Source organism: Arachis ipaensis, chromosome B3 (genome assembly GCF_059453495.1).
Source record: "Arachis ipaensis isolate K30076 ecotype BB chromosome B3, ASM5945349v1, whole genome shotgun sequence".
Classification (NCBI taxonomy): Eukaryota; Viridiplantae; Streptophyta; class Magnoliopsida; order Fabales; family Fabaceae; genus Arachis; species Arachis ipaensis.
The window spans coordinates 111619216-111691304 of NC_142438.1; positions in this window are offsets into that span (position 1 = coordinate 111619216).

Consider the following 72089-nt stretch of genomic DNA (forward strand, 5'->3'; position numbering starts at 1 on the left):
ACCTTGTCAACTTTAGCTTGTAACTTACCAAAACCAAAGAACCAATGGCAGCCTCATCTAGCCACAAAAGAAGAAAAGACAAGCAACCAATGGAGGAGAACAGGGAATTCGATGCAAGGAGATACAAATTAGTTTTCCATTAGATTCAAGCCGAATGGATGAAACCTAAAAGGGTACTAGCTGAGGTTCCCTTTGACCTTGAAAAGGATGAATTCCCAGGTGTTTGGGAGAAGATCAAAAAGAGGAAGTGGGAGCTCCTGACTAAGCCAATCACTAAAATCAACATCAACTTGGTGAAGGAGTTCTATGCAAATGCAGTGAGGGAAGACTCAACCAAGAAACCCACATACAAAAGCTATGTGAGAGGGGTGGAAGTTGACTTCAGCCCCAAGGCAATCATGAAAACTCTTGGCCTGAAAAACATACATTTCAGCCAAGCAAGTTATGAAGAAAGGATGATAGGAGAACCTGACTACACGACTATTGCTGAAGATCTTTGTGCCATCAGAGCTGAATGGGTGAGAAAAACAAGAGGGGCTCCAAGAGTCTTGAGAAGGGGAGACCTAACACCTGAAGCTAAAGGGTGGTATGCAATAGTTAGGAGATCCATCCTACCCACTGCAAACTCTTCAGAAATAGTCCCTAAAAGAGCCATCTTGCTACATTGCATTATGGTGGGAGGGGAGATCAAAGTTCATAAACTCATTGCTGAACAGATACAAGAGTTTAGTGAGAAAAGTGACCCTGAATCCTGGCTCCACTTCCCTAGCACCATCATTAGACTATGCATCGATGCCCAAGTACCACTTGAAGATGAAAGACCTAATTGGCTATATCCTGGATTGGCCATAACTGCGTACAGAATGACTCTTGGCCCAACTACTCCAAGACATACAAGAAGAAGAAATGAAGAAGGGCAACAAGCGGAAGCAGAGCAAGAAGCAGAACAAGAAGGAGAAGAAGGAGAAATCAAAGTGTTTCCTGGCAACAAAGAGAAAACAAGGAATTTCACAAGGTGGTATTGTTCCTTGATAATTCTTTAAAAAGGGCAAACAAAAGCATGCTTGTTCTGGTTTAAACTGTAAATGTTGAATCTTTCTGGAAGGTGAAGTTTTTAGTATATGAGTGTCTGTTATTGCTTTGAATAAAGTGAATGCCTAGATGTTTGGATATAACTTCACCTTCTTAAACAAGTGCTTGCCATGCTTGTTCTGTTTCCAAAAATAAAAGAAAAGTTTGAACAAAAGTAACTTGGCTCAATTAGTGACAAATCAAGTAGAATTAAGTGGTGGTATGCATGCTTGATTGTTTAGTCAGATCACTGGAATTAGAGTGTAGAATTATCATTTTTTGTGTAGAAATTGAAAACTGTCTATGGATCTTGATGAATAAATGTCTTTGGCCATGAAAAAGAAAGAAAAAGAAGAAGAAAAAGCCACTGAAAAAGGGTAACCAAAAAGCAAGAAAATTGAGAAAATAAGCTAGGCACCAATGGTTTGAACTTCTGAGACAAATGCCTGTGGTGTTTATGTATTAAGGATATGCTTGGATGAATAGGTTCTGAGGAGTGTTTCAACACTTGGTAACTTGGGTTAACTAACCCGGGATTATCAACCAAAAGTCCATTATCAAGAGCAACCTAAATACAAAACATTTAGTCACACAAAGAGGTGCTGGGCACCAATGTCTCAAGAAGAAATGTGAACTAAAATGCCTGAGGTGGATATGTGTAGTGCACTGATAAGAAAAAGAAAATGCCAAAGGCTTGTGCAACACATGACACCAAGCAAGCAAGGAGCAAAGGAGCTCTAAGAAAAACAAAAGAAAAACAAAGAAGAGAAAAGTGCCAAGGACATAAGAATAACAAGAGGCCATAGCAGTGTTTGATGGATGCAATAAAAAAGTGATAATCTTACCTGAAAAGAATGAAAAAGTGATGCTGCAACTTTCTGCATAAAACCCTTCTGATGAACTTCAAATGCTTGCTAATATAGCCAATGTAATTGCTTTTTGTTTCATACTTTCTTCTCAAATAACTCAGAACTTGCTTAGGGACAAGCAAGTATTAAGTTTGGTGTTGTGATGCCAAGGCATCTTAGGCTAGTTTCACTAGTATTTTTCGGTTAGTTTTAGTGGTTTTATGCATTTTCTTGAGCTTAAAGTAACCAAGAATGGTTAAAAGAATAACAAAGCAATGAACCATCCAAACAATATGATTTTGATGCAAATTCCATGAGTTTTAGTTATATTACTTGAATGCTATGAATGGAAGAATTCTCATGAAATTTTGCAAGACTTTGATGCAATTGTTTGGATGATTTCAGGAAAGAGGAGGCTAGGCAAGGAAGCAACAAAATCAATAAAGGAAGCTTGAATATCACATGTGGAGTTTAAGTTCCAGTTTAAGCCTAAACTGAAGCTTAAACGCCAGAATCATGAAGGCTAAGAAATGCTGAAACTGAAGTTTAACCTCCAGTTTAACCTTAAACTGGAGGTTAAACGCCAGAATGGAAGTCTCACCAAAGAAGCATGTCCACGTTTAACCTCCAGTTTGACCTTAAACTGGAGGTTAAACGCCAGAAGTGAGAAGAGCACCAAGGGGGGCAGTTCCACGTTTAACCTCCAGTTTAACCTTAAACTGGAGGTTAAACGCCAGAAAAGGGGAAAAGCACCAGGGAGCCATTTCCACGTTTAAGCTCCAGTTTGACCTTAAACTGGAGCTTAAACGTGTTCGACCAAGTTTCTCCTCCAGGGTTGCTTTCTCCATTTCCACGTTTAAGCTCCAGTTTGACCTTAAACTGGAGCTTAAACGTGTTCGACACCTCCAGGGCTACCTTTCTCCTCTTCCACGTTTAAGCTCCAGTTTAACCTTAAACTGGAGCTTAAACGTGTTCGACCTCCAGGATGGCATTCTCCTCTTCCACGTTTAAGCTCCAGTTTAACCTTAAACTAGAGCTTAAACGTGTTCGACCTCCAGGGCTGCCCTTCCTATCTCCACGTTTAAGCTTCAGTTTAACCTTAAACTGAAGCTTAAACGTGTTCGACTACATGACCCTCCAGGGCTGCCTTCTTCCATTTCCACGTTTAAGCTTCAGTTTAACCTTAAACTGAAGCTTAAACGTTCTTCTACAAAAGGCTTCACTGGAAGTGTCTGGCGTTTAAGCTGCAGTTTAAGCTTAAACTGCAACTTAAACACCACTCTTGGAAAAGGTTTCTGGGCCAACAATATTGCGATTTAAGTTAGTATTTGAGCACAAACATTAACTTAAACTTACTCTGGTATGAAACCCAATTGAATATCATGGTTTATGGGATTGGGCCTGAAGGATTGATGAGTCTAAAATTTCAATTTATTGAGTCATGTGTCATTATTTGATTATCACTAAGTTGGCTCAATGAATGTTACAGATTTTGGATCAACAGCCTCATCAAGATTATGGATCATAAACCCAAGGCAAAAGGAAAGCAGGGAGAGGCCTCAAAGCCCAAGAAACACAACAGAAGCTCAATATAGAAAGTGTATAAATAGGATAGAATTTAAGTTAGGAAGAACTTTTACTTTCACTTTTAGCTAGTTTTCATATCTTTGTAATTGAATTCAGAGCTATGACTCACTAAACCCCCTTTCATTGGGTTAGGGAGCTCTATTGTAATTCAATGAATCAATAATAGTTTATCTTCTTCTTCAATCTTTTCTCTTGAATTTTGTTAGAAAGCTTCTCGATCTAATTCCATTGGGTAGTTGTCTTGGGAAAGAAACTACCCATAATTGGAATCCTTCGGAACCTTGGGAAAGGAATGGAGGATTCATGCTAGAGAAGCTTTCTCACAGTGAATTGGATTGGGGTTTGGATGGATATTGTGACATGTAATCCTACCAAATTGTGGTTCATGAAACTGTGTGGTATAATCAGTGATCGAGCATCATCTCTTCTTATGAACATTTAAACCAAGGGATTGGGAATTTGTTTGTTTTTAGAGAGAATTGGTGAGCCAAGGGATTGGGATCCAATCATATAAGATTGCCAAGCAAAATTCAATGAACGCATTGGTTGAGGAAGAGATAAACATGTTTTGATTCGGAGATCTCAATATCTCCTATAACCCAATGAATTCCCCATTTCTGATTTCCACCTTCTCTTTACATTCTGCAATTACATTCATGCAATCACCCCCATTCCCTTTTAATTTCAGCATTTTAGCTTCTGCTCTTTACTTCATGCAATTTAAGATTCCGCCATTTAAATTTCTTGTCATTTACTCTTCCCGCCAATTTTACATTCCGCAATTCTCATCTAAATCTTGATTCCGCTCAACTAGAACACACTTCTAATTCGAATTGCTCACTCAACCAATCCTTGTGGGATTCGACCTCACTCTATTGTGAGTTTTTACTTGACGATAACCGGTGCACTTGCCGGAAGGAATTTTGCCGATCGTGCAATTTCCTAATTCGTAGCATAACAAGTTTATGCGCATCACTCATCTTGATAATAATATGGAGGTGGTGGCTCTTGAGGGTATTGGGGGTTGAATTGGGGTGGTTCCTCATATGGTTCATATGGTTCACAAGGTGGTTGGTATGGTAGATATGGATTAGGATCATATGGAGGTGTTTGGTGGTATGAGGCTTGTGAGTATGGTGGTTCAAAACTATGTTAGGGGAAGGGGTTATATGTATGTGGTGGTTGTGGTTGACAATCACAATAAGGGTCATCACATATATTAAATTGGTATGCATTAGGATTAGGATTATACCCATAAGAATCCGGAGAGTAGTCATGTTAGGGTGACGCTTGAACGGCTTGGATGGAATAAAATGCCTTTTGGTCCTTGCGCATCTCCGTGAGGAGAGTAGTCATATCCCCAAGCACTCTTGTCAAACTTAATTCGGAAGGAGGTTGTTGCCAAGAAGGTTGTCCATAAGCTTGGGGCTCCTCCCACCTTTGATCTCCAAATCCTTGATGCATGTTATCATTGTAAATTCCATCTCCTACAACATAGTTTGAACTAAACTCAAAGCCAAATGGGTGAGAATTCATGGTGAAAGAGAGAATAAAAACAAAAACTAACAAGAAATAAAGAAAACAAAGTCCTACAACTAGCAACAACTAACAAAAAAGCAAAAGGGCAAACATATTCACAATATATACAATAGCCAATAACATAGCACCATTGCAATTCCCTAGCAATGGCGCCATTTTGATGTTTGGATTTTTGTATGGTTTAGAATTTCATAAATGAAATATCGTTGGAAGCATAGCTCCAAACCAACAAACAATTCTCACATAAAAAATTTGAGTTGTCACAAGTACAAACCCCAATAAAAATTAACCAAAGTATTTAAATTTCGGGTCGTCTCACAAGGAATTGCAATGAAGTGATCAATTATTGGATATGAAGGAACAAGGGGGTTTGATTTGTAATTGGCAAGGAAATATAAAAGCAAGAAAGTAAACAACAAGAACTAATAAAATAAAGGAAAGAACTCTTGGCTAAGACATGGGAAATTGAGATCACCATCCTTGTCAACAAACCATATATTTATAATTATGAGGGACCAACCCATTAAGTCTACTTCTAAAAGCTTTAAGTACATTTAATGTCTACTCCTAAGCTTTAAGTACGTCAAATAGGCTTGATCAACATCAACCATAAGTCCCAACCTAGCTATTAATTAGCTCAATAGTAGGTTAGTGTCAATGAACATCAAATTGACCACATAGGGCTCTCAAATCACCAATTCATTGAGATCCAATGACTCAAGGTCACCCAATTTCCTTAGCCTAGGTCAAGAGTAAAGAAAACTGCTCAAAAACTAGTGGAAACATTTTATCAAATACCTAGTATGCAAGAAAAGTAAACATCACAAATTGTAAGAATTAACGAAACCCATAACTAACATAAGCAACAATTCAACAATAATAATCAAGATCAACATAAAAGAAACATGGAAATATAAAATTGCATTCAAAGAAATCAAGATTTAACAATGGTTCATCAACATAAAAGAGAGCAAAATAAGAAATTAACAAGTAAAACTAGAAGATCAAAGATGTAATAACAAGAAATTAAGAGGGAAAGCTAAATCAAAACAAGAATCAAAAGTTGGATCCAAGAGAATTTGACCTAAACTACCCTAAATTCTAGAGAGAATGGAGAGCTTCTCTCTCTAGAATTCTACCTACAACATGATGCCAAAAACTAAACTATGGCTACTTGGTTCATCTCCCTTCAATCCTTGGGTTCAATAGCATCAGAAATGAGTTGGATTGGGCCCAAAATGCTTCAGAAATTTCTGGCCACGAGTTGCCTTTAGTGAGTCACGTGCAGCTTCGCACGCGTACGCGTGATGCACGCGTACGCATCTCTAAACGCCAGGAAACTATAGAAAATTTTATATCATTTTGAAGCCCCAGATGTTAGCTTTCCAACGCAATTAGAACTGCCTCATTTGGACCTTTGTAGCTCAAGTTATGATCGATTGAGTAGGAAGAGGTCAGACTTGACAACTTTGCGATTCCTTCATTTCTTCATGAGTTCTCCCACTTTGCATGCTTTTTTCTTCATTCCTTCAATGCAATCTTTGTCTTCTAAACCTGAAATCACTTAACAAACATATCAAGACATCGAATGGAATTAAAGTGAATTAAATTTAGCTATTTTAAGGCCTAAAAAGCATGTTTTCACACTTAAGCACAAATTAAGGGAGAATTACAAAACCATGCTATTTTATTGAATAAATATGAGAAAAGTTGATAAAATCTCCCAAATTAAGCACAAGATAACCCACAAAATTGGGGTTTATCAGATCGCATGGAGGTTTGGCTGGCGAAGGCTGTGGGACAGCGGTGTGAATGTTAGATTAGAAAATCCCTAAGCTAGATTCCCTTATTTCATTATGGTTTTAAAGTGATGGTTTTAAATTTAGTTATGCTTTAAGTTGAATCTAATGATTGATATGAAGTTCTAGGATTGTCTCTAGCATCCCAGAATCTTATATCTTACATTACTGGACACTGTTACCATACTGAGAACCTCTGGTTCTCATTCCATTCTTTGTTGTTGTTTTTCAGATGCAGGTCGTAACTCACCTTGGTGAGTTATATGATGGTGACAGAGCGGAGGATATTTATCCTATTTTGGAGTCATTTTGGACATTTTGCTTAGTTTCTCTCACTTTTGTATTTATATTTGTCTGAGAGGCTTACTTTGAGAGAGATATTGTATAAACTATTTTTAACTTTCAAAATTTTGTATGTCTGTTGGTGCACGAAATTGTGATCTCAGGCAACGGCGCCAAAAACTCTGTACACACGTCTTAATAAATTGTTTTTCATTCACTACTTCGATACAACTAACCAGCAAGTACACTGGGTCATCCAAGTAATAAACCTTACGTGAGTAAGGGTCGATCTCACGGAGATTGTTGGTATGAAGCAAGCTATGGTCACCTTGTAAATCTCAGTCAGGCGGATATAAAATAGTTATGGAGTTTTCGAAAATAGATAATGAATAGATAGAAAATAAGGATAGAAATACTTATGTATATCACTGGTGAGAATTTCATATAAGCGTATAGAGATGCTTTTGTTCCTCTGAATCTCTGCTTTCCCGCTGTCTTCATCCAATCAATCTTACTCCTTTCTATGGCTGGCTTTATTTAAGGGTATCACCGTTATCAATGGCTACTTTTTATCCTCTCTGGAAAATGGTCCGATGGGCTGTCACTGCATGGCTAATCGTCTGGAGGCATCACCGTCGTTAATGGCTACATCCCATCCTCTTGTGAAAATGGTCCAAATGCTCTGTCACGGTATGGCTAATCATCTGAGGTTCTCGATCATACTGGAATAGGATTCACCCTCCTTTTGCGTCTGTCACTATGCCCAGCACTCGCGAGTTTGAAGTTCGTCACAGTCATTCAATCCCAGAATCCTACTCGGAATACCACAGACAAGGTTTAGACTTTCCGGATTCTCATGAATGCCGCCATCAATCTAGCTTACACCACGAAGATTCTGATTAAGAGATCCAAGAGATAATCATTCAATCTAAGGTGGAACGGAAGTGGTTGTCAGGCACGCGTTTGTGGGGGAATGATGATGATTGTCATGTTCATCACATTCATGTTGAAGTGCGAATGAATATCTTAGAAGCGGAATAAGTTGAGTTGAATAGAAAAACAGTAGTACTTTGCATTAATTCATGAGGAATAGCAGAGCTCCACACCTTAATCTATGGAGTGTAGAAACTCTACTGTTGAAAATACATAAGTGAAAGGTCCAGGCATGGCCGAATGGCCAGCCCCTCTGATCTAAGAACCAGACGTCCCAAGATGTCTAATACAATAGTGAAAAGTTCTATTTATAATAAACTAGCTACTAGGGTTTACATAAGTAAGTAATTGATGCATAAATCCACTTCCGGGGTCCACTTGGTGTGTGCTTGGGCTGAGCTTGAATGTTACACGTGCAGAGGCTCTTTCTGGAGTTGAACGCCAGGTTGTAACGTGTTTCTGGCGTTCAACTCTGGTTTGTGACGTGTTTCTGGCGTTTAACTCTAGACAGCAGTGTAGAACTGGCGTTCAACGCCCATTTGTGTCGTCTAAACTCGGCCAAAGTATAAACTATTATGTATTGCTGGAAAGCCCTGGATGTCTACTTTCCAACTCAATTAGAAGCGCGCCATTTTGAGTTCTGTAGCTTCAGAAAATCCATTTTGAGTTCAGAGAGGTCAGAATCCAACAGCATCAGCAGTCCTTCTTCTACCTCTGAATCTGATTTTTGCTCAAGTCCCTCAATTTCAGCCAGAAAATACCTGAAATCACAGAAAAACACACAAACTCATAGTAAAGTCCAGAAATGTGAATTTAACATAAAAACTAATGAAAACATCCCTAAAAGTAACTAGATTCTACTAAAAACATACTAAAAATAATGCCAAAAAGCGTATAAATTATCCGCTCATCATCTGTATATAACTAGTCGGGCTGAGGCTAGTATCTTATGACTATTATACTCTTTTACCTATATATGTTCTATTATCTTGTACCTATACCTTGTACCTTATGCTTTTAATTTTGTGTGAATGTTTTACACTTTTGAAACTCTGTTTTTTAGCTTATTTCTTCATCGGGCTTCTAGAATTATTATTTCCTATATATATATATATGTATGTATGTATGTATGTATGTATGTATGTATGTATGTATGTATGTATGTATGTATGTATAAGCCTTAGAATTATCCTGATATCTGATTAACCTTTGCTTTACGGTATGAGGTAAGGTTTAGGGTAATTAGGTTGTTACAAGTTATTCTCATGATTTGATACGATGAATATATGGGAGAATAATGACAATGTTGGATAGGAGTTTGTAGGATTAGATGGTGCATCAACAGGGCAAGTATTTATATGGGATGAGTATGGTTTTAAGAAGATCAATTGTTATAGAGGTGTGAAATTGTTGTGTGTTGAAGTTATATTGGTGAAAAGCAATTATCATTGTGCTTTTGATTGGTATACGAACATGTGAAGAAGAGAAATTAACAATTTAGGAAGAATTGAGCTTTGTAAGTGGTTTGTGCTAGGTTAGTTCTTGTTTACTACATGGATGACTTTAATGAAGTGTATGAATAAAAAAATTAAGCCATTAGTTTAATAGTATATATATATATATATATATATATGCAAGCTGAGTTGATACTTATGACTAATTCATAGGCTGAGTGTTTTGAAAGTAGAAATATATCGGGATTTGATTAAATGTGGTATGAGTTATAGTTATACTAAGATTTTTCGGAGGGGATTAGAATCTCCAAGAGTTGAAATTAGGGTGATGCAGGCTAAGTTGATACTTATGACTAATTTATAGGTCGGAATGTTTTGAAAGTAAAAATACACCGTAATTGAATTGAATGTGTGGCGAGCTACAGTTATACTAAGGTTTCGAAGATTATTATCTCTAAGAATTAATATTGGAGTGATGTAGACTAAATTGATACTTATGACTAATTCATAGATTGAATGAAAGTAAAATAATGTGTATGCTTCGTAGTGAACTACGAGGAATACAATGGTAAAGAACTAGCTTTTTGATCAAGAGTAACAATGCCAAATATGATAGTAGAGTTGCAAATTTTTATGATTTTGATTTTTTTTCCTGTTTATATTTGTAGTTGTGGTGGTTGAAATAAGTTTTTGTACTTTTTAGATTTAGTTTGTTTTATTTTATTTATTTTTGCTTGAACTATGCTCTACGTTGTTTTGTTAAACTTATTCTTTAAAAAAACTAGTGGTGGACTGGTGCACGGAATGTGATCACACTTTTCACAACTCCGGTACAACTAACCAGCAAGTGCACTGGGTCGTCCAAGTAATAAAACCTTACGCGAGTAAGGGTCGATCCCACGGAGATTGCCGGCTTGAAGCAAGCTATAGTCATCCTGTAAATCTTAGTCAGGCGGATTCAATTGGTTATGAGTTTTGATAATTGAAAGATAAATAAAACATAAAATAAAATAAGATACTTATGTACTTCATTGGTGGGAATTTCAGATAAGCGTTTGGAGATGCTTTGTTGCTTCTGAACCTCTGCTTTCCTATTGTCTACATCCAATCATGCGTGCTCCCTTCCATGGCAAGCTGTATGTTGGTGGATCACCGTTGTCAATGGCTACCATCCATCCTCTCAGTGAAAATGGTCCAGGTACGGTTTCTATACGGCTAATCAACTATCGGATCTTTCTGTCGGATGAAAAATACCAGGCACAGCTACCGCATGGCTAATCATCTGTCGGTTCTCACTTATGTCGGAATAGGATCTCTCTATCCTTTTGCACACTGTCATTGTGCCCAACATTCATGAGTTTGAAGCTCGTCACAGCCATCCCTTCCCAAATCCTACTCATAATACCACAGACAAGGTTTAGACTTTTTGGATCTCAGGAATGCTGCCAATTGGTTCTAGCCTCTACCACGAAGGTTCTAATTTCACGGATTCGAATGCTCTGTTGTCAGGAGAGGCAAGTCAAATCCATAGATCAAAGACCCAAGAGACTATACTCTAGTTGTCGTCCAATGACTACGTTGAACATCATGTAGACCGCTTGTGGTTGTCAGGCACGCGGATCTTGGCTAAGCGAGTAACGAAGATAGTGGGTGATTGTCACGGGTCACCCCTTCATTCTGACTTAACTGAATTAAGTACGAGAGTATATCTTAGATAAGAAGTAAGCGTAAATTGAAAGAGAAACAATAGTACTAGCATTAATTCATGAAGAACATCAGAGCTCCACACCTTAATCTATGAGGTGTAGAAACTCCACCGTTGGAAAATACATAAGAGAAAAAAGTATAGGCATGGCTGAATGGCCAGCCTTCCAAATGTGAAAAATGGCATAAGCCTAAAAGTCCAAAGATGATCAGATCGTTGCGAATACAATAGTAAAAAGTGCTATTTATACTAAACTAGTTACTAAGGATTACAGAAAATAAGTAACTAAGTGCAGATAGTGCAGAAATCCACTTCCGGGGCCTACTTGGTGTGTGCTTGGGCTAAGTATTGAGCTTTACACGTGCATAGGCCTTTTCTAGAGTTAAATGTCAGCTTGGATGCCAGTTTGAGCATTTAACTCCAGTTCTGGTGCCAGTTCTGGTGTTTTACGCCAGAAAGGGGTCTCTGGCTGGCGTTTTAACGCCATTTTGGGCCATCAAATCTCGAGAAAAGTATGGACTATTATATATTTCTAGAAAGCCCAAGATGTCTACTTTCCAACACAATTAAGAGCGTGCTAATTGGACTTCTGTAGCTCTAAAAAATCCACTTCGAGTGCAGGAGGGTCAGAATCCAACAGCATCTGCAGTCCTTTCTCAGCCTCTGGATCAGACTTTTGCTCAGGTCCCCCAATTTTAGCCAGAAAATACCTGAAATTATAGAAAAACACACAAACTCATAGTAAAGTCCAGAAATGTAATTTTTGCATAAAAACTAATAAAAATATAATAAAAAGTAACTAAAACATACTAAAAACTACCTAAAAACAATGCCAAAAAGCGTATAAATTATCCGCTCATCACAACACCAAACTTAAATTGTTGGTTGTTCCCAAGCAACTAAAAACAAAATAGGATAAAAAGAAGAGAAAATACAATAAATTTCAAAATATCAATGAAGGTTAGTTCCAATTAGATGAGCGGGACTAGTAGCTTTTTGCTTCTGAATAGTTTTGGCATCTATAGGAAATTAGAATTCAGATAGTGTTATTGATTCTCCTAGTTTAGTATGTTGATTCTTGAACACAGCTACTTTTTGAGTCTTGACCATGGCCCTAAGCATTTTGTTTTCCCGTATTACCACCGGATACATAAATGCCACGAACACATAACTGGGTGAACCTTTTCAGATTGTGACTCATCTTTGCCAGAGTCCCCAGTTAGAGGTGCCCAGAAGTCTTAAGCACACTCTTTTACTTTGGATCACGACTTTAACCACTCAGTGTCAAGCTTTTCACTTGACACCTTCACGCCACAAGCACATGGTTAGGGATAGCTTGATTTAGCCGCTTAGGCCAGGATTTTATTCCTTTGGGCCCTCCTATCCATTAATGCTCAAAGCCTTGGATCCTTTTTACCCTTGCCTTTTGGTTTAAAGGGTTATTGGCTTTTTCTGCTTGCTTTTTCTTTTTCTTTATTTTTCACCATTTTTTTTGCAAGCTTTTGCTTTTCACTGCTTTTTCTTGCTTCAAGATTCAATTTTATGATTTTTTAGATTATCAATAACATTTCTCTTTTTTTCTTTATTCCTTCAAGAGCCAATAATTTTAACATTCATAAACTTCACTATAAAAAATATGCACTGTTCAAGCATTCATTCAGAAAACAAAAAGCATTGCCACCACATCAAAATAATTAAACTATTTTCAAGATAGAATTCGAAATTCATGTACTTCTTTTTCTTTTTTCAGAAAACATTTTTCATTTAAGAAAGGTGAAAGATTCATGGAACATTTATAGCTTTAAGACATAGACATTAAACACTAATGATCATGTAATGAAGACACAAACATAGTCAAAACATAAAGCATAAAAACAAAAACAGAAAAGAAAATAAACAAGGAAATTAAAGAACGGGTCCACCTTAGTGATGGTGGCTTCTTCTTCCTCTTGAAGATCCTATGGAGTGCTTGAGCTCCTCTATATCTCTTCCTTGCCTTTGTTGAGGTCCATGAGTGGGCTCTCTTGTTTGCTCCATCCTCTTTCTAGTGATGGGATTTTGAGATGAATCTCTCCATCTCCCATGACTCGGAGTTGGAAGCAACTACCTTCCCATTCCTCTTCCTAGAGGTTTCTCCGGCCTTAGGTGTCATTAGTGGTTATGGAAAGCAAAAAATCTGAGCTTTTCCACACCAAACTTAAAAGGTTTGCTCGTCCTCGAGCAAAATAAGATAGAAGGGAGTAGAAGAAGAATGATGCAATTAATTTTGAAAACTTATTACCGTATACAAGAAAAATTAAAAAGAGTTGAAAAGAATTTGAAAAGATATGTAAATTTTGAAAATGTTTTGGAAGGAATTGAAAAGAATTGAAAAAAAATAATTAAAAAGAATTGGAAAGGTTATTAATATTTGAAAATAGAAATTGAAAGATGAACGTTTAAAATATGTTTGATGCAAAAAAATTATGAATTAAAACATGAAAATTAAAAAAAAATCAAATGGGAAACAAAATTACCTCCCTTATGTCATCCTGGCGTTAAACGCCCAGAATGCTATCCATTCTGGGCGTTTAACACCCACTTGACTGCCTCTTTGGGCGTTTAACGCCAGCCAGATACCCTGGCTGGCGTTAAACGCCAGGAATCCTTCTCTACTGCATTTTTCTAAATGCCCAGAATGCTTCCATTTCTGGCGTTAAATGCCCAGAATGCTGCCCATTTTGGCGTTTAACGTCCAGAATTCTGCCTACATGGGCGTTAAACGCCCATTCTGCTATCCTTACTGGTGTTTAAACGCCAGTAAGCCTGTCCTCCATGGTGTGCTGTTTTTTATGCTATTTTTTATTCCACTTTAATTCTGCAGCTGTTTTTATGATCCCACCTGATCATCAACCTAAAGAAAACATAACATGGCAATGGAAAACAAATGTCTAAAATAAATATAATTAAATAACATTTGGTTGCCTCCCAATAAGCGCTTCTTTAATGTCAATAGCTTGACAGTGAGCTCTTAGAGAGCTTCATAGACACTCAGAGCATGATGGTGGCCTCCCGACACCAAACTTAGAGTTTGAATATGGGGGCTCTGCTCGACTCTTTATTGAGAGAAGCTTTTCATGCTTCCTCTCCATGGTTACAGAGGACGATCCTTGAGCTTTAAACACAAGGTAGTCCTCATTCAATTGAAGAACTAACTCTCCTCTGTCCACATCAATCACAGCCCTTGCTGTGGCTAGGAAAGGTCTTCCAAGGATGATGAATTCATCCTCATCCTTCCCAGTGTCTAGGATTATGAAGTCAGCAGGGATGTAAAGGCCTTCAACCTTCACTAAGACATCCTCTACAAGTCCATAAGCCTGTTTTATTGATTTGTCTGCCATCTCTAGTGAGATTCTTGCAGCTTGTACCTCAGAGATCCCTAGTTTCTCCAATACAGAGAGTGGCATGAGATTTATTCCTGATCCCAGGTCACACAGAGCCTTCTCAAAGGTCATGGTGCCTATGGTGCAAGGTATTAAGAACTTTCCGGGATCCGATTTCTTCTGAGGTAATTTCTGTTGAACCAAGGCATTCAGTTTCATGATTGCTCCTAGATACCGAGCTACTTGCTCTTCAATAATATCTTCATCCTCATCAGAGGAAGAATCTTCATCAGAGCTCATGAACTGCAGCATTAAGTTCCATGGAATCTCTATGGTCTCTATATGAGCCATAGATTCCTCGGTTCCTCAATAGGGAACTCCTTATTGGTCAGTGGACGTACAGTAAGGTCTTTCTCACTGGAAATCACTGCCTTTTTACTCTCTCCATGTTCGGCCACTTTGGATATAGTTATGGCCTTCCACTCTCTTTTGGGATTCTCTTCTGTATTGCTTGGGAGAGTACTAGGAGAAGTTTCAGTAACTCTTTTACTCAGCTGACCCACTTGTGTCTCCATATTACTAATGGAGGATCTTGTTTCAGTCATGAAACTGAGAGTGGTTTTAGATAGATCAGAGACTATGGTTGCTAAGTCAGAGAGGCTCTGCTTAGAATTCTCTGTCTGTTGCTGAGAAGATGATGGAAAAGGCTTACTATTGCCAAACCTATTTCTCCCACCATTATTATTGTTGAAGCCTTGATTAGACTTCTGCTGATCCTTCCATGAGAAATTTGGATGATTCCTCCATGAGAGATTGTAAGTGTTTCCGTAGGATTCTCCCATGTAATTCACTTCTTCCATTCCAGGACTCTCAGGATCATAAGCTTCTCCTTCAGAGGAGGCTTTTTTAGTACTGCCGGATGCAGCTTGCAATCCAGTCAGATTCTGAAAAATCATATTGACTTGCTGAGTCAATATTTTATTCTGAGCTAATATGGCATTCATAGTATCAATCTCAAGAACTCCTTTCTTATGAGTCATCCCATTATTCACAGGATTTCTTTCAGAAGTATACATGAAGTGGTTATTTGCAACCATTTTAATGAGTTCCTAGGCTTCTGCAGGTGTTTTCTTCAGATGAAGAGATCCACCAGCAGAGTGATCCAATGACATCTTGGACAATACAGACAGACCATCATAGAATATACATAAGATGCTCCATTCTGAAAGCATGTCAGAAGGACACCTCCTGATCAATTGCTTGTATCTTTCCCAGGCTTCATAGATGGATTCACCTTCCTTCTGTTTGAAGGTCACCTTCCTTCTGTCTGAAGGTTTGGACTTCCACTCTAAGCTTGCTCATCTTTTGAGGTGGAAAGAATTTGGCCAAGAAAGTATTGACTAACTTTTCCCAAGAGTTCAGGCTTTCTTTAGGTTGTGAGTCCAACCATATCCTAACTCTGTCTCTTACAACAAAGGGGAAAAGCATAAGTCTGTAGATCTCGGGATTAATCCCATTGGTCTTAACAGTGTCACAGATTTGCAAGAATTCAGCTAAGAACTGATGAGGATCTTCTAATGAAAGTCCATGAAACTTGCAATTCTTCTGCATTAGAGAAACTAATTGAGGCTTAAGCTCAAAGTTGTTTGCTCCAATTGAAGGAATTGAGATGCTTCTTCCATAGAAGTCAAAAGTTGGTGCACTAAAGTCACCAAGCATCTTCCTTGCATCTCTAGCATTGTTGTTGGGTTCGGCTGCCATGTCTGCTTCTTTTTCAAAATTTTCTGTAAGGTCCTCTCCGGAGTGTTGTGCTTTAACTTCTCTTAACTTCCTCTTCAGAGTCCTTTCAGGTTCAGGATCAGCTTCAACAAGAATGTCTTTATCCCCATTCCTGCTCATATAAAAAAGAAGATAACAAAGAGAGAAGAGGAATCCTCTATGTCACAGTATAGAGATTCCTTTATGTGTCAGAGGAAAAGAAGAATAGAATGAAGAAGGAAGAAGAAGAAATTCGAAAACAGAGAGAGAGAGAGAGAGAGAGAGAGAGAGAGAGAGAGTTCGAATTATTAGATGAGTAGAAGAGAAGTGTTAGTAAATAAATAAAATAAATAGAAAGAGATGAGAAAGAGAGAGAGAGAGAGAGTATTCAAATATTAATTAAAAGAAAAGAAAAATATTTTTGTTTTTATTTTAATTATAAGTTAGAATTCGAAATTTAAGAAAAGAAATAAAAATAAATTGAAAACTAAATAAATTAATTAATTAAAAAGAATTTTGAAAATTATGTTAGTTAGTTTTCGAAATTAATGAGAGAGAAAAGTAGTTAGGTGGTTTTGAAAAAGATAAGAAATAGTAAACTTTTTAAAATTAAAATAAACAAGTCAAGTAGTTAATTGAAAAAAAATATTTGAAAATAAATTTTGAAAAGATAAGAAGTTAGAAAAATATTTTGAAATTAAAATTTTTTTTTAAAAAGATATGATTGAAATTTATTTTGAAAAAGAATTGAAACAGAAATTAAAAAGATTTGATTTTTAAAATTAAAGTTGATGACTTGACTAAAAAGAAACTAAAAGATATGATTCTAGAATTTAAAGATTGAACCTTTCTTAACAAGAAAGTAACAAACTTGAAATTTTTGAATCAAAACATTAATTCTTAGTAAAGTTTTCGAAAAGATGAAATAAAAATAAGAAAACGATTTTGAAAATTTATTCAAGAAATTCGAAAATATTAAGAAGAAAAATGAAAAAGATTTGATTTTTGAAAAAGATTTGAAGAGATAAAATTTTTTTAGATTGAAATTTTGACTTGACTAACAAGAAACAACTAAATTTTAAAATTTTTTTACCAAGTCAACTCAAAATTTCAAAAATTATGAGAAGAATAAGGAAAAGATATTTTTTTTACTTTTGAATTTTTAATGAGGAGAGAGAAAAACAACAAAATGAAACAAAACATAAAAATTTATGATCAAAACAAATAATGCATGCAAGAACACTTTGAATGTCAAGATGAACACCAAGAACACTTTGAAGATCAAGATGAACATCAAGAACATATTTTTGAAAATTTTTAAGAAAAGAAAGTCATGCAAGACACCAAACTTAAAAATTTTTTAAACTTTAGACACTAATAATTCGAAAATGCATATGAAAAACAAGAAAAGACACAAAATAAGAAAATGTAAAGATCAAACAAGGAAAATCATCAAGAAAAACTTGAAGATCAAAGAAGAACACAATGCATGAATTTTAAAAAATTTTAAGAAAATTAAAAAAAATGCAATTGACACCAAACTTAAAATTTGACACAAGACTCAAACAAGAAACACAAAATTTTTTTTCGTTTTTATGATTTTATTAAATTTTTTGTATTTTTTTTGAAATTATTTTGGAAAAAGAAAATAAAAAAATTCATAATTTTTAATAAGAATTCCAGGATTCATGCAATGTTAGGCTAAAGCTTTGGTCCAAAAGAATTAGAGATGGCCAAATGGCCAGCCAAGCTTTAGCATAACAAATACAGACATGTCCTTTCTACAATGGAATGTGGAAACTTCAGTCCAAAAGATTAGACATGGCTTAACAGCCAGCCAGGCTTTAACATATCTCATGAAGCTCTAGAATTCATTCTTAAAAATTTTTATGAATTTTTCGAAAACTAAAAAAAAAAATTTTGAAATATTTTTAAAAACTTTTTGAAAAGAAAATAAAGGTTGAAACAAGAAAGAAGGTTACCTAATCTAAGCAACAAGATGAACCGTCAGTTGTTCAAACTCAACAATCCCCGGAAACGGCACCAAAAACTTGGTGCACGGAATGTGATCACATTTTTCACAACTCCGGTACAACTAACCAACAAGTGCACTGGGTTGTCCAAGTAATAAAACCTTACGCGAGTAAGGGTCGATCCCACGGAGATTGTCGGCTTGAAGCAAGCTATAGTCATCCTGTAATAGGATCTCTCTATCCTTTTGCACACTGTCACTATGCGCCCAACATTAGTGAGTTTGAAGCTCGTCACAGTCATCACTTCCCAGATCCTACTCGGAATATCACAGACAAGGTTTAGACTTTTCGGATCTCAGGAATGCTGCCAATTGGTTCTAGCCTCTACCACGAAGGTCCTAATCTCATGGATTCGAATGCTCTGTTGTCAGGAGAGGCGAGTCAAATCCATGGATCAGAGCCCCAAGAGACTATACTCCGGCTATCGTCCAATGACTACGTTGAATATCATGTAGACCGCTTGCGGTTGTCAGCCACGCGATTCTTGGCTAAGCGAGTAACGAAGATAGTGGGTGATTGTCACGGGTCACCCCTTCATTCTGACTTAACTAAATTAAGTATGAGAGTATATCTTGGAGAAGAAGTAAGCGTGAATTGAAAGAGAAACAATAGTACTTGCATTAATTCATGAAGAACAGCAGAGCTCCGCACCTTAATCTATGAGGTGTAGAAACTCCACCGTTGGAAAATACATAAGAGAAAAAGGTCTAGGCATGGCTGAATGGCCAGCCTTCCAAATGTGAAAAATGGCATAAGCCTAAAAGTCCAAAGATGATCAGATCGTTGCGAATACAATAGTAAAAAGTGCTATTTATACTAAACTAGTTACTAAGGATTACAGAAAATAAGTAACTAAGTGCAGATAGTGTAGAAATCCACTTCTGAGACCCACTTGGTGTGTGCTTGGGCTGAGCATTGAGATTTACACGTGCATAGGCCTTTTTTAGAGTTAAATGCCAGCTTGGATGCCAGTTTGGGCATTTAACTCCAGTTCTGGTGCCAGTTCTGGCATTTTACGCCAGAAAGGGGTCTCTGGCTGGCGTTTAAACGCCATTTTGGGTCATCAAATCTTGGGAAAAGTATGGACTATTATATATTTCTGGAAAGCCCAAGATGTCTACTTTCCAACGCAATTAAGAGCGCACCAATTGGGTCTTTGTAGCTCCAGAAAATCTACTTCGAGTGGAGGAGGATCAGAATCCAACAACATCTGCAGTCTTTTCTCGGCCTCTGGATCAACTTTTCCTCAGGTCCCTAAATTTCAGCCAGATAATACCTAAAATTATAAAAAAACACATAAACTCATAGTAAAGTCCAAAAATGTGATTTTTGCATAAAAACTAATAAAAATATAATAAAAAGTAATTAAAACATACTAAAAACTACCTAAAAACAATGCCAAAAAGCATATAAATGATCCGCTCATCATGGACCCGCACATACGCGTAGAGAGAATTAAGTCTTTATGGCTGAAAATTTAATTTATACATCAAAGTCCATATATAATATTTATAAAATAACTGTGACGAGGGCTGAATGTCAGTTCAGAATTTTCTCAATAGAATTGCATTACAAGTATATTTCTAAACCAACAAATGATCCTAATCAATGTTTAATTTGTTTGTCACAAATGCAACCCAATAAAAACTGAGAGTATTAGATCTTAGGACATCTCTCAAAGAAATTGCAGTGATATGTGCACATTATCGGTTATGAGAATAAGGGGTTTGAAGGCAAAAAGACAAGGAATTAAATGATAAGAAAGTAAAGCTAACAACTAAAGGGATGTAAATGCTAAAAGACACTCCTGGCAAGGATTGAGAATCAAGGCTTCCTACCCAAGTCATCGACCACAAACATGACGATTACCTAGAGTTAATCCTATTTCGTCATCTCCAAGATCGGAAAAAAGTCAAATAGGCATAGTCAGTCTTAATCCATAGGTCTTACTTGTCAATGGAAACAAGAACAACTAACAACCCTAAATCACCAATCAATATTGGACATCAACAACTCTCGTGTCACTAACCACGATATGATAATTACAAGAGCAAACCCAATTAGTCAACCTCTATTGGTGAGATAAATCAACCAGGTTTAATCAATCTTAATCCATAGGTCTTACTCGTTAATGAAAACGAGATCAATTAAAATCTCCAAATTATCAATCAATTTGGACATTAGCGACTCAATGTCATCTCAAATACTCAATTCCTAGCCAAGAGTGTAAGAATCTACCCTAAAACTAAGAGAAGCATTTTCACAAATACTTGCAAGGCATAAAAGTAAAACATAGTAAAATTGCAAGAATAATAAAACCTATAACTACCAAATGCAAGAAAGCAAAACAACAATTAAAAGGAGCAATAATAAGCATGAAAACATAAATTTCATTAAAGAAAATCAAAATTAACAAGAGTTCATAAAAATAACAGTAACAAAATAAAGAAAATAGCAAGTAAAACTACAAGAATTAAGATACTAGAACAATAAAAAATAAAGATAACTAAATCAAAGCAAGCATTAAAACCTAAACTAAGGAGAAAACTAAACCTAAAACCCTAGTTTTTAAAGAGAAGAGAGAGCTTCTCTCTCTAGAATTCTAACCTAAAATATGGCCCAAAACTATACTAATTGCTCTCCCCTTGAAAATTGCATCAAATACTTCAGAAATGAGTTGGATTGGGACCAAGAAAGCTCTAAAATCGCAACCCACGTGTTCACTTAAGTAAAATCACGTGCTGATAGTCATGCATACGCATGAGGGATGCGTACCGCAAATTGGTGAATTTCCAAAAGATGCGTACGCACGAGGCATGTGTACGCACAACTTGATATTCATGCGTACGCATGATCATTAGAATCTCTAAACTTCATTTCTTCATTAATTCTCCCATTTTGCATGCTTTTCTTCACTTCTTCAAGCTACCTTTACCTTCTAAGCCTGAAATCACTCAACAAATACATCAAGGCATCGAATGGAATATAAGTGAATTAAATTTAGCAATTTTAAAGTACAAAAAGCATGTTTTTAACCATTAAGCACAATTAGGAGAAATTCACAAAACTATGTTATTTCGGTGAATAAATGCAAGATAATTGATAAAACTCACTCATTTCAATCCAAAATAAACCAAATTATGGTTTATCACTATACAATTTTTGTCTTTTGTACAGAGTTTGGAATATTAAAAAGTGTACTCCTGGATATCATTGTCACTTACACAAATTTTTGAACCAAGGAAAAAAAATTCTTAAGTGAAGATTTTACAACACAAATCCACCAGAAATCAGCTTTAGTTTTAACATGTACCATCAAAGTTAATTTATGTTATTCTTCCTTGTGATGTTGATCTCTAGGGTTCTTTGTTTAATAGATTTGATGACCAAATAGATAATATCCCCCTCCTTCAGTTTATAAACAATGCAAAGCCATTTCCACAATCCTCCCAACTTGAATTCACCTCGTTTATTAGAGATTTCGTTAAATCTGAAGATGAATTCTATCTCCCCCTCCATTGGTAGTTTGGAAACAATCCATTCAGTATGGTTCCCTAATCTCGCCATGAGCTGTGAGTAACACATAGGTATATACTGAGCAAAGTAATTGGCATCAACATATCAAATTTGTGTTATATACTGAAATAATTATTTGTGAAATTTAACCTTGTTTATTATATAAATATGCTTACCAGTTGTGCGGCCTTGATCTGAGATTTGGTCAGTGTCTTTGTGTATGTTGAATTTTGCTGTGCATTTTGACTATAACAATATACCTAGATTTAGAGTTGAATTCATCTGGGTTTAGCAAAAGACTTAATCTTTCTTTTATGAAATCAACAAAGCGGAACTTACAGAATATTATGTTCTGTATCCATCTGGGTAGTTTGAAATTCAACAGAGCAATGATGGGTAACTTCACCTATTCTATTGTTGAAGTTCTTATAAAACAATAATAAACTTGAATTCTGTTAGAATACCCTTGTATATTCTAGAGTAAACTACCATTTCTACCCACAAAAGTTGAAAATGCTGACATATCTACCCATAAAAAAAGGAAATTACCATTTGTACCCATAAAAAATGATTTTTACAAGAAAAATTATCCAAACCCTAAAAAATTACCTAAAACCCCTAAATTACCCTTATCTTCACCACTACACCACCTCCTTCACCCAATCACCTTTCTAACCCTAACCCTCTTCACCCAGCTACCACCCCCTTTTTCCTTTCTAATCTCAAATCACACCACCATCTCATTTCCTTTATCACTACCATCACCACCACCACCATTATACCTCCATCATCATCTTCTTCACTGAACAGCGTCGACGACGATGGTGGCAGTGACACCCACCGGCGCTGTCGCTCTCTCCTCCTTCTTTGATCTCTTGCGCGCTCTCTTCCTTCCAAACCAGCGACAACGACAACGACGGACTCAATCAATGGCGGCGACAGATGTGACGAAGCCGGCAGTAGCAGGCGCGACGGCGGCGATAGTTCCCCTTCCTTGGTTCTGGGTCGCATCTCCTCTTTGGGCTCCCTCAACAATGGCGACGATGATGCGATAGTGGCAGCGAGTTCCCACGTTGCCAGTGTAGTCTCGCTCCCCCTCCTCTTCTCTTCTTCTTCCTCAGGTGGGGGTGTGTGTGTAATGTCTCCGTGTGTGTGTTTTGGAGGAAAAGGGGGTGGTGGCTGGGTGAAGGGAGTGGTGGTGGGATTTGAGATTAGAAAGGGAAAGGAGGGTGGTGGCTGGGTGAAGAGGGTTAGGGGTAGAAAGGTGATTGGGTGAAGGAGGTGGTGTGGTGGTGAAGATAAGGGATTTTGCAGGTAAGAGAGAGTTTGGGGGCAAAGAATCTGAAGATGGTTCTTGTTCATACCCTGGGTCGAGATATCCGACCTGGGATGATTGGCGACAAAGCGACCGACTTCTTCAGGTCAGGCTACCCGACCTCTTCTCAAAGAGGTCGGCCAAATCGACAGGAAAGCCCAATAAAGGGCCCAAATAGAGGAACACGACCCAAATCCAAAGGCAACCCAAGCCTATAGAGATAAAGGTGGTTCCCTTGAAGATAAGCTAACTTCACTTAAAATAAGATAAAATAAGATAAGATAACTAACTTATCTTATCGGAAAGGTCAGCCCACACTACTATAAATACACTGGAGCACCCAGGTATAACTCATACTCTGATTCTACTAAAAACCTGTTTAATACCCATGCTAACTTAAGCATCGGAGTCTCTTGCAGGTACCCCCCACCCTCCGGTGACGAAGGATCAGCAGGGCAGCCAGTCCAACAAGTCGGATACAACAGCTCCGGCCACCACCAACCAGCCGGACACGTCATCTCCGACCAGTACAGAAGATCTCATCCGAGATCGGCCTACAGTTTCAGGTAACCCTCGAAACATTGGCGCCGTTACCGGAGAACCTGGAAGTCATCCCAACACCATGGCGGACGGTCATGACAACGACCATGATTTAGATCTGGAAAACAGAACTCCGCACAAGAACGCGGACACTACGCTAAAGGATACTCCGGAATCCAATGGGGACAAAAACTCATCAAATCCGGGGGTAATAGAAGCACTTCAAGACCACTTAAAGCAACTTGAAAAAGAAACCCAACAACAACGATAGGTCAGGAAGGATCTACAAAGAGAGGTACGGCGGCGTCGAGAATTGGAAAATAAACTACTGCAATTAGAAACCGATCTCAAATCAAAAGCTCCTTGGACCATTCCTGAGGAAAATTCACGCAAAGAACAAGATCCATTCACCAGGGAAATCATGAAAACCAAAATTCTAAAAGACTTCAAACTCCCGGATATGATTCTGTATGATGGCACCATAAATCCCAACCATCATCTCAGCAATTTCAGAAGTAGAATGTACCTCACCGACGCCTCAGATGCCATTCGCTGCAAAGCTTTTCCAATAACTCATGAAGAAAGCAATCAGATGGTTCGACAACCTACCTCCAAAGTCCATCTCAAACTTTGACAACCTGGCCAAAAAATTCCTAGCCAGATTCTCCATCCAGAAAGATAAGGCCAAGCACGCCCCCAGTTTATTGGGGATCAAGCAAGGAGATCGGGAGAGCCTCCGCAACTACTTGAAAAGATTCAACAAAACATGCATGGACATACAAAGCTTACCAACAGAGGCCGCCATCATGGGACTCATCAATGGCCTACGAGAAGGACCTTTTAGCCAATCCATATCAAAGAAGTAGCCTACCTCCTTAGACGAAGTGCAGGAGCAAGCAGAAAAATACATCAACATGGAAGAAAATGCTCGGTTGGGAGAAACCTCAAAATCCGGGGTCCCCTGCCGAGATAAAGACAAGGAATCCAAAAGGAAATAAGATCGACAAGGGGAGAAAATCAAAAAATACCACAATTACACTCCTCTCAGGGCATCCCTAGCCGACGTATACAAAGAAGTCTGCCATACGGAGAAAATTCCCCTAGCTCGGCCACTCAAAGGCAAAAGAGGAGGAGGAAACTGGAATGAATATTGCGAATATCATCGAGTGCGAGGGCACTCCACCAATGATTGCTTCGATCTAAAGAACATCATAGAAAAATTGGTGAGGGAAGGAAAATTAGATCGGTTTCTAGCCACCCGAGATGATGACCAAAGAAAGAGATGAAGGGACGAAGATATCGGATGAACCGCGTGATCACCTCGTACACCGGAAAGACACGTCCACATGATACACGGCGGATTTGCAGTGGGAGGAATCTCCAAATCATCTCGCAAAAGATATCTCAAAGAAGTATATCATGTCGAGGGAAAGGAGGAAGCACCCGACATCCTTGCAATCACATTCACTAAAGAGGACGCATCCGGTATCATCTCGGGACACGATGACCCCATGGTCATCACTATCATACTGGCAAACGCCAATCTCCACCACACATTAATAGACCAAGGGAGCTCCGCCGACATCTTATTCAAAACTGCCTTCGACAAGCTTGGCCTAGAAGACAAGGAGCTTAGGGCATACCCGAACAGTCTGTTCGGACTGGGAGATACCCCGGTACAACCACTGGGATACGTATCACTACATACAACCTTCGGAAAAGGGAACCAATCCAGGACACTCAAAATAGACTATATTGTGGTCGACGTGAGTTCAGCCTACAATGCTCTAATAGGTCGGACAACACTAAATCAACTCGGTGCAATAGTCTTGACTCCATATCTATGCATGAAATTCCCAACTATAGAGGGGATAGCCACAATAAAAGTAGATCAAAAGATGGCACGCTGCTGTTATAACGAAAGTCTAAACCTCAGAGGCAGAGGAGAAGAGTTTCATACAATTGAGCTTAGCAGAGTTCAGAGACGAGAAGAACTCCATCCGCAGCCAGAAGGTGAGATAGAGAAGGTTCAGATCGGAGACACCTCAGACAAAACAACTAATATCGGCACGATCCAGAGAGAAGACTCAAAAGAATTACTGGTACAATTCTTACGAGATAATGTCGATCTCTTCGCATGGAAAGCCGCAGACATGCCAGGCATAGACCCCAAGCTAATGTGCCACAAGTTGGCGGTCTATCCAGGATCTCGGCCGGTACAGCAAAGACGAAGAAAACTTGGGCCAGAGCGATCCCAAGCTGTGGAAGAACAGGTACAAGCATTACTGGAGGCAGGATTCATAAGAGAACTCAAGTACCCACTATGGCTAGCCAATGTCGTCTTGGTGAGAAAATCAAATGGGAAGTGGCGAATGTGCACCGATTACACCGATCTCAACAAAGCCTGCCCAAAAGATCCTTACACACTCCCAAGTATCGACGCTCTGGTAGATGCTTCCTCCGGATATAGATACCTCTCGTTTATAGACGCATACTCAGGATACAACCAAATCCCCATGTATCCACCAGATCAAGAAAAGACCTCGTTTTTAATGCCGAAAGTGAACTACTGCTACATTGTGATGTCTTTCGGTCTCAAGAATGCGGGAGCTACTTATCAAAGGCTAATGAATAAAGTCTTCTCAGATCACATCGGGAAATCATGGAAGTCTATGTGGACGACATGTTGATAAAGACACAAAGTGAAGAGACATTATTGTCTGACCTGGCTCAAGTGTTTGACACTATAACGAAGCATGACATGCGACTCAATCCCGCAAAATGCACCTTTGCAGTAGAAGAAGGCAAATTTTTAGGTTTCATGCTCACACAAAGAGGAATTGAAGCAAATCCGGATAAATGTCAAGCCATACTCAACATGAAAAGCCTAACCTGTGTCAAAGAAGTACAGCAACTCAACGGGAGATTGGCCGCCATATCTAGGTTCTTAGCAGGATCAGCAATAAGATCTCTCCCCTTCTATGCTACTTTAAGGAAGGAAAAGCAGTTCGAATGGACAACAGAATGTGAACAAGCCTTTCAAGACTTCAAGGAATTCTTAGGACGGCCATCTATCCTATCTCGGCCACGAAAAGGAAAACCGCTCATATTATATCTCACAGTAGGAAGCCGGGCAATAGCCTCAGCACTAGTCAGAGAAGACGAAAGTGGGCAACAACCCGTCTACTTCATTAGTAAAGCGCTACAGGGATCCCAGTTGAACTACTAGAAAATAGAAAAGTTTGCCTATACTCTCATTCTAACATCTCGACGACTTCACCCGTACTTCCAGGCTCACACAATTAAGGTTCGAACTAACCAGCCCATAAAAGGAATATTGCAGAAAACAGATTTAGTAGGCAGAATTTTACAATGGGCAGTCGAGTTATCCGAGTTCGACCTCCAATATGAAGCTCAGACGGCCATCAAATCACAGTATCTGGCCGACTTCATCACAAAATTCACAGATGCCCTGGAAATCCCCACAGAATGGAATCTCTATGTGGACGGTTCTTCAAATAAGACTGGAAGCGGCGCAGGTGTGATAATAGAAAGCAACCAAGGAACCCAAGTTGAGCTCTCCCTCAAGTTTGGGTTCCCGGCCTCAAACAATCAGGCGGAATATGAAGCGTTATTAGCTGGTTTGAAGCTGGCTAAAGAGGTTGGAGCTCAAAACTCAACATTTACAGCGATTCACAAGTAGTCACCTCATAGATAACAGGGAGCTACCAAGCCAAAGATCCCACCATGAAAAAGTATTTGGATAAAACCAAGGAACGGCTCGGACAACTCGGGGAATATAAGATCTGCCATATACCCCGCGAACAAAATGCCCGAGCTAACGCACTCTCGAAACTAGCCAGCACCAAACACTCAAAGGAAATGCTACAGAACCCGTCAATCTCGGAAGAGGAAAAAGTCCTAGCCATAACAAATCAGGACCAAGGATGGATGACTCCCATAATTAACTACCTCAAAGCAGAAACACTCCCCATAGAAGAAAAGGAGGCAAAGAGGTTAAAAAGGGAGGCACAGTACTACACTATCATAAACAACATCCTGTACAAAGAGGGATCTCAATACTATTACTAAAATGTTTGCCGATCTTCAACACAAAGGAAGTGCTAGAAGAAGTATACAGCGGCATTTGCAGCAATCATCTCAGAGCACGAGCTCTCGCCAAAAAAGTACTCCGGGCAGGATTTTATTGGCCAACTCTACAGAAAGAAGCTACAGAATTTGTGAAGACATGTCCACCATGTCAGAAACATGCCAACTTTCACATCGCCCCGCCAGAAGAGCTCATCAGCGTAACTTCGCCTTGGCCGTTTGCAAAATGGGGACTTGATCTTCTCAGACCCTTCCCCCAGGGATCAGGACAAGTTAAATTTCTCATAGTAGGGGTAGACTATTTCACAAAGGGAGCTTGGGCAGAAGAGCTTCCACAAGTTCTATGGGCGTATCGAACGACGCCACACTCCACCACAAAGGAATCCCCCTTCCGGTTAGCATACGGAATAGAGACAATGATCCCAGTAGAGATTTAGGAAGGATCACCTAGAGTGGTTCATTAAAATGAGGGAGCAAACTCCCAACTTCAGAGGGAAGAGCTCGACCTACTACCTGAAATCCAAGAAAGAGCTCGGATCAGGGAAGAAGCACTAAAACGTCGAATGGCTTCCAGATATAATCAAAGGGTAGTGCCGAGAAGTTTTACAGAGAATGATCTCATCCTAATCCGAAATGATATTGGAACAACTCGACCAAGAGAAGGAAAGTTGGCAGCAAACTGGAAAGGACCCTGCCGAGTTGTAGAAGTACTTGGGAAGGGCTACTACAGACTGTCCGAACTCGATGGACGAGAGCTTCCCAGATCATGGCACGCCTGCAACCTAAGAAGGTATTACAGCTAGAAAAAGTAAAAGATCTCACTATTGGATGCACTCTTTTTCCTGAAAAGGTTTTTTAATGAGGCACCAAGTTGAGACTCAGACACTATCCGACTTAAAGGGATGAAAAATTCCCACATGTATATATTTGCACTTTTCTTTGAATAAAATATATTTTAGATATTCTACAAGTTTTCAAGACGCATTAATCTGAAGCATTCATCGTCCGATTATAAAGCAACAGATCGGTAGAAAGTGAAAAACAATTTCACTGCACGATCACGATAAAGACAATCATCCGATAAAGGTGAAAACGCGATTCACCTAAAAGACGATCTAAAGATAGCAACCACTTTCTACAAATCGGCAAAGATGAACACAGAATAATGTAAGAAGTTATCGAAAGTGATCCGGAAAAAGAACTTGACGAGGTCTTATGGATTTCTAAATAATAACTTAAAGACTGGCCGACGTTAAGAAGTCGGACCAAGTCAACCCAAGTTATAAGTAAACCCTGGAAAGAGGTCTGGCCAACCCTATTAAAGAGGATTACTTTAACTTAGAAGGGCCCGACATGACAAAGTCAGCCCAAAATGAAAAAGTTATAAAAGTAGTCCCTGAAAGAGACCTGACAAAGGTCCAAAAAAGAGGACTACAAAAATAACTTAGAAAGAGGACGACGCAAAGAAGTCGACCTCCTACAAACAAGTTATAAAAGTAATCCCTGAAAGAGACCTGACAAAGGTCCAAAAAAGAGGACTACAAAAATAACTTAGAAAGAGGACGACGCAAAGAAGTCGACCTCCTACAAACAAGTTATAAAAGTAATCTCTGAAAGAGATCTGACAAAGATACAAGAAAGAGGATTACAAAAATAACTTAGAAGAGATCGACATAGCGAAGTCGGTCTCCTACAACAAACAAGTTATAAAAAGTAATCCCTGAAAGAGATCTGACAAAGATCCAAGAAAGAGGATTACAAAATAACTAAGAAAAGATCGACATGACGACGTCGGACAACTACGAAACTACTTGGATAAGGACAAAAAAGTCGGTCATACGACCTCCAAGTACAAAGCAGTTCAAAGAGGCTGAGCAACAAGGCTTCAACATTCTCGAAACATATAAAGAAGCTAAGACATGTGCAAGCAAGCATGACATAAAATAACAAAGCTTCAGGATCAGACCCAAAAGCTTAGAAGCTACTCGTTGTGTTTTTCAACATAATGGGTTGCTAAACAAGCAACCAGAAAGAGTGTCAGCAAAATAAACCAACCACGAAATAAAGAGTTTTAAAGCTCACAAGCCGGGCCAACTACACAAATATCCAAAATAAATCACCTAAGGATTAGAAGACTTTTTAGCAGCATCAGTCTGAGGAGAGGGAGGGCGAGCCTGGAGAGGAACAGCATCCACAGTACTATCGTCCTAGTTTAAGATCTGGCAGTCAAGATCAGAAGCGGGAGGGCCGACCTCGGCAGGAGGAACAGCAGGAGCTGACACCTTGGCAGAAGACACAGGGAGGGGATCAACATCATCATCATCCTCATCATCAGGGACAATCTTACCATCCCTAACAACATTATCTAGGCTGAAGAGAGTAAGGTCGGCCTTGGGAGCAATAATCCGAACTTGCTCTTTCAGGTTCTCATAGGCAGCAGTTACACTGCCAACAAGATGACCCTGGAGCTCGGAGTAATCAGCTCGGGCATTCTCCAACTCCGCCTTCAGACGCATTCCCTCCCGATAGGATGTAACATAGCTGTCTTTATGCCTCAGTGCCGTGTCCTCGGCCAGCCTCACAGAAGCCGCCAGAGAAAGTGAACTCACCTTCTCGTTCTCCAGATCCTTCTCTAACTTGGCTACCTTTACTTCAAGCTCCTCCTTCAGGCCTTTCATCCGATCAAACTCCTGTTTAGCCTCCTCCATAAAGGCTTTGGTGGCGTGGAGAGGAAGATTTTGAGCAGTCCGGTATAGGGCAGCCCCCGTATACGCCATTCTAACACTACTTCGAGTTATAAAGTCCAGATGGCGAAGGAGCGACACATCGTCCATAGGAAGGGCACCGTAGGGACCGATTTGTTGATCCACAAATTCAATTGCATTAAAGTCAGGAGCATCAAGGTTGAAAGGCTCAGCTGTTTTTTGTTTCTTGTTGGGAGGAGCACCAGAACTAGAGGCAGAAGTCGGTGGTGGGTCAGCCAGACGAACCCGAGGAGTAGGGATCACCTTCCTCGGTCCAGGAGAACTTGGCACAGGTGGCTTTACTTGCACTTGGGAAGATCCCTCCCCGGCCGCCTTGGCCGAGATGTTCTGAGCAGCAGTCGCCTTCTTTGCCCTTTTGAAAGCCTTCATGGAATCATTATTTTTTGACATCTCTGCAAATACAAAATCAACCACAGTAAAGGGTTACAATCACAAGATGAGGAAGCCAAACTAAGAAACAAGTATAGAAACAAGTCAAGCAAATACCCAAAACAGCCCGGACCAGGGATGGGTTATTCAAAAACCTTTTTGTATCAAGATGCTGTGGTGTTCCCTATAAACCCTCAAGAACAACAACAAAGGCACGCTCAACATTGTCAAGCATAACCCAAGAATAGCGAGACACTCTCACATCCTTCTGCCACTCTAGAGGGAAAGAAGGCTCATCATTTTCATCAAGAAAAAAGGGGCGGGCCCCCTCGACAGCACGAACTTTAAAGAAGTAATTCTTGAAATCCTTAAAGGACTCATCATACATAGCAAACACTTTATGGCCCTGGGCAGATCTGAAAGAAACCCAGGAAGCTTTCTTTTTCGAAGAGCCACTAGGCTTGGCGGAAACAAATAGATAAAGGAAGAGATCCTGAGAAGGTGTTACACCTAACTCTTGGCAAAGTAGCTGAAAAATTTTGATAAAATCCCAGGAATTCGGGTGAAGCTGGGATGGGGCAATATTACACGACCACAACAGGTCGGTCTCAAAAGCAGTAAAAGGAAAAATAATGTCCAGTTGACTGAAGAAATATTCGTAGGCATAGAATAAGGGACGCTCCCCCTCGATGGAGGTCGGAAAACAAACCCTCTCATCAGAATCAGGAGCAACAAGCTCATAATCCCTCTCCCAGGCACTGTTACCACAAATCTTATGACGCTTCCTCAGCTCTATGCAAAATTCAGCATCCACAACAGAAACACACATCAAGACAAGGGAGTCCAGCCAATCGGACATCCCCTCGGGAACTCTGGAAGACATATCTACAATGTTATTGCGAGAAGACATGAGGCCAACTAATCCTACAATAAGAAAAAGAGATGGGATTACTAAAAATATCTCGGACAAGGGATAAAACAACTCGAGCAAAACGATACAGGCGAACAAACAGAAAAGGAAAACCCCAAGACTCAAACCAAACTCTCGGGGCATCCTTTGGAGGCAGTAACAAAGCAAGGTTTTCAGGAAAAATTTATAGCTTGCACCCCAGCACCTCTCAAGCAAGAAAAGAAGACTGCAAATAGATGAAATTTTTCATCAAAGCAAAACACAAAAAGTCATCAAAATACTTTTGCCTCACGGTCTACCAGCAAAAAAGCATGCATCCCCAAAATATCAAGGCACGCCAAGTAGAAACCATCAAAGGCGCAACCGTTTTCAGAATCAGACAAAAAGCAATCTTCAAACAAAGCGAGGAAAAGATGCAGATTTTCTGGGTATTGGTATCAGACAGAAGCAACAGAACATGCAAAAGCCCTAAAAAGCATCAAGCAACAGGAAAGGCAAAAAGGATCATGCAGAAGATAAAGAAACTCCTAGAACACACATTTCAACAACAATTAGGCGCGATAAAAACAGAAAGATCCAAATTTTCTCTAAAGCAAAATCAAAACTTCATCACAAAGCCAAAGCAACAAAAGAAAAAGAAAATACGGATGGAAGTCACCTGGAGAAGGAAGAAGCTTCAAAGGAAAAAAGGAGACGTAAAAATGAAAGCTGCCCAGAAAATCGCCAAGCGACGCCGCAACACAAGAAAAGCAGAAATGTGGGCGAAAGACAGAGAGCGAGAGAACAAAGGAAGAAATTGCGAAGAAGTTACAAAAAGAGCGAAGAAGGGAAACCGTTCCTGGGCTTTCGAAAATCAAAATAAAGAGCCAACGGAAAACGGGGTAATTAATACTAATTAATGAAAGTATTAAACCATCACACGTTCCCAATAGCGCTGATATTCAAGCGTGCGCTTTTAGAAGAAAATGTTCTACTTTCAAAAGCTGCTACAAAGGAATTGACGAAATGCTTGAGTTCGGCTTCATTAGAGAAGGACCAAAGTCGAAGACTCGCCCCCAAAACAAAGAAGACCGAGCTCAAACAGGGGCACTATTCATACCCTGGGTCGAGATATCCGACCTGGGATGATTGGCGACAAAGCGACCGACCTCTTCAGGTCAGGCTACCCGACCTCTTCTCAAAGAGGTCGGCCAAATCGACAGGAAAGCCCAATAAAGGACCCAAATAGAGGAACACAACCCAAATCCAAAGGCAACCCAAGCCTATAGAGATAAAGGCGGTTCCCTTGAAGATAAGCTGACTTCACTTAAAATAAGATAAGATAAGATAACTAACTTATCTTATCGGAAAGGTTAGCCCATACTACTATAAATACACTGGAGCACCCAGGTATAACTCATACTCTGATTCTACTAAAAACATGTTTAATACCCATGCTAACTTAAGCATCGGAGTCTCTTGCAGGTACCCCCCACCCTCCGGTGAGGAAGGATCAGCAGGGCAGCCAGTCCAACAAGTCGGATACAACAACTCCAGCCGCCACCAACCAGCCGGACACGTCATCTCCGACCAGTACAGAAGATCTCATCCGAGATCGGCCTACAGTTTCAGGTAACCCTCGGAACAGTTCTGTTGTTGTTGATGATGGTGAAGCCCTTTTTCTGGGTTGAGAATTCGAAGAAGCAGAAGAGAAAGAGAAAAGAAAAACACAGAAGGAAAGCGAGAGAGAGAGAAAGAGAAAGAGGAAGGAGTTGGCAGAGTTGACGAATTATGGCGGCGGCGACGAGCTCAGAAAATGGAAGGAGAGAGAGAGGATGGGTTACTGGTGGTGGTGGCAGTGGTGGGGAAAAGATGAGAACATTGAGAGAGAGGAGAGGGGGGAGGAGATGATAGTGGTAGTGTTGGAGGGAAGGGTAATTTAGGAATTTTATTTAATTTTTTAGGGTTTGGATAATTTTGCTTGTAAAAACCATTTTTTTATAGGTACAAATGGTAATTTCCTTTTTTTTTTTTATGGGTAGATATGTCAGTGTTTTCAATTTTCGTGGGTAGAAATGGTAGTTTAGTCTATATTCTAATAAAGATTAGAAGGATACAGGTATGTTTAAGAGTGTTAAACAGTTATAATAAACACAAATATTCTATTGAAACTAATAAATACACATTAAAATTTGTGCAGTACCTTGCTCTTTGGTCATTTGTTGTGTTCTGCCTATTATTTTCAACATATGCTGCTCCATCGAGATTTTTTCTTTTCAATAATTGAATTCGATACATTATTATATATATTGAAGTATGATTCATGTTATTGTAAGTTTTTTTTTGCAATAATTAAGTTAAGACCTTAGGGCAGAGAGGGTGGTGGTGCAATAATAGAATTCTGATTAAAATAATTCTTTTCTTCGGCGTGGAAGACAATAATTTCAATTCTCAAGAGAATTCCGATTCTCACATTAATGTTCAAACTAAATCAGACCAAAGAAGGTTTGATTTGCAATTCTATTATTACTAAAAATTGAAATGTCAAAATTGTTTCTAATAAAAAAATTAAAAAAAAAAGACAAATAAAGAAACTAGAAGGATAAAACAGTAAAGAACACAAAATTCATTTTCTTCATGCAATTAATTGTTCGAAATCATAAATTTGAATTTGAAATAGAATTAGAATTCACTTCTTATCAGAAATAGAATTACTTTCTCAGTTTGATGCTTTCTAAACACACTCTTGCCCTTTGTTCAGTATGTTTAATGACCCTGTATTGGCACCTGTGTGACTTGGCCCAACTGCTTCTGGATGGTTGCTAATCCTATGATTACAACTATCTTATTGGACTCTATTAAAACTCAATAAATATTCTTTACTACAGCTATGTATTAGTAGGTTTTACCTAGATGTTTGAGGTTCAATTATTTGTCTTCTGTGATGCAGGGTCGTCGCTATTCTTTCGTCCTGGGCACATCTCTGTTGAGCTTCTTTGTTGAACCTAACTCCTACTTTGTTTTCCACTAATTCTAGCAGATGTTTCAAAACGTTTCCAGCTTACGTAGCGTCCACGACCACCACCATAACCCTTTCCTTCTTTTGATTACAATTCCATACGATGTATGAGAAGATACCCCAACTAACCAATCTGTTTTCCATAGTCTACCTTCTAGATGGTTTGTATAGGGTTCTTATTTTGGCTATGTCAGATGTCTTAATCTAGTATTGACAATTTTTTATCTTGAAATTTATGTAAAGGCAGTTGTCTCCATTATCAATGAGCCAAAGATCAGTAGTAGTAAAGTATTCAAATTTCCTAACTATATGGTATGGCAGTTGAATATCCTCCTGTGTATCCAAATGGCATTAAAATGTTAGTGGTTTTTTGAAGCTCCTCAACAATGATGGATTCATATGTGTGTAAAAAAGTAAAGGACATTACTCAAATCTTTTTGTCCAAGGTCGAATTTCGTCTATATATCTCGGCCACTTTGAAACAAACACGTTACAACAATAATGAGTAGAATTTAGGAAAACAGTTTGCAAAATTAGTATTTTAGGATGTTTTTTCATTTTGCATGTTAACTATTTAAAACTTCTTACTGTCATAGAATCCATTTTTATTCCTGGTTTATTACGAGTGTTCAGAATTTTTCACTTAGTGCTCTGTGAGGTCTGTACTTATTCTTAGACTACTATTATTTTTAGTTTCTTAGTTCGGTGACAATCGTGATAACTCTAGATTAGAAATTTTAGTTTCCATTTAACATTGTAAATTTTGTTCATGCTCACAATTTTTTATTTCAAAAATAGTAAATTTAATTTATTTCATGGGGTTGAAAAGGAAGAAAATTATTGTGGGCGTGAGAAAAAAAAAAACATGGTAGAAACCCTATACAAAAACTCGTGTTTTCTTAAACTTCGAATCATCATTGTAGAGTAAAAAAGTTGGTATATTAAGATACATACCTAGTTGAGGGTTCCATTTATGGCTAGTTCAAACATGCCCCTTCTCTTGTTATGTTAACATTTAATGGTGATGATCGAGACCTTCTCACTGAAGCAATAATTTTTCTCCCACGGTTAATAAATGTAGTAGTAAAAACCTTTCACATTTCTAGTAAACCACAAAGTTGTAACTATTACTTTGGGACTCAAGTACTTGACTTACACCCTTCCGTGGTATATAGTCATTTCGGTAAATAAAATAAAATTTAAAGGATATTTAGATTTTAGAAAAAATTTGGTTTAGATTTTTGAAAAAAAAAATATTTTTTTCAGAGTAAAAGTTATTGTCTAAAAATTTTTTGTTAGTTGAAGTATTAAAAAGTACTTCACTTTTCATCTATATAAGGCAAAAGTATGTTGACTAGTGTCTGGTAACAAATTTTTGTAGTTTTTCCTAACTTTCTTTTTACAGTATATTTATATATTTTAATTTAAAATAAAAAGTAAAAAAATTCCTAGTTTAACACAATATTTTTGTATCATATGCATCACTTATGTGCTGTCACATCAATTAGAAATTCTATATATGAATTGAATTTTTGAAATAATTGATTATTGAAAATTGTATTCATTTTTTTATAGCCTGCTTTTTAAAGTTCATGTTTAGTAAATAATTTGTATATTAAATAAATTTTTGATTTGGTTACAAATTAATTTAATTAAAGTTATTGTTCTTATTGAGGTAACTTTTTTTCGAAAAAATTAGTTGACACAACAAAAAATTAAGTAAGACAACGGAGACAATGGAAAATATATGTTGAGTAATGGTTTGGTTTTTAAATTCATTGATAAATGATAATATCTCGATATAAAAGGTCAAGTCATCGCCTCTGGAATTTGTAGTGAGCTTTTAACAATGTAATTAGATGCATGATCTAAGTTTATAATTATTCCATCAGTGAATATAGTTTATGCATCTTTGTAATAAAAATCATGTTTCTGTGCTATATGTTTTGGACTGGTAGAAAAGTCAAAGTCCAGTTAGTAGTAGCAATTAACAAAATAGATCATACATATAGAAACTGTAAAATTTGGATAATTAATAAATAATTAGTTAATAAATTAAAAGTGAATAAAAAGTATTGAGAAATTAAAATTTTATCATTTGAAAATTTACTAGTGAAAAGTTTAACTTAAAAAATAAATTGAGTATAAAAATATAATTAATTGCAGAAAAATGTATACCAATATTAATATTTATTGTATAAATCTAAATATATCTGATACTGCGTGTGAGAAAATTAAAATTATAAAAATGACAAGAAATATATTTAGAATGAAAATTCGAATACTTATCTTAAAGATTTTGTCACAACAAACTCACATTAAGGCTCAAGTCCATGACTCATAAATCCTCTTATCACAAAAAATCCAAGTTATTTTCCGAATTTTGAGAGAGATACAGGAGAAGAAGAAATTGAAGAGAAATCTTTGACACTATTCACTTCATCACTCAATTCCACTTTTCTTTCAATTTGGAGCTCCGATTAATGACCCGTTTGTGTCTACGCGTTGGTCTCTTGAAATCCTTGTCCCATTTTCTATTTCTTCTCTGATTTCACGTTTTGGTATTGGGGTGTTGAAATATTGTGATTTTGTTGTTTAGAAAAAACTTAATCTCGAGTTCTAGCACGATTTTGACCCATAAACATGTGATACAAAGTAAGAAAACTCTTTTTCTTCGATTTTTTTCTATATGTGCGAATCTTAGTTTGAACTATGTGTGAAATTTGGTGAAATTAGAGTTGCTAGAATTGCTTGGTTGATTTGGTGCAAGATTGGATGCATGGTTTGGTTGCTGAGCATTTGTTGAGGCTTGATTGACGTTGGGCGAAGCTTGGATTGGCCGGAAGGAAAAGGATTCAAGGATTTGGGGAAACCGCTATCAATTAAGGTACCGGTATTGGTTTTAGGTAGACATTATGTAAGGTTATGTAACCTTGCCCTAAGATAGTGTTAATTGGAATAATTATATTGTAGATGAAAATTATTTAGTGTGAATATTTATGTTGAATGATGGTTGATTGAATGAATTTGTAGTTGTTTTATTATGGATAAGTGAGTATGATTGTGCTATTGATTGACCGTTGATGGTTAATATGATAAATTGGGCCGGAGATCATAAGGGGGCAAGTTATGGTAAGTTGATGGTATTGATGTGTTATTGAAATAATGAAATTTGGTTGGATGATTGATTGTTGGTTTTTTTATTGTTGATGGGGTGATTTTGGACATGGCTAATTTTATTGGAATTAGTTGGTTAGGCTTTGAATGACTAAAATAAGATCAGGGATTGATAATTGAGTAAAAAGGGTTCCTAAAGATTGGTTTATCTTGGTCTTAAAAGAAGCAAATTTGAGAATTAGTAAAAGTGGATTATGTAGAAAATTGTGTAAATTGTGGTTTTTGACCAACTTTGACGGGACATAACTTAGCACACGGAGTTTGAATTTGAGTAAAATATATCTTGAATTAAAACTGTCAAAAAATGAAAGAAAAATGAGTTTTGTAGCGAAAGTTACAAAAGTTTAAAAACTAGGCTTTAAAACTGAAATTCTGTAGAATTGGGGACTCACGCGTACGCACGCCCACGAAGCGTGCGTACGCATGATGTGCATCCCGTAATGAAATTGTGCATACACATGGGGTATGCGTATGTACGACTATCCAAAATTTCTTGAAATGTCAATTTTTGTCTGTTTGTGTAACACCCTAACTTTTAACACCTCATGATCGCACTAAAAGTCCAGGCGTTACCTACCTCTATTCCTTTAATTTTATACTACATTTATTTAATATTGAGCCTTCATAAATACAAACCGGATTTTTAATTAAGAAAATGCGAAAAGCCTTTATTTTGAACCACTTAATCACATAAGTATATTCACATAGCATTATATACATAATCTTATTAAAAAATTCTCAAATACAAGTCCTACCCCTCTAAAAACCAAAACAATAAACGACGAGGGAAAAAAATATAAGACTAAACCAAATATATATATATATATAAAGCTCTGTAGTTCGATCTTTATGCCAAGGATTTCTGAACCTATCATAGAAAAAGAAAATTTGTAGGGGTTGAGAATATCGTCCTTTCAGGTTCTCAATAGGGAAGAAAATACCATCAAAGCAAAAAAATACTTGCAAATAAAAAGAATTTTGTTATAAAAAAATATTTTATCTTTGAAATAACCTTTTGAAAAAGTTTTGTGGGAAGACTTACTTTGGAAGGTCGTAAAAAAACTCGTTTAGTTTACAATTCCGTAAAGTGTTTAAAAAGGGAAAGAACCGAAAATGCGCCTAAGGGATTCCTATCCAACAAACTTACATTGCTCATTCCTATCCATCCAATACATAAACTAGAGAAATAAAGAAATACCTAGCCTAATATGCCTCAACCTCCCCCACCACAACAGAAACAATTCTCAGCGTCACCACTGCTAGCATGAGAGATCTCTCAATTTTCAAATACATACAAAGCATACAAAGAATACACAAGTAATGAAAGCAGATACATCAATTAGATCAAGTAGTAGATAAACACAACTCCTCCCAAGTGTCATAATTTACTCATTAAAATTTGGATAAACTTCAAGTTTAAACTAAATATACTAGGCATACCCAGATTTCATTTCGAATTGGTTTCAACTCAATATCTATTTAGAATTAGGAGTTATGGACGTACAAAGTTACTGATTCAAAACTAAAAATCTGGTTTTTACTACATAACATGTCAGATTTCAAAATTTCATATCTTCTAAATCACAACTCTAAATTAATTATTTATATAAAATATATATTAAAATACGAAATATATATTAAAAAATTATAAAGTAACACATATATATAAAGTATCAAAAATCAACCTATATATATATATATATATATATATATATATATATATATATATATATATATATATAATATATGGTAAAGTTCAATAATAAAAAATAAAATATATCAAAGTAAATAAGAAAAGAAGCAGCTAGAATTTGATTAAAAACTGATCGACAATAAAGTAGAAAGGCTAAAGTTTCATTTAAAATTGGTTCCAACCAAAAAAATATTTTGAACTAAGAGCAGCAACTCGATCAAGTTACTGATTTTCTGCGTAATTTTCTGCATAACTAGCTTTGGGTAAAAATATGAACTTCATACTCAATTTATTTTAACCTCTTTCAAAAGATCAAACGTAGTTTATTAATCATAAAATTAAAAGTTGCTCCAATTATTAAATCACCATCACTTATACAATTGTCAATTCAACTCCTTAAACACTTCCTAATATACTTATTTAAATCTCTTAGCAATATTAGGTTCCTAATTATATTTCTAACATAATTTATTTCCAAACAATCAAATCAATTCATCCGACCCATTCAATACAACATAGCCACAATCAATAAACTAATCAAGACTCAAGAACTAATCACACTATTAGGCAATCATCACAAAAATACCAACCAATTACAATTCATAGCCACCAATCCAACTCAAATTTCATCAACTAATTACACAAAACATTTCTAATTCATTTGCAATTATTTACTATACTTTTTAGGCATCCCTAAAATAAAATCTGCAATTTCGAAAACATATCTCCTACCTCAATTAGTCAAACCCATAGGAATTATTAAACACGACACTCTTGTCCCAACTCGCCGCAGCAGCAACCACAACAACACTGACGACTTCCTGCAGCAGTGACACCATCAAACACAGCTTGCAGTTACAGTGGCTTAGCCCTGAGATATTAATATCTTAAAATTCTCAATAAACGTATAATAGAACACTAACGGTAAGAATTCCAGAACAAGAATAACTTACAGCAACTAAGGAGGAACATGGAAACGGAGCAAAAACAGCTCCGGTGGCCCTTTTTGGCAACAATGATGGCAACGGATATGACGGAATGGTGGCACTCTCAGTGGACCTCCTTTGGCAAGTTCCTCCACCGTGTTCTTCTTCTCCCCTCTCTTTGGCCGTTCACGTTCTCCCTTTCTTTCCATCACGTTTGATGAGCGGATATTTTATACGCTTTTTGGGGATAATTTCATATAGTTTAGAGTATGTTTTAGTTAGTTTTTAGTTTATTTCCAGTAGTTTTTAGGAAAAATTCATATTTCTGGACTTTACTATGAGTTGTGTGTTTTTCTGTAATTTCAGGTATTTTTCTGGCTGAAATTGAAGGAGCTGAGCAAAAATCTGATTTAGGCTGAAAAAGGACTGCTGATGCTGTTGGATTCTGACCTCCCTGCACTCAAAGTGGATTTTCTGGAGCTACAGAACTCGAAATGGCGTGCTTCCAATTGCGTTGGAAAGTAGACATCCAGGGCTTTCCAGCAATGTATAATAGTTCATACTTTACACGAGAATAGATGACGTAAACTGGCGTTCAACGCCAGTTCTCTACCCAATTCTGGCGTCCAGCGCCAGAAAAGGATCAAAAACTGGAGTTGAACGCCCAAACTGGCACAAAAACTGGCGTTCAACTCCACAAATGGCCTCTGCACGTGAATTGCTTAAAGTCTCAGCCCCAGCACACACCAAGTGGGCCCCATCACACCAAGTGGGCCCCAGAAGTGGATCTCTGCATCATCCATCATAGTCCACTCATATTTTGTAACCCTAGGCTACTGGTTTAGTATTTAAACAACTTTTAGAGACTTATTTTGTATCTCATGACATTTTCAGATCAAAAACTTTGTATTCTCTGACGGCATGAGTCTCTAAACCCCATTGTTGGGGGTGAGGAGCTCTGCTGTGTCTCGATGAATTAATGCAAGTATTTCTGTTTTCCATTCAAACACGCTTGTTCCTATCTAAGATGTTCATTCGCGCTTAACTGTGATGGAGGTGATGATCCGTGACATTCATCACCTTCCCCAAACCATGAACGCGTGCCTGACAACCACCTCCGTTCTATATACGATTGAATGAGTATCTCTTAGATTCCTTAATCAGAATCTTCGTGGTATAAGCTAGAACTGATGGCAGCATTCATGAGAATCCAGAAAGTCTAAACCTTGTCTGTGGTATTCCGAGTAGGATTCAAGGATTGAATGACTGTGACGAGCTTCAAACTCCTGAAGGCTGGGCGTTAGTGACAGGCGCAAAAGGATAGTAAATCCTATTCCAACCGGATCGAGAACCAACCGGTGATTAGCCGTGCTGTGACAGAGCACGTGAGCGTAGTCTTCACTGGAAGGATGGAAGGTAGCCATTGACAACGGTGATCCACCAACACACAGCTTGCCATAGGGGGACGTGCGTGCGTGAACAAGAAGACAGAGGAAAGCAGAGATTCAGAAGACAAAGCATCTCCAAAACTCCAACATATTCTCCATTACTGCACAACAAGTAACTTTTAATTTATGCTCTACTGATTACTCACAATTCAATTGATAACATAATTGACTTCCTGAATAAGATTTACAAGATAACCATAGATTGCTTCAAACCAACAATCTCCGTGGGATTCGACCCTTACTCACGTAAGGTATTACTTGGACGACCCAGTGCACTTGCTGGTTAGTGGTACGAGTTGTGAAAAGTGTGATTCACAATTCGTGCACCAAGTTTTTGGCGCCGTTGCCGGGGATTGTTCGTGTTTGAACAACTGACGGATTATTTTGTTGCTTAGATTAGGAAAAATCTTCCTTTTTTTGGTTTAGAATCTTTTATTATTTATCCCTTGTTAAAATACTTTAAACTTATAGCTCAGTTATTTAGAACGTGGTGTTTATGTTCATGATAATTGGCTATCATATTTTTTTAAAACCTTTTTCAAAAATAATTTTTCTATTAAATCCTGTGCCAAACTTTAAGTTTGGTGTTTTCAAAAATAATCTTTCTTAAAATTTTTGAAGGTCCCATAACTCATTTGGCTAGAGCGTTAATCTGTGTTCTTGGTAATTGGGTTAGAATCTTTTATACTCTTTTCAAAACCTTCTTTTTCATAAATAATATTTTCTCTATTAAATTGTGTGCCAAACTTTAAGTTTGGTGTTTTCTTGTTGATTTCCCTTTGATTTTTGAAAATTTTGGTTTGGTTTTCTAAAAATTTTAAGTTTGGTGTTCTTCCTTCATGTTCTTGTGTTCTTGTGAGTCTTCAAAGTGTTCTTGAGTTTCCTTGTGTCTTGATCTTAAAATTTTTAAGTTTGGTGTTCCTTGGTGTTTTCCCTCCAATATTTTCAAAAACAAGGAGCATTAGATCTAAAAATTTTAAATCTTGTACTATCTTATTGTTTTTCTCTCTCCTCACTAAATTCAAAAATATCTTTTCAAAATATCTCTTCTAACTTCCTAACTTCTTATCTTTTCAAAATTTGTTGCAACTAACTAACTAACTTCTTGTTTGTTTCTTAACTTTTTCAAAACTACCTAACTAACTCTCTCTCTCTCTAATTTTCGAAAATATCCTCCCTCTTTTTCAAAAATTTCTGTTTTTTTTAACTAATTAATTTTAATTTTTTTTACGAAAAAAAGAAAAAAAATATATATATATATATATTTTATTATTTCAAAATTCAAATCCTTTTTAGTTATTTTATTTTATTTAAGTATTTACTTCTTATAAAATAAAATAAATAAAAAGGTAAATCAGTCCAAGTTATATCCATACATCCATCATGGACATAAGTGGAGATGGACAGTCCAGGAGGACTTTGGGGTCATATTCTAACCCCTCTACTGCTTCATATGGGAGTAGCATCTGCATACCCTCCATTGGAGTTAGTAGTTTTGAGTTGAATCCTTAGCTCATTATCATGGTGCAGCAAAGTTGTCAGTATTCCGGTCTTCCACAGGAAGAACCTACAGAGTTTCTGGCACAATTTTTACAAATTGCTGACACAGTACATGATAAGGAAATAGATCAGGATGTCTACAGACTATTACTGTTTCCATTTGCTGTAAAAGATCAAGCCAAGAGGTGGTTAAATAACCAACCAAAGGCCAGCATAAGAACATGGAAACAGCTGACAGAAAAATTCCTGAATCAATATTTCCCTCCAAAAAGGATGACACAGCTAAGGCTGGACATCCAAGGCTTTAAACAAGGAGATAATGAATCTCTTTATGATGCCTGGGAGAGATACAGAGAGATGCTACGAAAATGCCCCTCTGAAATATTTTCAGAGTGGGTTCAGTTAGACATCTTCTACTATGGGCTTGCAGAAGGAGCTCAGATGTCTTTAGATTACTCAGCTGGTGGATCTATCCATATGAGAAAGACAATTGAAGAAGCTCAAGAGCTCATTGATACAGTTGCCAGGAATCAGCATCTGTATCTAAGCAGCAACCCTTCCATGAATGAAGAGGTTAAAACAGTGACTGCTGAATTCAGTACTGTAAAACAAGCTGCTGAATTCAATCAGCAATTAGATTTTCTAACAAAACAGCTAGCTGAATTCAAAGACAGGTTACAGGAGACAAGGATAGCTAATATACATATGGACGAACAGTTTAAGCAAACAAAGCAGCAGCTATCAAAGCAAATAGCAGAAGAATGCCAAGCAGTTCAATTAAGAAGTGGGAAAACATTAAATACCCCACCTCAAGGCATCAAAAATTCAAGAAATGAGCGACCCACCAAAGATTCCCCTGAGGACAGTAAGAGCCCAGGGAAAAATAATTCTGGCACTAAAACGCCAGAAAATGGGTGGAAGGCTGGCGCTGAACGCCCAGACCATGCCCAAAACTGGCGTTCAGCGCCAGAAACAAGGCAGGATTGGCGTTCAACGCCAGAAACAGGCAAGAATCTGGCGTTGAACGCCCAACAGGGGCACATTTCTGGCGTTCAGGCGCCAGGAACAGACAGTGAGTTGGCGTCTAACGTCACTCCAGCTTCTGACTCTGGTACTCAATTGCCAGTGAGGGATCAGACACACACAAGTGCTGATAACAACCCCTCTAAAAAGGCTTCTTTAACCACTAAGGTTGAGGAATATAAAGCCAAGATACCTTATCCTCAAAAATTCCGGAAAGAGGAGCAGGATAAGCAATTTGCTCGCTTTGTAGATTATCTAAGGACTCTTGAAATAAAGATTCCTTTTGCAGAGGCACTTGAGCAAATACCTTCTTATGCCAAGTTCATGAAAGAGATCTTGAGTCATAAAAAGGAATGGAGAGAAACAGAAAGAGTTCTCCTCACTGAAGAATGCAGTGCAGTCATTCTGAAAAGCTTTCCTGAAAAGCTTAAAGACCCTGGGAGTTTTCTGATACCATGCATATTGGAAGGTGATTGCACCAAGACAGCCTTATGCGATCTTGGGGTAAGCATCAACCTAATACCTGCATCCACTATCAGGAAGCTTGGCTTAACTGAAGAAGTTAAACCAACCCGGATATGTCTCCAACTTGCTGATGGTTCCACTAAATACCCATCAGGCGTGATTGAGGACATGATTGTCAGAGTTGGGCCATTCGCCTTTCCCACTGACTTTGTTGTGCTGGAAATGGAGGAGCACAAGAGTGCCACTCTCAGTCTAGGAAGACCCTTCCTAGCAACTGGACGATCCCTCATTGACGTCCAACAGGGGGAAATAACCCTGAGAGTCAACAATGACGAGTTCAAGTTGAACGCTGTCAAAGCCATGCAGCATCCAGACACATCAACAGACTGCATGAAAGTTGACCTTATTGACTCTTTGGTAGAAGATATCAACATGGCTGAGAGTCTCGAATCAGAGTTGGAAGACATCTTTAAAGATGTTCAGCCTGATTTGGAGGATTCAGGGGACATGAAAGAGCCTCTGAACTTTCTTCTGAAAGAAGAAAAACCTCCTAAACCAGAGCTCAAGCCACTGCCACCATCCTTGAAATATGCATTTCTAGGAGAAGGTGACACCTTTCCAGTGATCATAAGCTCTGCTTTAAATTCACAGGAAGAGGAAGCACTTATTCAAGTGCTAAGGACACACAAGACAGCTCTTGGGTGGTCCATAGGTGACCTTAAGGGCATAAGCCCAGCTAGATGCATGCACAAAATCCTACTGGAGGATAATGCCAAACCAGTGGTTCAACCACAGAGGCGGCTAAATCCAGCCATGAAGGAAGTGGTGCAGAAAGAGGTCACCAAATTACTAGAGGCTAGGATTATTTATCCCATCTCTGATAGCCCCTGGGTGAGCCCTGTTCAAGTCGTCCCAAAAAAGGGAGGCATGACAGTGATTCATAATGAAAAAAATGAACTGGTTCCTACAAGAACAGTTACAGGGTGGCGCATGTGTATTGACTACAGAAGGCTCAATACAGCCACCAGAAAGGATCATTTTCCTTTACCATTCATAGACCAGATGCTAGAGAGACTAGCAGGTCATGATTATTAATGCTTTTTGGATGGCTACTCAGGCTATAACCAGATTGCAGTAGATCCCCAGGATCAAGAGAAAACAGCATTCACATGTCCATCCGGAGTGTTTGCTTATAGAAGGATGCCCTTTGGGCTATGCAATGCACCTGCAACCTTCCAGAGATGCATGCTCTCTATTTTCTCTGATATGGTGGAAAAATTTCTGGAAGTCTTCATGGATGACTTCTCAGTATATGGAGACTCATTCAGCTCCTGTCTTGATCACCTGAAACTTGTTCTGAAAAGATGCCAAGAAACCAACCTAGTTTTAAACTGGGAAAAGTGTCACTTCATGGTGACTGAAGGAATTGTTCTTGGGCATAAAATCTCAAACAAGGGAATAGAGGTGGATCAAGCAAAAATAGAGGTAATTAAAAAATTACCACCACCTGCCAATGTTAAGGCAATCAGAAGCTTTCTGGGGCATGCAGGATTCTATAGGAGGTTTATAAAGGATTTTTCAAAAATCGAAAAAACCTCTAAGCAATCTGCTAGCTGCTGACACGCCATTTGTATTTGACACAGCATGCCTGCAGGCGTTTGAAACGCTGAAAGCTAAGCTGGTCACAGCACCAGTCATTTCTGCACCAGACTGGACATTGCCATTTGAGTTAATGTGTGATGCCAGTGATCATGCCATTGGTACAGTATTGGGACAGAGGCATGACAAGCTTCTACATGTCATTTATTATGCCAGTCGCATTCTAAATGATGCCCAGAAAAATTACACAACCACAGAAAAAGAACTACTTGCAGTGATTTACGCCATTGACAAGTTCAGATCATACTTAGTAGGATCAAAAGTGATTGTGTATACTGACCATGCTGCTCTTAAATATCTACTCACAAAGCAGGATTCAAAACCCAGGCTCATCAGATGGGTATTGCTTCTGCAAGAGTTTGATATAGAAATAAGAGACAGAAAAGGGACAGAGAACCAAGTGGCTGATCATCTGTCCCGGATAGAGCCAGTGGAAGGGACGTCCCCCCCTTCTCTAGAGATCTCTGAGACGTTTCCTGATGAGCATTTATTCGCCATTCAGGAAGCACCATGGTTTGCCGATATTGCAAACTATAAAGCTGCAAGGTTCATACCCAAGGAGTACAACAGGATACAAAAGAAGAAATTAATTACTGATGCAAAGTACTACTTGTGGGATGAACCTTATCTCTTTAAGAGATGTGCAGATGGAATTATCCGTAGGTGTGTGCCTAGAGAAGAAGCACAGAGGATCCTGTGGCATTGCCACGGATCTCAATATGGAGGCCATTTCGGAGGTGAGCGAACAGCCACCAAGGTCCTCCAATGTGGCTTCTATTGGCCCACACTCTATAAAGATTCCCGAGAGTTTGTACGTAATTGTGACAGTTGCCAAAGAGCTGGTAATCTGCCTCATGGTTACGCCATGCCTCAACAAGGAATCTTGGAAATAGAGTTGTTTGATGTATGGGGAATTGACTTCATGGGACCTTTCCCACCATCATACTCAAACACTTATATTCTGGTGGCAGTTGACTATGTATCAAAATGGGTTGAGGCTATTGCCACACCCACCAATGATACTAAAACAGTGCTGAAGTTCCTCTAGAAACATATCTTTAGCAGGTTTGGTGTCCCTAGAGTGTTAATCAGTGATGGGGGCACTCACTTCTGCAATAAACAGCTTTACTCTGCCATGGTTCGGTATGGAATTCGCCACAAAGTGGCCACTCCATATCATCCACAAACCAACGGGCAAGCTGAAGTCTCTAACAGAGAATTAAAGAGAATCCTGGAACGGACAGTAAATACCCGTAGAAAGGATTGGGCAAGGAGCTTGGATGATGCTCTGTGGGCTTACAGAACAGCATTCAAGACCCCTATAGGGACCTCTCCATACCAACTCGTGTATGGTAAGGCATGCCACTTGCCCGTGGAACTGGAACATAAGGCCTACTGGGCAACCAGATTCCTAAACTTAGATGCCAAATTAGCAGGAGAAAAACGATTGCTCCAGCTAAATGAGCTAGAGGAATTCAGATTCACAGCTTTCGAAAATGCCAAGCTTTATAAAGAAAAATAAAAAAAATGGCATGACAGAAAGCTGTCATCTAGAATCTTTGAACCAGGACAGAAGGTCCTGTTGTTTAACTCTAGACTCAGGCTATTCCCCGGGAAACTGAAATCCCGGTGGAGGGGACCATACGTGATTACAAGTGTATCACCATATGGTTATGTGGAGCTTCAAGATATTGATTCTGATAAGAAGTTCATTGTCAATGGACAGAGAATCAAGCATTATCTTGAAGGCAACACTGAGCAAGAATGCTCAAGGCTGAAGCTAGATTAAAAGCTCAGCAAAGTCCAGCTAAGGACAGTAAAGAAGCGCTTGTTGGGAGGCAACCCAATTTTTATTTATTCTCATGATTTTTCATGTTTTATTAGGTTCATGATCATGTGGAGTCACAAAATAAATATTAAAAATTGAAAACGGAATCAAAAACAGCAGAAGAAAAATCACACCCTGGAGGAAGCACCTGTCTGGCGTTCAACGCCAGAACAGAGCATGGTTCTGGCGTTCAAACGCCAGAAATGGCTAGTAAATGGGCGTTGAACGCCCAGAATGGGCACCAACCTGGCGCTGAACGCCCAGAGTTGTGTGCAATTCCCTCTTCTTTTGCTCGAGGGCGAGCAACATTCTAAGTTTGGTGTGGTAAAACAATTATGTAAAGGATCTATAGCTCAGTGGTAGAACATGTGGCTGCAAATCAAGAGATACCTCAGGGGATGCACTTCCCTCCACATAATTATTGGAAGCAACTGAGGATAGAAATACCAAAAATCACTAGGAATCAAGCCACAAAGGCAAGGAAGAGACATAAAAGAGCTCAAGAACATCATTGGTTCCTCAAGAAGGAAATGCCATCATCACTAAGGTGGACTCATTCCTTGTTCTTACTTTCTCTGTTTTTCGTTTTCTCTATGATAAGTGCTTATCTATGTCTGTGTCTTCATTACATGATCATTAGTAGTAATTAGTGTCTAGTTTGATTTTATCCCCAATTAAGTTATAGTCTATTTTTCTCATCATCAGCAAACATGAATAAAATAGTAGATCTTTTGAATAAGAGGCAATAAAATTTCGAGTTTAATAAGAGAAATTCTAATTAGTTAAATGTGGTGGCAATGCTTTCTGTCTTCTGAATGAATGCTTGAACAGTGCATATGTCTTTTGAATTTGTTGTTTAAGACTGTTAAATATGTTGGCTCTTGAAAGAATGATGAACATGAGACATGTTATTGATAATCTGAAAAATCATAAAAATGATTCTTGAAGCAAGAAAAAGCAGCAAAGAACAAAGCTTGCAAAAAAAAAAAAAAAAAAGAAGAAAAAAAGAAAAAGCAAGCAGAAAAAGGCAATAACCCTTAAAACCAAAAGGCAAGGGCAAATAAAAGGGATCCCAAGGCTTTGAGCATCAGTGGATAGGAGGGCCTAAAGGAATAAAATCCTGGTCTAAGCGGCTAAACCAAGCTGTCCCTAACCATGTGCTTGTGGCGTGCAGGTGTCAAGTGAAAACTTGAGACCGAGCGGTTAAAGTCAAGGTCCAAAGCAAAAAGAAGAGTGTGCTTAAGAACTCTGGACACCTCTAATTGGGGACTTTAGCAAAGCTGAGTCACAATCTGAAAAGGTTCACCCAGTTATGTGTCTGTGGCATTTATGTATCCGGTAGTAATACTGGAAAACAAAGTGCTTAGGGCCACGGCCAAGACTCATAAAGAAGCTGTGTTCAAGAATCATCACACTGAACTAAGAGAATCAATAACACTATTTGAATTCTGAGTTCCTATAGATGCCAATCACTCTGAGCTTCAATGGATAAAGTGAGATGCCAAAACTGTTCAGAAGCAAAAAGCTACTAGTCCCGCTCATCTAATTAGGATCTGAGCTTCAATCAAAAACTCTGAGATATTATTGCTTCTCAACCTATTAGTCTTCTATTTTATTTGTCTAGTTGCTTGAGGACAAGCAACAGTTTAAGTTTGGTGTTGTGATGAGCGGATATTTTATACGCTTTTTGGGGATAATTTCATATAGTTTAGAGTATGTTTTAGTTAGTTTTTAGTTTATTTCCAGTAGTTTTTAGGAAAAATTCATATTTCTGGACTTTACTATGAGTTGTGTGTTTTTCTGTAATTTCAGGTATTTTTCTGGCTGAAATTGAAGGAGCTGAGCAAAAATCTGATTTAGGCTGAAAAAGGACTACTAATGCTGTTGGATTCTGACCTCCCTACACTCAAAGTGGATTTTCTGGAGCTACAGAAATCGAAATGGCGTGCTTCCAATTGCGTTAGAAAGTAGACATCCAGGGCTTTCCAGCAATGTATAATAGTCCATACTTTGCACGAGAATAGACGACGTAAACTGGCATTCAACGCTAGTCCTCTGCCCAATTCTGGCGTCCAGCGCCAGAAAAGGATAAAAAACTGGAGTTGAACGCCCAAACTGGCACAAAAACTGGCGTTCAACTCCACAAATGGCCTCTGCACGTGAATTGCTTAAAGTCTCAGCCCAGCACACACCAAGTGGGCCCCAGCACACCAAGTGGGCCCCAGAAGTGGATCTCTGCATCATCCATCATAGTCCACTCATATTTTGTAACCCTAGGCTACTGGTTTAGTATTTAAACAACTTTTAGAGACTTATTTTGTATCTCATGACATTTTCAGATCAAAAACTTTGTATTCTCTGACGGCATGAGTCTCTAAACCCCATTGTTGGGGGTGAGGAGCTCTGCTGTGTCTCGATGAATTAATGCAAGTATTTCTGTTTTCCATTCAAACACGCTTGTTCCTATCTAAGATGTTCATTCGCGCTTAACTGTGATGGAGGTGATGATCCGTGACATTCATCACCTTCCCCAAACCATGAACGCGTGCCTGACAACCACCTCCGTTCTATATACGATTGAATGAGTATCTCTTAGATTCCTTAATCAGAATCTTCGTGGTATAAGCTAGAACTGATGGCAGGATTCATGAGAATCCGGAAAGTCTAAACCTTGTCTGTGGTATTCCGAGTAGGATTCAAGGATTGAATGACTGTGACGAGCTTCAAACTCCTGAAGGCTGGGCGTTAGTGACAGGCGCAAAAGGATAGTAAATCCTATTCCAACCGGATCGAGAACCAACCGGTGATTAGCCGTGCTGTGACAGAGCACGTGAGCGTAGTCTTCACTGGAAGGATGGAAGGTAGCCATTGACAACGGTGATCCACCAACACACAGCTTGCCATAGGGGGACGTGCGTGCGTGAACAAGAAGACAGAGGAAAGCAGAGATTCAGAAGACAAAGCATCTCCAAAACTCCAACATATTCTCCATTACTGCACAACAAGTAACTTTTAATTTATGCTCTACTGATTACTCACAATTCAATTGATAACATAATTAACTTCCTGAATAAGATTTACAAGATAACCATAGATTGCTTCAAACCAACAATCTCCGTGGGATTCGACCCTTACTCACGTAAGGTATTACTTGGACGACCCAGTGCACTTGCTGGTTAGTGGTACGAGTTGTGAAAAGTGTGATTCACAATTCGTGCACCAAGGTTCTCATTTTCTTCTCCTGTGCATGCGATGTCAATGACAGGATCCCCTTCTGGAGGTGGCTTCAAAAGCAGTGGTGGTGTTGCAGCTTGGTGGGGACAAGAACGACCCCTCCTGCCTTTGTCTATCACGCCGTTCTCTCTTCCTCTACGTTGAATGATAGCAATGGCGGCCTCCCCCTTGGCCATTGCTGCCTTCTTGTTCTTCTCCCTTTCTCATGTTGTTCTCCCTCTGTCTCTCTTGTACTCTCCCTTTCTATTTCTTCTCTTCTTGATTAGTCTCTGTGTTTGTTTGGTGAGCATTTTGTGCATGAGTGAATGGTGAAGAGTGAGTGAACGTGGGTGCGTGAGTGAGAGATAAGTGTGAGGGGTATGTGTTGTGTTGGCGTGTGTGGTTTAAGGGGTATTCGTGTTAGATAATAGCGGTATGTTAAAAATAGGGAACTTATGGTTAGTATTAGAGTAAAATATACATGAGTAATATTACAAAATCTTCGAGATAATATAATAATTTAGTATTGAAATATAATACCGTAAAATTACTTTAAAAGCGTAAAAAATTTATTCATCAACGTACTAATGAGTTCAAATAATTATTTCTAATTTAAATTCTAAATGAACATGTTAATTGCATTTTGTAACGATCCAATTTTCAGTACGTCATGATCATACTGAAAACCGAGTGTTACTAACTTGTCACCCTAAAACTTAATTAATATTTATTATTAAGCCTATAATCGTGTTAGTACGAATTCATATTTTAGAAAAACATTTTTCTTTTAACAAAAAAAAGGGTCGCAAGAGAACCAATTACGCGTAGACAAACAGTGATGTAAAATTAAATAAGAAAAACAATTATGTGAACATCAAGGATAAGCATAATATACTGTCATAGAAAAACATCAGTTAGTGTACAACTCTTCACAAATTATTACTATAGACACAACCAATACTCCAGGCCTTGGTTCATATAGGAAGTCCCTAAGCTGGTTCCCAAAACTAGCCTAGTCAAACTATTCATAGCTTACTCTCTCGATGAGTCTAATTAAAAGTGAGAGACTAAATACAAAATCTATGCTAACATAGAAAATTTCCAAAATCACACCGTTAACTCTAATCATCATCTATCATCATGGTGCACGAATCCCCACGCTTTCGTATAGTTGTACCAGCAAGTGCACTGGGTCGTCCAAGTAATACCTGAGCGAGTTAGGGTCGATCCCACAAGGATTGTTGGTTTGAAGCAAGCTATGGTTATCTTGCAGGTCTTAGTCAGGCGAAATCAGAAGGTTGTTGGGTTAAGGAGTTGTATTAGGATTATTGGAATCAGTAATAGGAATATAGTTGAAGATTAGAGTTGCTTTGTCTTTCTGAATTAACTCTGGTATCACTGTCTTCTCTGCTTATGAATGATCTCTTCTATGGTAAGCTGTATGTGATCAAAGCCATTGCCCGTGGTCATTGATCTCCTCTGCTCTAGATCAAACGCCATTGCCCGTGGTCATCCAATCTGACCGAGGGTGAAGCTCTAGCAGTTCATTCTCTTGGCGATCCTACTCAAAATGCCACAGACAAGGTCGAATCTTCCGGATCAGAGAATGGTGCTTCTTTGAATTCTAGCCTATACCGTGGACACCCTAATCTCCCCAGAAATTGGCTGAACTGGTGTCTCGAGAAGTCCCCAACAAAGTCGTGGATTAGCCGTCTGAGAGATGTATAAACATAGCTGTTGGTTCGTGCTTTCCGGCCACGTATTCACACGAACCCAAGTAGACGCGGATATTTGTCAGGCAAATTCATCTTAGTATGATGAACAGAGCTGATTATCACTGATCATCCTATTCACCATGTTGAAGAACGAATATACATCTTAGAAATAAATCAAACACGGATCAAAGAAGAAACAGTAATACTTTTATTAATTCATAGGACTCAGCAAGGCTCCTCCCCTCAACCTAGAGATTTAGAGACTCACACTGAAAGGAAATACAATGGTGTAAAACGAAAATATCTGAATGATAGGCGTCTCCCCCTAGAGAGATGTAAAATAAGTCTTAAATACTAAACATACATATGACTAGTAACGGTAAAATAGTCTATCTAGTGCTAAAATTCACTTCTGGGGCCAACTTGGTAAGTGTTTGGGCTAAGCTTTGATGAGATCTACATGCTATGAGGCTCCTAGGGTGTTGAACTCTGGCTAGGGGGTCCTCTCTGGGTGTTTGGACGCTGTACTCTGCTCTGTAGGCGTTGGATGCCTGGAAGGGGGCAGGAAGCTAGCGTTGGATGCCAGTTTTGGGCCTTTTAATCCGAAACAAAGTATAAACAATTATATATTGCTGGAAAGCTCTGAAATTCGGCTTTCCATAGCCATTGAGAAAGCTCTAATTGGACTTCTATAGCTCCAGAAACATTTTTCTGAGTGCAAGGAGGTCAGATCCAGAGAGCATGTGCAGTGCTTTCTCTGTCTCTAAATCAGACTTCTGCTCCAGCTCCCTAATTTCAGCCAGAAATTACCTGAAATTGCAAAAAAAAAAAAAACACAAAAACTCATAGTAAAATCCAAAAAAGTTATTTTAACACTAAAACCTATAAAAACTTAATAAAAACTAAACGAAACATACTAAAAACTATATGAAAACTATGCCAAAAAGTGTATAAAATATCTGCTCATCACAACACCAAACTTAAACTGTTGCTTGTCCCTAAGCAACTAAAAACACAGTAGGATAAAAAGAAAATTAAGATACAATAAAACACAGTAGGATAAAAAGAAAATTAAGATACAATAAATTTCAAAGTTTCCAATGAAGCTCAGTTACAATTAGATGAGCGGGGCTTAGTAGCTTTTTGCTTCTGAATAGTTTTGGCATCTCACTATCCATTGAAACTCAGAATAGTTGGCATCTTTTGGGAACTTAGAATCCAAATGATATTATTGAATCTCCTAGTTTAGTTCTTTTTTATTCTTGAACACAGCTTTCAGAGTCTTGGCCGTGACTCTAAGCACCTTGTGTTCCAGTATTACCATCGGATACAATAATGCCACAGACACTTTAACTGGTGAACCTTTTCAGATTGTGACTCAGCTTTGCTAGAGTCCCCAGATAGAGGTATCCAGAGTTCTTAAGCACACTCTTTTTGCTTTGGACCACGACTTTAACCGCTCAGTCTCAAGCTTTTCACTTGACACCTTCACGCCACAAGCACATGGTTAGAGACAGCTTGGTTGAGCCACTTAGGCCAGGATTTTTTTCCTTTAGGCCCTCCTATCCATTAATGCTCAAAGCCTTGGATCCTTTTACCCTTGCCTTTTGGTTTAAAGGGTTACTGGCTTTTTGCCCTTGCCTTTTGGTTTAAAGAGCTATTGGCTTTTTCTGCTTGATTTTTCTATTTTTTTCTCTTTATTTATTTTTTGCCACTTTTTTTCTCTTTTTTTTTGCTTGCAAGCTTTTTCTTTTTGTTTTTGCTGCTTTTTCTTGCTTCAAGAATCAATTTATTTAGATTTTTTTAGATCATCAATAATACTTTTCCTTTTTCCTTATTCTTTCAAGAGGCAACATTCTAAAATTTCAACTTCAAATATGCACTGTTTAATCATACATTCAGAAAAAAAAAGCAATGCCACCACATCAACATAATTAAACTATTCTTATTTTAAACTTGAAATTCATGTATCTCTCAATTCTTTTCAAATAAAATTTTCTTTTAAGCAAGGTGAGAGATATATGGAACATTTTACAACTTTAAGACATCAATTCAAATGATCATGCAACTCAAATGAAACATAACAGAAAACAGAAAAAAAAAGAAAGTAAAAGAGAACGAGTCCACCTTTAATGGTGGCGGCTAGTGCTCCTCCTTGAGGATCCAATGTGGTGCTTGATCTCTTCTATATCACTCCTTTGCCTTTGTTCCTCTTCCCTCATAGCCTTTTGGTCTTCCCTTATGGCTCTTTGATCTTCTCTTATTTCATTGAGGGTGATGGAATGCTCTTGATGCCCCACCCTCAATTGCTCCATGTTATTGCTCAATTCTCCAAGAGAAGTTTACCATTGATCCCAATAGCTTTGAGGAGGAAAGTACATCCCTTGAGACATCTCAGGGATCTCATACTGAGGCAGCTGCACAGGCTCTTGTGCATGCTCTCTAGTTTGCTCCATCCTCTTCTTAGTGATGGGTTTGTCCTCCCCAATGGAGATATCTCCTTCTATGACAATTCCAACTAAATTGCATAGATGACAGATGAGGTGTGGGAATGCCAACCTTGTATTAGTGTGAGGCTTCTCAGCTACCTTGTACAATTCTTGAGGGATCACCTCATGTGCTTCCACCTCACTTCCAATAATGATGCAATGAATCATGATGGCTCTGTCAATGGTCACTTATGACCGGTTACTAGTGGGGATGATGGAACGTTGGATGAATTACAACCATCCTCTAGCTATGGGCTTTAGGTCAACCCTTCTTAATTGAATGGGCTTGCCTTAAGAATCTCTTTTCCACTGTGCTCCGTCCACACAGATATCTGAGAGCACTTGATCCAATCTCTTATCAAAGTTGACTCTCCTAGTGTAAGGGTGAGGATCTCCTTGCATTAGAGGCAAGTTGAACGCCAACCTCACACTTTCCGGGCTGAAATCTAAGATTTTTCCTCGAACCATGGTGATCCAATTCCTTGGATTTGGGTTCACACTAGTGTCATTGTTTTTAGTAATCCATGCATTAGAGGCAAGTTGAACGCCAACCTCACACTACTAAATGGGAATGGTTAGGACTTAACAACCTCTTCTCCGGATCTCTCTTCGGATTTCGGATACTCATTCTTCTTGAGCATGAAAGGGACCTCAGGGATCAGTTTTTTCTCTGTCACTACTTCATAGAAGTGGTCTTGATGAGCTTTGGTAATGAATCTCTCCATCTCCCAAGATTCAGAGGAGGTGGATACTACCTTTTCTTTCCTCTTTTTAGAGGAGTCTCCAACCTTGGGTGCCATGAATGGTAATGGAAAGAAAAATAAAAGCTATGCTTTTACAACACCAAACTTTAAACTTTGCTCGTCCTCGAGCAAAAAGAAAGAAAAGAGAAGAATGGAGTAGAAGAAGAAGAAAATAGAGGGAGATAGAGAGCTCGACCATGTGGGGTGTTAGGAGTGTATGAGAGGTGTGTGTAGGAAGGGTTATGAAGAGGGGTATTTATAGGAGTGGGGATGGGTAGGGTTCGGCCATAGGGTGGGTTCTAGGTGGAAAATTTTATTTTGAAGTGGGTGGGGGTAGGTGGGAGTTATGATGGTTTTGGGGAAGTTGTATGGATGTGATTGGGCTAAGGTTTATAGGGAAGTGTGTGTGGGAAAGTGTGAAAGTAAGTGGGGTAGGTGAAAGATGCTATGGGACCCATTGGTCCTGAGAGGCTAGGGAATCCAGATTTCCTGCTTCTCTGCATTGGCGTTTGAATGCCCAGGGACTGCTCCCTGGCTGGCGTTTAACGCCAGCAATGCTGCCCATGAGGGGCGTTGAACACCCAACAGGGATACCCTGGCTGGCGTTCAACTTTAACACTCCATCCAGAGTGTTCTGTTTTCACTGTTGTGAAATTCTGTCTCTATTCTAACTACTGCATATGATCGGGACTCTAAAAGAAAAACAAAACAAAATAAAAGGAAATAAATAATTAATTAAGATTGGGTTGCCTCCTAAAAAGCACTCATTTAACGTCACTAGCTTGATGGTTAGCTCCTTACGGAGGTGAGTATGGGCTCAGATTTTTGCCCCTTACAGTGAATTTTCTTCCTGTCTTCTCATGAATGAGCTCTACATGCTCTAGAGACAGGACACGACTCACTGTATGTGGTAAGACTGGATTCTTGGTGAAGACAACTCTCATGCCAGGTGAGAGGCCTTCAGTTGGGACTCTCTTGTCCCTCCAGCCTTTAGGTACTTTCTTCTTAGTACCTTTGTGCTTAGAGCTTGTTAATGGTTGCCCAACACCAAACTTAGAATTGATGTCTCGGGGTTCTGTAAAGCTCTGCACAGAAAGATAGGGTTGGAACACTAGGTGTTGCACAGTTATCTCTCTTTTAGAGGGAGAATTGGGATGAGGCATCTTGAACAAGATGTGATCCTCCCCTAGTTGTAAAGTTAGTTCTCCCTTAGCCACATCAATGATAGCATTGGCAATGGTTAGGAAAGGTCTTCCAAGGATGACAGAGTCATCCTCATCCTCTCCTATGACCAAGACTATGAAGTTTGCAGGGATGTAGTGGTTCTTAACTTTCACCAAGACATCCTCTATTAAGTCATATGGCTTCTTCATTGTCTTGTCTGCCATCTCTAATAAGATATTTGAAGCTTGTACCTCAAGGATTCCCAGCTTCTCCATTACAGAGAGTGGCATGAGGTTTATACTTGACCCTAGGTCACACAGAGCCTTGTCAAAGGTCATGGTGCCTATGGTGCAAGGGATCAGGAAGCGTCCAGGATCTAGAAGCTTTTGAGGTAGCCTCTGTTAAACCAAAGCATGGAGTTCTTTAAAAATAGTGGAGGTTCTTCCTCCAGAGGATTTGTACCAAAAACCTTGGTATTTCAGCTTCATAAGAGCTCCTAGATACCAAGCAACTTGCTCTTTCCTAGTATCTTCATCCTCATCCGAGGATGAGTAGTCATCAGAACCCATGCACTTCAGAAGTGCATGCAAAGGAACCTCTATGGTCTTTATGGCTTCCTTTGGTTCTGGGATAGAGGGTTCTTGAATGGGACTGAAGCACTCAGATGGTGTGTTTTCACTGCCGTTTAACGCCAGCTTTGTGAGATCTTTGGGTGTTGAACGCCCTTGCAGTGCACCCTTACTGGCGTTAAATGCCAGTCCCTCTAGCATTTTGGGCATTGGATGTCCAGTAGGGATGTCCTTGCTAGCGTTCAATGCCAGCTTCCCTGGGTGTATGGGCGTTGAACGCCCAGTAAGGGGTTCTTCACTAGCGTTGAGCACCAGAAAGCCTACATGTTTGGGCATTGAACCCCCAGCCAGTGCTCCCTGGCTGGCGTTCAACGTCAGCTCTACTACCAGGATGGACGTTGAACGCCTAGTGAGGGGTTCCTCACTGGCGTTCAATGCCAGGCTTGTTGTCATTAAGGGCATTGAATGCCCACTGAAGCCTTCTTCATTGGCATTCAAAGCCATCCCAATCTTCTCGGATTTGGCCTCTACCTCCATGGTTATGGCCTTGCATTCTTCTCTGGGATTCACCTCAGTGTTACTAGGAAGAGTATTAGGAGGAATCTCAGGGATCCTCTTGCTCAATTGACCAACTTACACCTCCAAATTTCTAATGGAGGACCTTGTTTCATTCATGAAACCATGAGTAGTCTTAGAGAGGCTGGAAACCAGAGTGACTAAGTCAAAAAGGCTCTGCTTAGAGGTTTCTATGTTCCCTTGAGAAGATGGAAATGATGGTCTGTTATTGAATCTATTCTGGTTCCTTCCACCTTGATTGTTGTTGAAAACTTGCTGAGATTTCTGTTGAACCTTCCATGAGAGGTTAAGATGGTTCTTCCATGAAGGGTTGTAGGTGTTTCCATAGGGTTCTCCCATGTAATTCACCTCCTCTATGGTAGGTTGATCAGGATCATAAGCTTCTATTTCAGAAGAAGCTTCCTGAGTACTGCCAGCTGCAGTTTGCATTCCAGTCAGATGTTGGGAGATCATATTGACCTGTTGGGTCAAGATCCTATTCTGAGCCAATATGGCATTCAGAGTATCAACTTCATGAACTCCTTTCTTCTGAGAGATCCCATGGTTTATAGGATTCCTTTCAGAAGTGTACATAAATTGGTTATTTACAACCATTTCAATGAGTTCTCTTACTTCTGCAGGTGTTTTCTTCAAGTGGAGTGATCCACTTGCAGAGCTGTCCAATGAAATTTTGGACATCTCAAATAGACCATCATAAAACACGCCTATGGTAGACCACTCTGAGAGCATGTCAGGAGGACACCTCCTGATCAATTGCTTGTATCTTTTCCAAGCTTCATATAGGGATTCACCTTCTCTTTGTTTGAAAGTTTGAACTTCCACTCTAATTTTGCTCATCCTTTGAGGGGAAAGAATTTAGCCAGAAAAGTATTAACCAGCTTTTCTCAAGAGTCTAGGCTCTCTTTTGGTTGGGAATCCAACCATATCTTAGCTCTGTCTCTTATAGCAAAAGGAAAGAGCATAAGCTTTTAGACTTCAGGATTTACTCTATTAGTCTTTACAGTATCACAGATCTATAAGAATTCAGCTAAGAACTGATGTGGATCTTCCAATGGAAGTCCATGGAATTTGCAGTTCTGCTGTAGAAGAGAGACTAACTGAGGCTTAAGCTCAAAATTGTTAGCTCCAATGGTAGGTACAGAGATGCTTCTGCCATAAAATTCAGATGTAGGCATGGTGAAGTCACCAAGAACCTTTTTGGCATCTCTTGAGGTTTGGCTATGTCTCCCAGTTCTTGTTCAAAACTTTCTGAAAGATCTCTTCCAGAGTGGTGTGCTTTAGCTAGTTGTAAACGCCTCCTTAGAGTTTTCTCAGGTTCAGGATCAGGAGTCAAGAGGGGTTCATTATCCCTATTCCTGGTCATAAACAAGAAAAAGAAAAGAAAGAAAATAAGAAAGTTTTTTGTACCACTTGGATCAAAGAGCTTCCAGTTAGATGTGAAGAAAGAAGAAGAAGATAGAAAAGTGAAGATGGAAGATGAGAGAGGGAGAGTAATTCGAATAAATAGAAGTAAATAGAAGAAGAGGTGTAAATAAATAAGATAAATAAGAATAAAAAATATTTTTGTTTTTATTTTATTTATTTATTATTTTTGAAAATTTCTTAGTGATTTTCGAAAATAGAAGAGAGAGAAAAGGAGTAGAATTTTCGAAAATTAAGAAAGAAGAGTTAGTTAGGAAGTTTTGAAAAAGAAGAGAGAGAAGAGAAGTGGTTAAGAAAATATTTGAATTTAAAATAAGATAAGAGGTAAGATAAGAAAAAGATTTGAAATTAGAAAAAGATAAGATAAGAAACTAAAAATATTTGAAAAAGATTTGATTTTAAAAATTGAGATTAGAAAAGATAAGATTCTTAAGAAACAAAAAAAAAAGATTTGAAAATGATGTAATAGATAAGATTTTAAATTTAATTTTGAAAAAGATATGATTTTAAAGTTTGAAATTTGAAATTTGAAATTTGGGTTTTTAAATTTTGAAATTTGAAAAAGATAAGATAAGATTTTTGAAAAAGATAAGATTTTTAATTTTGAAAAGATTTGATTTTTAAAATTTTGAAAACTAAGATAAAATAAGATAAAAATTTTGAATTGAAATCTGAATTTTTATTTAGAAATTTCGAAAATATAGTTAAAATAAAAATAGAAAAGATATTTTTTATTTTTGAATTTAATGATGAAAGAGAAAAACAAGTAAAAGACACAAAACTTAAAATTTTTAGATCTAGTGCACTTTATTTTCAAAATTTTGGAGGGAAACACAAAGGAACACCAAACATAAAAATTTTAAGATCAAAACAAAAGGAAAACACAAGAACACTTTGAAGATTGACAAGAACACCAAGAACAAGACTCAAGAAATTTAAAGAATACAAGAACATATGAAGAACACCAAACATAAAATTTTTAGAAAAGCAAAACACAATTTTCGAAAATTAAAAGAAAAGTAACAAGAAAATACCAAACTTAGAAACTTGATACAAGATTTAACCAAAGAAACTATTTTTGAAAAATTTTTAGAAGGAAGGACTCGAAGAACACGAAAATTTAACCAAGAACATGAATAAAAGACTCAAACAGAAAGCTAAGGATGCTTGAAAATAAACTGTTTGAAAAAAGGTTTTTGAAGAAGTTTTAAAATTTTTGTAATTAAAAGAGAGAAAACAGGAAAGACTCAAACCAAGAATTAAGATTAAACAAAGAAAAGAAAAATATTTTTTGGAAAAAATTTTAAAGTTTTCGAAAAATAGAGAAAAAGAAAATAAAATAAAAGACTCAACAAAAATCAAAAGACTCAATTAAAAATTATCAAGAAATAAAGTACTTGATCTAGGGAGCAAGACAATCCTTCAATTTGTCCAAACTCAAATAATCTCCGGCAATGGCGCCAAAAACTTGGTGCACGAATCCCCACACTTTCGTACAGCTGTACCAGCAAGTGCACTGGGTCGTCCAAGTAATACCTGAGCGAGTCAGGGTCGATCCCACGAGGATTGTTGGTTTGAAGCAAGCTATGGTTATCTTGCAGGTCTTAGTTAGGCGAAATCAGAAGGTTGTTGGATTACAGAGTTGTATTAGTATTATTGGAATCAGTAATAGGAATATAGTTGAAGATTGGAGTTGCTTTGTCTTTCTGAATTAACTCTGGTATCACTGTCTTCTCTAATTGTGAATGATCTTTTCTATGGCAGGCTATATGTGATTAAAGCCATTGCCCGTGGTCATTGATCTCCTCAGCTCCAGATCAAATGTCATTGCCCGTGGTCATCATATCTGACGGAGGGTGAAGCTCTAGCAGTTCATTCTCCTGGCGATTCTACTCAAAACGCCATAGACAAGGTCGAATCTTCTGAATCAGAGAATGCTGCTTCTTTAAATTCTAGTCTATACCACGAAGACCCTAATCTCTCCAAAAATTGGCTGAACTGGTGTCTCGAGAAGTTCCCAACGAAGTCATGGATTAGCCATCTGAGAGATGTATAAACATAGATGTTGGTTCGTGCTTTCTGGCCAAGTATTCACACGAACCCAAGTAGACGCGGGTATTTGTCAGGCACGTTTGTCTTTGTATGATGAACAGAGCTGATTGTCACTGATCATCCTATTCACCATGTTGAAGAACGAATGTACATCTTAGAAATAAATCAAACACGGATTGAAGAAGAAACAGTAATACTTTTATTAATTCATAGGACTCAGCAGGGCTCCTCCCCTCAACCTAAGAGGTTTAGAGACTCATACTGAAAGGAAATACAATGGTGTAAAATGAAAATATTTGAATGACAGGCGTCTCCCCCTAGAGAGATGTAAAATAAGTCTTAAATACTAAACAAATGACTAGTAAAGGTAAAACAGTCTATCTAGTGCTAAAATTCACTTATGGGGCCCACTTAGTGAGTGTTTGGGATGAGCTTTGATGCGATCCACGTGCTATGAGTCTCCTAGGGCGTTGAACTCTGGCTAGGGGGTCCTCTCTGGGCGTTTGGATGCTGGACTCTGCTCTGTGGGCGCTGGACACTTGGAAGGGGGCAGGAAGCTGGCGTTGGATGCCAGTTTTGGGCTTTCTAATCCGAAACAAAGTATGGACTATTATATATTTCTGGAAAGCTTTGGTAGTCAGATTTTCATAGCCGTTGAGAACACTCTATTTGGATATCTATAGCTCCAGAAAAAATCTTTCGAGTGGAAGGAGGTTAGATCTAGACAGCATCTGCAGTGCTTTCTCTGTCTTTGAATCAGACTTCTGCTCCAGCTCCTCAATTTCAGCCATAAATTACCTGAAATTGAACAAAAACACAAAAACTCATAGTAGAATCCAAAAATATGATTTTAACACTAAAACCTATTAAAACTTAATAAAAACTAAATGAAACATACTAAAAACTATATGAAAACTATGCCAAAAATCGTATAAAATATCCGCTCATCACATCATCAGAGGAAGAAAACTCTATTACATCAGGATACTCCTCGTTATCATCGTCAAAGATCTCAATAATCTTATAGAAAATCCGAGCACTAGTATAATTACTCTGATCTATGCACACAGGCCCACTAACAGAAGTCGTATGCTGATCCTCTACTGAAAGTCCAAATGAGGATGAGAAAATCAACTCTAAAGGAAGATCCCGTTCAGGTATAGGCTCGGGTACATACTTCTCCAGGTCAAGCTCAGGAACAACATGATCCTTAGGCTGAACAGGGTGATGATGATGTCCAGGTCCATCGTGGAATGGATGATGAGGAGCGTCTGGGTGAAGCCATGCTAGAAGAAACTCGTAAGGCATATCGGGGTTAAAGAGCGGAGTGTTGATTGGATGTCGGAAGGGATTATCACACAACCCATACATACGTACCCTAGGCTCAGCGGCTAATATATAAAAAGAACAAAACTCCTGTGTCCATTTGAAGGAGTGAAAGGAAGAGGTAAGAACTAGGGAGTTCTTAGTAGGGTTGGGATAGATAATTAAGTTCGTATTATCATAGTTTCAGTCAATCACAACCAAACACAGGAAACCAGAACAATAACCAGTCACAGAAATTTGGCTTAACAGTCAATAAAAATCACAAACATACTCAAGCAATCACAAACAATTCACAACACTGGACCAAATGAAAAATGTGCAGACAAGGATGATGCATGTCTATTCCTATCGCAGGTAATGAGCTCATTTATCGGTTTCGACTTGCACCCGACACAATCCAACTCGCAAGTCAGATAAGGCATTCCGGCAACATAACCTCTGCAAGTTCCTACTTCTTGCAGGCACTGATTCTCCAACTGAAGTATGTCGAACATGACCTTTGCAAGTACTTGTAGGCACTGATTCTCCAGCTGAAGCATGTGACCCTTTCTCTTGGAAGCCATTCTATATTTACAGGCGTTCCCACACAATCATTCGCTTACAAAGCCACAGCTTATTAACATTTATCTTTTAGCACTATAACCATACTTATTGTCACCCTCCCGTGACCTTCCTATAATCACACGTGCCGAATTATCTTTTCTCTTTCTTTAGTCTTTTACTTTATAAATCTCAAAATATCGAATTATGTTTGCACTATTTTCTTGCATTTCCCTAAATGTCTTATGAAAAGAGAATTATACAGCTCTTTAATAATATTCTGTGTTTCTAATACTTTTAAAAAGTCTTATTACTTTACTTTTCTTTCTTATTAAATAAAAATTAACAAAAAATAAAATAATGGATTTAACAAAAATATACTAATTAAATATGTATAATTACAATAATAATTAAGAAGTATTAATATTTAATATTTCTATTTTTGTTATACAAAAACTAACTTTATTAAAGCTTTATTCTTATACTTTTAGTTAATAAGATAAAACATAACTTATTTATATTTATATTTTCAAAAATACGGGTCATTACACAAAGTTTACACACTGAGGCGAAAAAATGTTCTAGTCTCTAAGATAGTTTCTGCAAAAATTTTACACATCCATATGGACGTTGAAAGGTCTACACAGATATAAATATTTGTTCTCAAAGTTTCTAACTATTTTGTATAACTTCAATTTCTAAAGCTGCGCTTATGTTTGTAGATGAGACAGAATATGACACTAATATAGAGATAATAAAATAAAGACACTAAAAATTAAGCTTTATGTATTATGTTTGGATACAATATATAAAGGCGGATACTCCCATCAAGTTGTTCTAAAACACTTTTTTTAAGGATGCTTAGGTGTCAAACTATGATTAGATGCATTTAATAAACCGGTTTAATGATTTAAAGATTAAAAACCAGAAAAAATTGGTCTTATAAAAACTTCATGAACCTAATTGTCCATATCAAAAGTATCAGATCCGGTTCAATCCAGTCCATTTACATAATCGGACTGGGTCATTCTTTTTTTTTTTCAAAACTTCCAAGAACGACGCTGTTCAGCAATCCTAAATCTCCTCCCTCAATGTCAAGCTCTAGCTCTGTTGCTCACTGTGTGCTCTCCCGCCTAAGCTCTCTCTATCTCTCGGCTCTGGTCTCACTCACAGTCTCCGTTATCGCACTAAACCTCATCGTTGCTCTCTTGGCTCGGTTATCTCTCATTGTCTCCGGTCTAGCACTTAGTCATGATCGTGCGCCTTTCCTGCCCTTGTCGTTGCTGGCGGCAGACACAGTAGGTCCTGGGATTTGTCTTATGTGCTCCCTAACTTGTTACCGTCTCGTAGTTAGTCCCAAGCCTTTGTTTCGCTCGCAGTCGTCTCGGCCCCCTTTGGCCACAATTCCTCTTGGTATGTTGCAGTTCCTCTCCATAACTTGATTTTAATTTATCAATTTCTGCTTTAAGGTTTGATGGATTTGGTGTGGTTATTTCTAGAGATCCTTCAGTTGGGGCTAGTCATTTTATTTTGGGAGTTTGGGATAGATTCTGATTCATCTGCTTCTCATATAACAACAATATATAAATATTATATGTGCATTCTGCTTGTAATTTTAATCATCCAATGGATTTTTTAAGTAATGTCTGAAATTAGAGGTTTTCTAATTGGGGTTTTGATGGATGATGGATATAGAAGTTAAAGTAGAATTAGATGATGTAGTTTGTGTAAGCAGTTTGAAACATACCAAAAAGCATTCTTGGTATGTGATTGTATACTAAAAATATAAATTTTTTTGTACATAAATAATTTTTAAAATGATCCAAAATATGGTCAAAAGAGAGTTAAGTTTCTCCTAAAGGTGTTAGATAAAAGGATGGAACCCAAAAGAACACCTTGAGGAGTTGAATTGCTCTTTAATGGGAACTAAATTGGTGGAAGTGGATTGGTTGGATTTGGAGTGTAAAGAGTGTCATCTAGTTAAAAGAAAACCAAACTAGATGTCCCTTCACTAATGTCACATGTCATGAACACTCCTTTTACCCATCATACACCTCCCTATCATGGACACCCAGTAGAACTTTAGTTTAACTTGTGGAAATCAACTTCTTCTATTTCTAATTAAAAAGTTTTGAAATGATGGAAACACCTAAAAATTTTTTTGTCAACTATCTTATTTAGTAACAAGTTTTGGGGTAAAAGGAGTAGGCCAAATATCACACTATAACCATTGGACAATGGACTCCCTCCTCAAAATGGTTTTACACTATAAAATGACCCCAAATCACCTCTTAAGAGGACTTTTTTTTTTCGGAAGCGGAGAAGCTCCAAAAAATTCATCTTTTCCTCTCCTCAAATTTCTCTCATAGTTCTTCATTTTATTCATCAACTTCACAAGCAAAATTGGCATTCGGGTGTTCCACCAGAACACCCGATAGCAATTAATCAACCCCTATCCACTTTAAACAAAGCTCATTCATCCTCTTGCGACATTAATGGGGGTCTCAACACTTGTTCTTCGCCTCTATTTCTCATCATTAGTTCTTGTATTGCCTATTTGTCATTAATAGAAGTGTTTTCCTCACAAGTTTACTTACCCTGAATCTCTCATCTTAACCATTTTTTACTTAATCTATTTTTCACAAAACTCACCCGAATCAGTATGCAACTCACCATATATGATTCACTCAATGTATATTGAGAATCATGCCAAATATACGATATATGAATACATAAAAAGTAGTTAGTTCCTACATACTCGATTCAAGAATCATATAAACGAGTAAGAAGCTTTTAGAAAATCTATCTAGAGGGTAATCAAAGCAACTCCACCATTTTGATGAAGCTGCAATGTGTTAAAAGCTATAGCAACTGGTTCACTTAAACTATAAATTAGATTTTAGACCAAGTGGGGAATTCATGCTTTCATTTTTCTATTTTATTATACATTAAACAATCATGATAATTGACGATCGTGATTTCTGCCAGTAAAGAATGTCATAAAAATAGTCGCGTTGTAGATATAGTCTCTAAACCGACAAAAATCCCTTTCGTACAAACGTTTTGGGTGTCACAAGTAACAAACCCCTTAAAAATTGTTAACCGAGTATTCAAACCTCGGGTCGTCTTCTCAAGGAACTGCGAGGAAGTATGTTCTTATTATTGGTTATAAAGGTTGTAATCGGGGTTTAGAAGGTGAGAAGCAAGTAATTTAAATGACGAGTGAATTAAATGGCAATTAAAAATAAATAATAACTGTAAAACAACTTTTGGCAAGATAAGGGAAATTAGAAGTCCAACTTAGTTATCCCTCTCAACAATAATGAAAGCTGTATCTTAATTCCACTTAGTTAACCTATGAAGCAAAGGTAAGTCAAGGGACTAATTAGTTTGACTTTCGAATCCTATTTATTTCCTAGGAAAAAGTTGGGATTATTGAAGTTCAGATCAGTTAGCAAGATAACGATTATCAATTATGCTGAGTTCGATAATGTTGAGTCACTGATTTCTTAACCAAGACCAAAAGGGGAAAAAGTAAATTACTGGAATAATAAAAGTGTCCTTAGATGGGAAGCAATGGCAACTTAAATCAAAGAGAACAATCATAAACTGAAAATACCTTAAATATCATTAATTCAAATAGAAATCTATAACATGGAATAATTCATAATTTAAATTATAATAATCAATTCAAATATTGGAATCAAATAAATAAAAGTAAAATTGAATTAAAAGAACATTAAAACCTGGATCCAGAGTTACTCCCAAAATAAGAAGAAGTCCTAAATCCTAAAAGAGAGAGAGAGAATCTCTCTCTAAACTAAATCTAAATCATGAAAACTAGAAATTGGCGAGCTCTCCCTGAATGGATGCATTCCTCCACTTTATAATCTCTAATCTATGCTTTCTGTACTTGGATCTGGGCCAAAAAAGGGCTTTAGAAATCGCTGGGGGCGTATTCTGTAAATTCTGATACGTGGCCTCTGTCACGCGTCCGCGTGGGTCACGCGGTCGCGTCATCTGGAACTTTTCCTTTCCACGCGATCGCGTCAGTCACGCGTCCGCGTCGTGGGTGTTCTACTCAAGGCGCGCGGTCGCGTCAGTCATGCGGCCGCGTCGCTGCTTCTTTGCTTTTGGCACGCGATCGCGTCGTCCATGCGATCGCGTGGATACCAGTTTCCTTAAAGCTCCGTTTTGCCTTCTCCTTCCATTTTTGTATGTTTCTTTTTTCATCCTTTAAGTCATTCAGCCTTAGAAAACCTGAAGCTACTCAACACACTAATCACGACATCGAATGGAAATAAAGGTAATTAAAATAAATAATTTTTTAAAGCTTAGGAAACATGTTTTTCACAATATGACATAATAAGGAAGGGAAAGTAAAACCATGCAATTAATGTGAATAAGTAGGTGAAGAGTTGAATAAATCACTCTAATTAAGCACAAAAGAACTCATGAAATATGGGTTTATCAACCTCCCCACACTTAAACACTAGCATGTCCTCATGCTAAATCCAAGGTAAATAATTAAGGTTAAAGTGATGGAATGTTATGAAATGCAACCTATGCTAAATGCATCTACCTAATGAGTCATGCAATTCTAATTCATCCACTCATATATAAAGCCTACATGTAGTCAAATTATTTCACATTCTCAAGGAGATATATATACATATATAGCTAACCCTCAAATAATAAAGCACTTTTTTTGCAAATGAGATGAGAGAGAAAAAAAAACTTGCAAAACGATCAGAGATAAATGTTAATGAGCTTTTGAACCCTCACTGGATTTTGTATTTTCTCTCTAATCACTCAGTGTTTATTGGGTTAACCACTCTATTTTTCTTTTTATTCTTCCTTTCTATAACCTTGTTTTTCGTCTAACCAATCAACAATTATAGAACATAGTCATACCAAAACTTATGAGGTCTTTAATTAAGGTTGTAATGGGGTCAAGGCAAAGGGTAAGGATATATGTATAAGGCTAAGTGAGCTAATAAGTGAATCCTTAATTAGACTAAGATCTCACCTAACATACATACTTAGTAAAACAATGCTTCTTTACCTATTCTCCCTATTTTCTTGCTTTTGATGTCACATGCTCATGTTTCAATTCTTGTTTTTATCCCATGTGCATTGCTTTTTATTTTGCATGGGGGAGTTCTTTTTTGTACCCCCTTATTTACATGCTTGAAAACTAACTTTTTTTTTTGAATACACATAGTAATTTTAATTAATTTGAATTTTCATGAGCCTGCTTCCCAAAATTTTGAGTTGCTTTATTCTTTTTAATTTTTCTACCTTTTGTCTTTATCAACTATGTTCCCAATAAGTTTCCCACATTTTACTCTATTTATAATTTTCTATCTTAAGCTAACCAAGGATTCACTTGGGATTTTCTCTTGTTTTTCTGCTTAAGGCTAGTAATTTGGCTAAAATAGAATAAGGAGGTTTTTAAAAAGCTCAAAGGGGGCTAACAAAGGTGATGTAAAAGGTAGGCTAATTTGGGGTAAGTGAGCTAAAATCAAATGATGGCCTCAATCATTATTTTGAGATGTACCTATATTCTATAATCGGACATATAGACTAAAACAAAGTAAAGAACACCAGAATAAGAAAGAAGGTTGGAACACACAGGAATAAAAATTATGGTTTGAATGTAACCATATAGTTAAGCTCAAAACTCACAGGCTATGTGTTCTCTAGCTGAAAAATCATTTATCACTTATGTATGTCATGCAGGTTTAGTTAAGTCTCATTATTCTCTTAAAAAGTAATTTAGGGTAGCCTTTGAAGTTTTAATGTTTCTCCTTGATGAAATGTTGTCAGTTTAACTACATCATGTAATGCTATATATACAAGGTTTTATGGATCTAAATCTATTATGTTCAAGTTTCTAGCTTACTCTTTTTTATATTTGTCAATTTAAACTAAGCTATAACTAAGCTATCTTATGTAAAAAGGGTAAACTATACTAATTGATCCACTAATAAGTTAGAATTGCAAACTAAACTAAATAACTAAAATGAGCTAAATAACTAAAATATGAACAAAAAAAATGCAAAATGCAGAAAATAGAGTAAAATACACAAGTAGCAATGTATAAGTACTCAGAAAATAACAATAAAAGAAAAAGAGAAAAATACAAAAAAATATCCAAAATAAAAGAAAAAGCATGTAGTAGTTCACCAAAATAAACGCCAGAGATGGCGACCTCCCGACACTTAAAATGAAGCATCGTTCCCGATGCTCAATCAAGTCGGGTGTGAAGGAGTGTCATCACTGGTAGGGATGGTAGCTGGCATCTTTGTGGTGGTGGTGGACTGAGAGTCTGGCTGCTGTAGAGGGGGGACTGACTGGAGCGGGATCTCCGGATCTGTAGTCTCAAGCTGATGTGGGGCCTCCTGCTGTGGTGTAGCATGCTCTGTGCCTGCCTGCTGATGAGTCTCCGCCTGGGAATGAGGCTCCTCCTCGTGCTCATCCTCCTCCTCCTCTGATGGCTCTGATGGTGTGTCGGGCTCGGAGGGGATGTCGGCGCCCTGTCTGATCATCAGCTTCAGATGGGAATAGCGTCGCCTGCTGCGGCGCTCCAATCTCTCATACCGGCGCCTGTTACGGCGCTCCATCTGATCAAGCTGGTGGAATAGACGGTGCACGAGGTGATAAACCGGCTCAGAGGCGGGTGGAGGTGCAGTGGTGGCAGCAGGGGCAGCTGGGGCAGCTGTGGATGAAGAGGATCCAGCAGACGGAGGGGCTGTCTCATTAGTAGCAGTGACAGGTGGTGGTCTGTAGCCCAAAGCAAGGAAGTTCCTGCTGTGAGGGATGATCTTCCTGCAGTTCGCTGTTGGTGGTCGCTCATCGGCATCCTCCCAAGGCACATCAGCCTGACGGCCTAGCCGTGTAACCAGATAAGGAAAGGGGAGGGTGCCTCGGACGTGGACCCTGGCCATATAATGCCGGATAAAACGAGGCAAGTACAGGTCCTTACCCTCCAGCACACACCAAAGGAGGGTGATCATGGCAGCCGGGATCTCAGTCTCATGAGTACTTGGCATCACATAGTTGCTCAAGATCTGATGCCATAGCTGAGCCTCATCATTCAAGTACACTCTCTTGATCCCTCTAGGCATAGTGGTGTCCTAACCCATCTCCCAAGGAACAGCAGGGTCGAGAGCTATCCGTGCCTTCACAGCATCCCAATCAAACCGCATCTGGCCCATGTCCTCCTCAGCCTGTGCATAACCATATGGCTGATCGGACTTGGCTGGGAGCTGGAGAATGGTCTCTATGGCCTCCTCAGTGACCAGAATTTGCTTTCCCCTCAGGTTCACTGCATCTAGGGTAGTAAGGTAGTAGTTGCAATAGAATTTCCGTACCCAAGATGCATTGACCTCTGTCAGTGGTCTCTCCAGAAAGAACCAGCCCCTTTGCTTGATTTGCTCAGTGGTGTATTGCTGGAGGGCTTCTGGATTCTTCAAGGTACGTTCCAGGTATAGATTTCTGGAGTTTGCAAAAGTCGAGTACTTCAACTCACAATACCGGTTTGGAAAGAGGAAGAAGAGAAGAAGAGAGAAGGGGAGGGGGTGGTACGGCGGCGGCGTCTGGGCGACGGCGGCGTCGGGGTGGTGGCGTGGTGGCTGGCTAGTGTGGTTGGGGGGAGAAGAATA